Source organism: Dermacentor variabilis, chromosome 5 (assembly GCF_050947875.1).
Source record: "Dermacentor variabilis isolate Ectoservices chromosome 5, ASM5094787v1, whole genome shotgun sequence".
NCBI classification, from domain to species: Eukaryota; Metazoa; Arthropoda; class Arachnida; order Ixodida; family Ixodidae; genus Dermacentor; species Dermacentor variabilis.
Window position 1 is genome coordinate 11015698 of NC_134572.1, and position 72089 is coordinate 11087786.

Here is a 72089-nt window from a genome sequence, read left to right on the forward strand (position 1 = left end):
CGTCAGTCCTGTGAAGATAGCTGGGCTAGGACTCTTGGTCGTAGCTTGTAGGCTCTGTCTGAAATCTTCGAACGCTAGCTCGTTGGCGTGACTCATCGTGCGACTTCCTGCGCCGTGTGGTCTTACTGCTGACAGAGTTCTTGCATACCACGGTGGAGGTTGCTGGTATACGAGGCAGTCCGATCGAGCATTGAGTGCGAAAATTTTTTTGTTAACGTCTTCTTTGAGGAGAGTGACATATGTAAGGTCTCCAGGTGCAGTGGTATCACACACGTGATATAAAGCAAAGAAAATGTGCATCTGTGGTTCACATATGATGAGAGCAGTCCGTACGAATTCTAAATGATGCCGAATGGGGCTTGTGGTGAAGCCAACTTTCATTTTTTTGTCTGGTGTTTGTCCCCTACCACTGAAAATGCTTCCGCATTTCTTTCTTTTCATTGATTACGCTTATTATTCTCAATGTTTTATGTACATTTAGACAAAAAATAAACTTTTTTTTTATGCCTGGCTGCTCTCACTCAAGCAACCGCTGCATACGGGCCTCGGGCGAAGCATGAGCGAAGCGCCCACTCATAAACTTTTGATTTCAGTATTGATGAAAAAGACCTGTTCATCAATATAAAATTTGAAAGCCACAAATACACACTATGGCATTTAAATGCTCATTTTAAATAGTGTTAAAGGTATTAGTCTTTTCAAAAAAGAAATATAAACTGTCACCAAAACAAACGTTTTGAATTGGTGGCATCTGGCAACGCTGCACACACAACACCGCGTCGCGTTCGCTTTGCCGTGCAGGCTATGCTGTTCGCGTTTTGTCTACCGGCCAAACTTTTCACGTTTTGCTGAAGGTTTAGTATCTGTTTGTCGACCATCGTTAGAGCTTAGCTCAAAATGTCGTACTCCGTGAGCGATGTCTTCCTTTCATTTCAAGAACACTTGGACAGCGAGCAAGACTTTCGCGAGGCGAGTACTTTGACAACTGGCCCGTCAAAACGTGTACCTTCACGTACCGTTTTCGCGTTCCTGGAATTTTTGTTGAGGTGTTCTTGTTTGAGTGATTTAGACAATCAATTTTCGGATGTTCTAGACAGTGCAGTTACTTTGTATTTGAAATACTTCCTGTCATGTATAATTATATGTTTGGTTTCACGAACGCTACTCCAGCGTTCAAAAACGTGCGCCTTGTCGCCGTCTCGTATTGTAGTAAGCGGTCAATGTGCCTGTGGCTGTTGAAACTTGCTGCACCTTCCTGTTTAAGCTCCGACCTTGGGCGTAGCCTAATTTGTTTCCTTTAAAGTGGTATGCTGAGCGCCAAAGGCTTGCATATTTGCCGAGCATTAATGTTGGGTTCCATTACAGGATGAAATATGCGACAAAATTTATCTGTGCAGATTTCGATGTGCTGCAGAAATCTTCGACCCTGAATGTGCCACCTAAACACTGTTAGAGCAGCGCCGCTGTCACAGAGAGAAAAATAAAATTAAAAAGAGACGAGTCATCACGCCCCAGATATTTGCAAATTTTCTGCATCAGTAATGTCGCGTGTGATTTTGCATTCGTACTTTTTTGTATAAAAGAACCACTGCCTCCGAGCCACAGGCCTCTCCAGTGTTTTGGTAACAGGCTATTAGTATTAGATTAGCTGCTCTGGTGTCAGTGCACACCTGCTTTATCCGCCACCATTTTGTTACTTATTGTTGTACACAGGTGTTTAAGGGTGCTAGTTGTTACCGGCTGGTGCAGGACAGGGGTAATTGGAGATCGTGGGGAGAGGCCTTCGTCCTGCAGTGGACATAAAATAGGCTGATGATGGTGATGATGTGTGTGCCAGAATATAGTACTGCACATGGAATTATGACCATTGTTCATATTTACCGAGTTCTGCAGAATTTATAGGATTGAAATGACACTCCCTATGGAGTTAGACATCCACTTGACCACAGCAAAAACCACAGTGCAGAATGAGTTCCAGGGGTGCACTGACTGTGCAGGCTGCAAGTAAAACAAGCTCAAGCATGAACACAGTACAACTTCTTGCTTAATTACTAAAGCAGTGATATGTTTAGTTACCAATTGTATGAACTTCAGCTCACATTGGTTTCCAACCAACCTTGGCCACTAGTGATTAGCTTTTCCATCTGGTGCTGTTGTGCATTAAATAGAGTTCAATGTTTTTAGTTTAAACCGGTAAACATATGCCATTTATTTCTATGAATTCGGTTTTAATGAAGCAGAGTCAATTAAAGCAAACTTACCAGAGAGCTAAGACAGCAATTGCATAGCAGCTGTCTGCCTGTGTGATCTCTGATGTAAGTAGCCAGGTTTGATCATAGCCAAGCGTTAGTGTGCTGCCCCAGCAATTTTTACGTTTTGTGCCTGTTTTGCACACTGCTGCAACAAAAACGAGAGCTGGGTATGGGGGGGATCCTGGACCTTTGCAGTCCACACATTTCTGCCATTGTGATAGGTAAAATGGACAAGTTCAGTGATGCTAAGGCAGGGTCTTATCCACCTAGCCAAAAAGAAGAAGAACAATGTTTGGCTTGGCACTAAAACTTATCAATCAGAAAAAGCATGGTGGATGTTCGTCATAATCAGCCTGTTTTATGTCCACTGCAGTATGAAGGCCTTTCCCTGTGATCTCCAATTACCGCTGTCCTGCGGCAACCGATTCCAACTAGCGCCCGCGAATTTCCTAATTTGATCGCTCCACCTTGTCCTCTGCCATCCTCAACTGCGTTTCCCCTTTCTTGGTACCCATTCCGTCTCCCTAATGGTCCAACGGTTATCTAACTGGCGCATTACACGAGCTGCCCAGCTCCATTATTTCTCTTAATTCAATTAAAATATCGGCTACACCCGTTTGCTCTCTGATCCAAACTGCACTCTTCCCGTCTCTTAACGTTATGCCTAACAATCTTCGTTCCATCACTCTTTGCACGGTGAAAGTTCTCCTGGAAAGATATATTTACTGAAATAGACTGAATTTTTAGGTTGAAATAAAAATATATATGTTGAATTTTGGAAAAAAACTGAGAAGGCTGAGCCGTAGCTTTTAAGTACAGTTCTGTTGATTTTCTTTTGCGAGTTTTGTGCATAGAGATTTCTTCAGCTAATTTTTTTTTTTTTTTTTAGGAATGTGGGAGACTTTAAAAACAATATAAAGAAGTGCTATTGGTGATGTGTTATTTGTGTGGCATGCCATGCCCTTTGGGACTAATAACCACTTGTAGTCAAGGGATGTACTATGTGACACTTGCAATTTCGATTCCATATCTGCTGCTGTGGTGGCGAGTTGTGCAGGATAACACACATAAGGTTAGGTTATAAATATATGTACCATTTGCATAAATTGAAATGCAAACAGGAAATATGAACTAATCACATGAGCTGTTTCTTGCAACCACAGTTGAGTGCCATGTGCAATCGTTCCATAGGTGGTCTTATAGCATTTTGTGGACTTATAGATTTGTGGCTCTAAAATGCCAGCATTTCAGAGCCCAAACTCAGCCATTTTTACACATCCAGGCGAAGCCTGAAGCGCAACAGCACATTCTAGTTGTTTTCTACTTTTTTTTTTCAGTTTAGTTTATGCTAATTGTGTAGCATAAACAGCTGTAGCGGAATTGGAAGAGCACCACATGCATCATACAGTGCCTCTGGGTTCTGCTCCCAACTGTAAAAAGTTGTTTTCATTTCTGCTTTCATACCCTCCTTTATCAAAATTATGAAGTTTATTGCAGGTACAGCAGTCATTCATAATTAATTGTACAGTTCAATAAAAAGATAGGTAACAGGCAATTTTTTCTTACACTCATATAGTTATGAAAAACAAAGCCCTTTCCCTAGTTCCTTCAGTGCTCTGGTAAGTGTTGTATACGTCAAGGCCTGACCCCTATGAAACAAAAAAAGAAGCTAGTGAAATGGTTGTTGGTGTCCTTGTCTGTGTCTGATACACATCAAAGGTACACATCAATTGTGTATCTTTGGCAGAGATTGTGTCAACATGGAGTCGTATTTACAGGAAATCCGCCTGGCAGTGCGTGACCTAGAACAGACAGCTCGTGGAATTCTCACACTGCTGCAGGCCATCCACCAGCAGGCTGGAATTAACACCAGTGAGTTTGTCATTTCTTAATGCATGCATTGAATTCAGCTTAGGATTAATGACAGCTAAAATTGAAACCATGCCAACTACTTTGAGTTAAGAACCTACAGAAGTAAAGTACTTCACATGTGGTATGTTACATGTGGCGTGCATTTCACCATATGAAGCAATAAAACGACGGACACCGGCCAAAAGAAGTACTAAAAAAGGATTAAATCTGAAAGACTTTTCGGCTTCCCTACAGAAGCCTTGTTCTTTTTCACCCTCGACTTCATACCACCGTATGTGTATTTAAATGAACGTCTACACCTTTTTGTCCAGAAGGATCCATCATAGCCACCAACTATTGGGTCTTGTCAGTCTTCCTTCAGTGGATGTCTATTGATGTGTTTCAGTCACATTGTAAAAGAGGCTCAGGCAGAGGAAATGCCAACCTGAGTTACCAAGCTAAACTCTCTTTTGGCTGCCAACACCGCCTCTACCATCAACGTTGGAAAAGAGTTACAGTCAATATGCAGTGAAAAGTTTTTAACCCTAATACAGTACTTGCTTACAGGTACCAGTAGGCTAATTGGTTAGTCCCAAAATAGCCAGCCAAAGGCATTTCAAGAATAATCTCTAAAGCGCAGAAAGCAAAGCCAGCAGGGATCACATACGTCCTCCTCTTTATACTGGGTTTTCTGTTCTGTGCAGTGAATTATGCTATACTACCAACAAATCAAAGTGCCAACCTTTATGCAAATAAAAAAATATAGGCACGCAAAATAAAGGCATTGAACTTAGCATTGAACTGCGAGCATTTTCAGTTTTCACTTCATTGTGAGTAGATGCCTGAAGAATTACGCACATGGAAAGGCAAACTGGCACCATCTGTTTGCGTTTCTTTGAAGAGGTGATTGTTGACTAGCAGACGATGTCGTGCTGATGTGCTTTATGCCAGAAGTGTGTTGAATTAGATGGTAAAACTTGGATGCAATTGTGAAACGACACCCTGTGATGAAGTTTCTATCGAACAAATGCCTAAAACAAACTGTAATTAATGCCAGACTTCAAGCTCAGTGTAGTGATTAGATGGCAAGCATCAGCACAATATATTAGAGGTACAAACAGTTTCAAGATAACTGGATGTCTGTGGAAGATAATACCAGGAAAGGCAGCTCTGCAGCGACTGCTTTAGTTCCCCAAAACATCCTGAAAGTCGAGGGTCTTAAACCACCAAATGATGTTTTGACAATTTGCCGGACACGTCTTTCCTAGGGGCACTCAGTTTGATCATTCATGAAGGCCTCATGTTTTGCAAAATCAGTATGTGCAATATAGACAACTCGATACCTTCAATCAGGACAGGAAGCTGAAAGGTCACATAGAGCTCAGTGTTTTTGCCAAGGTAAGGCAAGTTTTCTTAGCTGGATTGTCACCTGCATTGACTCCTAAGTGCATCACCCCACAACACTATAGAAAGAGGCCTTGAAACACTAGTGATGTATGGACTCCTCATCATCAAAAAACTTTTGAGAAACTTATTCAGCAAGGAAACTCGTGACAATAATTTTTCTTGAATAAATGTGGTATTATTCATTTCGAATCCCCTCCCTACTGGTGAAACCATCAACAGTATGTACTATCATTAACTTCTGCGATGTGTTCACAATGCACTCAGAAAGGAACAGCCTAGCTCATTCACCGTGGGCATTCTGTACCTCCAGGAAGATCTACATCTGCATACATCTCAACACACGATGTAAACTCTGTAGAATTTAGGAGTTACTGTCATATCTGCCATACAGTTCCAATAAACGAGAAGAGGGGGGTAACTGAGGGACCCAATTTTGTTAGTCACAATCATAAGAAGCCAACAAACACTGACACCAAGTTCAACATAGGGGAAATTACTTGTGCATAATAAATGAAATAAAGAAACAATAAATTAATGTAAATGAATGTGGATGAAAAATGAACTTACCACAGGTGGGAAACGATCCCACAACCTTTGCATTACACAAGCGATGCTCTACCAATTGAGCTACCGCGGCGCTGTTTCACCATCCACTTTCTTGGGTATTTATGTTTCGTAGTAGAACCCTGGAAGTGTTAGCGAGCGCCACCACTCACAAACCTTGGCGGCGGATATGGAACATTCTTTCTGCCGCAGGTGTCACGAGAACGTGATCTTTTTTGGGTGAAGGCAACCGGTCAATAAACCCACACATTCCACCTGAAGGCATTAATGTTGCCAAATTCGAGACCCTCATTATGTAATAAACGAGAAGAAAGTGGGTTAACCGAGGGGCCCTATTTTTATTAGTCAATCATAAGAAGCCAACAAACACTGACACCAAGGGCAACATATGGGAAATTACTTGTGCTTAATAAGTGAAATAAAGAAACGATAAATTAATAGAAATGAAAGTGGATGAAAAAACAACTTGCCGCAGGTGGGGAACGGTCCCACAACCTTCGCATTACGCTGTTGCCTTCACCCAAAAAGATCATGTTCTTGTGACGCCTGCGGCAGGAAGGATGTTCCACATCTGCTGCCAAGGTTTGTGAGTGGTGGCGCTGGCTAACACTCCCGGGGTTCTACTAAAAAACATAAATACCCAAGAAAGTGGATGGGCAAATGGCGCTGCGGTAGTTCAATTGGTAGAGCATCGCACACGTAATGCGAAGGTTGTGGCATCGTACCCCACCTGCAGCAAGTTGTTTTTTCAGCCACTTTCATTTCCATTAATTTATAGTTTCTTTATTTCATTTATTAGGCACAAGTAATTTCCCCTGTGCTGCCGTTGATGTCATTGTTTGTTGGCTTCTTATGATTATACAGTTGCAATGTCACTCCAAAGGACTATAATGTCTTTGAACTACTGAAAAGGTTCCTGGGAGTCAACACTTCAGCAGCGATGATAAGCTCAACCTCATGGCTGTGACACTACGAGAAATCTGTCTATGCTGCTGGCATCCATCGGTGCTGAGATGCTGCGATAACTACATCAGCTCTAATGTGGATTATCGTGAGAAATGAGGCATGATGTACTTCTAACCATGTCTTTTAATCCTGAAAAGGAGTTGAGAATTGATTTGAGCACCCCTTGTATCTAGGAGTGCACTGCTGTAATAAAGTAACTGAATTCATACAGTAGAAGATAGTAGAATACTTTACTGCTGTCCAAAGCTCCTTTGCCCTTTTGATGGACGTTATATCATTTTCTGAGCATATATTCAACTTTCTCTTGAAAAGATATATATATATATATATATATATATATATATATATATATATATATATATATATATATATATATATCACATCACCTTATTTCCTTAAGAACCGCTCTAGGGGTATATGCACACATTTTATGAAAACAAGGCTGCTGTACCTTAAAGCACCCTTAACCCCATCATAATCTTGGATTACTAAAAGAGCAGAGAAATATTTGCGCTCGTTTAAGATGTGTTACCAGCTAACCCAACAGTTAGTTCTTTTGGACCATCCATCATCTCTGTATATTGTGTAACACTGCACTTGTTATGCTGTGTGTCAATGTTGTCTGTATGGATGACTCATGACTTCTCTGCCCACAGTTCCTGAGGTGTGCAAGAAGAGTAAGGCACAGTTTGCCACCATTCGGGAGCAGTACCAGGTGCTGAAGTCCAAGGTGCCTGAGGGGCAGTACTATAGGTCAGTCATGACACTCTCATGAAGTCAGTTCTGTCAGACCAACACTTGGAGCAACAGAAGTATGAAACTGAAAAAAACATGCTCAAAAGAATCAATGACAGATATTGTTGCTTCTGTAAACATATGTCTGTGGTGTTTAGCGGTGCAAATGTAAAAGATCAAAAAGAAATGCTGAGCAAGGCACTAATTCTATGGCTACCTAAAAACTTGAATGGCACAAGCAGTAAACTCTTGTCTGGTGTTCTTGTTCTGTCTTAGTCATTGTAGCTTATACAGTCCAGCCCACTTACGATTTGACTTATTTAATTTTTCATTTTATTTACTTACCTTAAATACCTGACAAGGGAATATTAGAAGCAAATAAAGCTCCCCAGATTGCATCAACAGGCAATCAGTCACACTCACAGAAAAAGATGATGGGCAGATGATGGCGACAATATTGTGAGGAAGGCTGTTCCAGTTTTTGGTTGCACGAGGAATCACGCAATCTGAATATTGCTTCATAATGCCAGAGAACAAAAAGCAGGCCACTTTTATCTTCTTCCTAAAATACATAAAGTGCCGGTCAAAGAAATATTTACAGCAGAAATCCCATGTCGACCTATTGTGTCTAATAACAACACACGTACTGAGTCACTATCTAAATTATTAAATCACCACCTGTCAAACATCCCCACCACCCTCCCATCTTCAGTTCAAGACATGCCGCCGCACTTCCTTCAAATTATCGATGGCATCAACGCCAACCGAATCCCTTCCGACCGCACTATTCTTGTCACTTTGGGCGTTTCTGCCCTTTACACCAACATACCCATGAGTGAAGGAATTGAAGCCATTTCTAAATCCCTCGCAATCAATGCCCAAGTGCGCGCTCCTGAAGTTTACCTGTTGCTCCTTAGGTTAGTTCTCACGCTCAACTATTTCGAATTCGGTCCTATTCACTACTTGCAAACTTTTGGCACTAGCATGGGTATACCATTCGCTCCCACGTATGTGAACATTTTCATGGAACAGCTTGAAGCAGACCTGTTGAAATCCTACCCTTTAAAACCCCACACCTATCTTCGTTACATTGACGACATATTTATAATATGGGAACACGGCACAAGCGTGTTAACCAACTTAACTGGTTATTTAAATCACTTTCACCCGAGTATTAAATTTACTGCTAACCACTCTCCTAGTCAGATCAACTTCCTGGGCACGATGGTCTACATAGAAAACGGAAAACTGAGAATGACACCTTACCGGAAGCCTACGGATAGCCAGCAATATTTAGACTACAACAGTCATCACCCGCGACACTGCAAGCAAGGAATTTTTGTCGGACAAGTGAAATGAATAAAAAGAATCTGCAGCGAAGACGACGATTATATCCACCACCTAAATGACCTTAAAACAATGCTAGCAGAAAGGAACTATCCAGAAGTTGCTCTCGGTAGAGCTTATGATGCTGCGTCAAGGTTGGGGAGACAAGTCGGAATTGGCGAAGAAACAGCCCACACCAGAATCTGACAGACCGCTGGCCTTTGTAACAAAATATTCTAATGCACTCCCAATCATAAACAACATCCTACGAAAATACCACCCAATATTATCAGGTAACAAGCGTCTGAGAAAAGTGTTCCCGGATGTACCTAGGGTTACCTATTGCCGCAACAGGAATTTTAAAGGGGTGGAGACATCAAAATTTTAGTTCATGCATTTGTTGATTCAAACGTTGCGTCATGCTTCAGGGAGCACGATACACACAGAGGGATTCATATATATCCAATAAATAATTTAATAATAGCATTATTATACTGAGCGATTTCGGTTTCGGTTTCTGGGCTCCGGGGGATGCTATGACGTCACAGAGGAGGACACGCAACATTGCTTGGTCACGTGGGCCGCAAGAAATAGTGACGTAAAACTATGCTGCGTCGTCTGCTCGCGCATACGCGTGCTCTGCCAGCAGAGGTCAAGAACTGGCGATTCGAAGCGCATGTCGCGATTATTATAATTATTGCGAAGAGCGACAACAACGGTAAGGAAATATTGCGGCTTGTGAGAGTCGGTGATTCATTCCGAAGCGCCGTAAGATTTAGCTTTAAAGTGAACCGGAAAAGGCCTAGCGACGATATCGGCAGCGCCGAGCGATCAGAGGCGTTGAAGCTGCCGTCGGTGCCAGAGTGACCACTCCTCGGTCGCTGATTGGCCACTTCGCCGTACGGCTGCCGCACAAATGGGTCCCGGGCCCGTCCTCTCTATGGCAAGAAAATCTCGCTGTTCGCGAGCAAAACCGCCGTCACACGGCGGCCCGCGAACGGCAAACGGCGTGCGGCGAGTCTCCATGCCGGTAATATGGACGGGCCCTCACATTGAGAAAGACCAAGCGAATGAGAGACCGCTCCGAGATGCCGAACTATGCGACTATGCTAGGAGAGAAGCGGACAACATGAACGCCACATATCCTGGTCTCTTTCGGAGTCGGCCGGCTAGTGTTACACCAAGGCCCGTCCGCACAGCAACTCGCCGCACGCAGTTTGCCATTCGCGGGCCGCCGTGCGGCGTTCGTGTTGTCCACTTCTCTCCTCTTGTGTCCGTGTCTGCAACCTTACCCCTTCTTTACATTAAGAAAGGATTTCTATATGCCTGTAGCTCGGTCATAGTGGAGGCTATGCTCGGTCGCTCAGCTGAGCAGGCTCCGTAATCGGTATTTCATCGCTACTCATCATAGGTCACGTTTTTGTGCTAGTGTGCTATGACGTCAATATTTTCGTTCCTCCTCTGTGATGTAGTAACTGCCGCGCTAGCGATAGGTCTCGACTACGAGAAGGAGTTTTTAATGACTTTTTGGAGCTGAATTAAAATTATTTTGAAATGTTTGCAGCGTCCAATACCTCGTTCTGGGTGTCCTTGCATACGGAAGCAGCCGACAACATGCTTTTTATAGCCTCAAAATTTGGTGTCCCAACCCCTTTAAAGACATGTCAGTGCATGTAAAAGTCAGCCAACAGCATTCCCCCGTAATAAAGGCATGTTGTCGCCTCAGGTGCAAAACCTGCAGGCACCTCCAAAGTGACATTAAAATTAAAAGCACCGCAAATAGTTATGCACACGAAGTTAAATCTAGCTTCACTTGTACAAGTTCGGATGTGATTTATATGCTTGAATGTTCCTTCTGTAAGAAGCCGTATATCGGTGAAACACGACAATCAATGAACGTTAGATTAAACGGACATCGCGAGGACACAGCTAAAAAGCTTCCCAAAGCCGTCGCGAGTATTTCAACCAACCAGGTCATAACTTTGAACTTAAACTCTACATCTTGCAGTCAGATTTCCGTTCTGAATGAGAAAGAATATACAGAGAATCATACCTTATCCATAAGTTCAAGACATTGCAACCAATAGGCATAAACGTTTCAAAGGGAGCTTTAGAATCTATTCGCTATGTTAAATTTCAAGCTATAGACAACAATACTTCGTTTGGTTTCTTAGCGTTTTCTTTTTCCCTTTTCTTTTCTTTCCCTTTTTACTTTTTTCAAGCCGGCATGTCAAACGCTGTTGACATGCTGGCTAACACTCGGGTGTTGACACGTGATTGACAGATGGCCGGGTCCTTGGCCTTGTGCACAGCACTCCTTTATTCTCAATTCGACACGCCAACACACCTTCGCTCATTGCCGCGCCCACCCACCTTACATGCTCTCCCCTTTAGAAGAACCCCACCTATGTATACATACTGTGGCGAGGAAAACATATGTCGCCTTGAAGAAGACAAGTCCACTTGTCAAAACATTGGCCACTGCGAGTGATGTTTTTCATAGCTGTGGAAGTGGTAAAGACACCTTGGATGGAGGTTACCGCGTGTTGTATCAAACTTTTGCTAGGCTAGATTCTTCTGTGCATCAGAAGAGTTCGAAACTGTCAAGCTCAGAAGCAATGACAACTAGCTTGTGGATTTATGGCAGCACATCATTGCAGTGCAGTCGAGTGCTGCTGACATGGGACGACAAAATCGATGTCACAGAGTCATGCCTGGATGAGGGCTTTCTTCATGTAAAAGGCGTCATCAGCAATGAATTTGATTAAGAAAGTGAGAAGTCTGTGGAACCAGTACCACCACCTATAAGCGCATTAACTGCAATAGAGTGCACCACGCCACTGAAACAGCTTGTCTGCAGTAACACCCATTTGGAAAATCAGGAAACCGCAGTTATTGAGTCAGCATTGAAGAAGCAAAGCAAGTTTATAGATTGCTTTAGAAAATAAGTGTTTCTCCTATTTAGTCAGCTTATTCTGCATGGCCACTTATGAATGCTTGGGTATATCAAATACATCCTTCATGACCACGATGTTTCTTGTAAGTGGGTTCAACTGTATACTTCTGTTAGCTGCTTATACAGATATTGTATAATACAGTAAAATCTGATTAATTCGACCCCCGTTAATTTGGAAATTCAGGTTTATGCTTTGTTCTAAAAGAAGCGAGGGTGGTAGATTTCTTTAGTAATTAATAGCATGTTAAGCAGTATTTGTTAGCTCACTTTTTGGTCCATTTGATAATTTGAAATTTAGCTAAATTGATATTTTTTCTGCTCTCATGAAATCTGCATTAACAGGGTTTTGCTGTACTGGTGTCAACTGCTTCCGCTTGCTGAGCCCTTCTAGTTTTGCTGTGCCTTTATCAGCTGGTTCAGCAAGCAATCCTGCTGAGCTCTACAGGCTTTTAATTCGTATTTATAAAAACCTATCGGAGCAGAAAAAGGGGACATTTCTTATAAATTATTGTGTACAGGGACGCTGGAATGAAACGTGAACATGAGAAAACGAACTAGAAGGCAAATTTACCTTTTCATGTTCACCACTATGTGTGTAGAGCTGGGGCGATTCATTCACAGAGTTTGAGTTATGGGTTCATAGCACTCTTAACACCTGGCTGCGCCTCAATTACATGTCTCTCTTTCATGTAATCAGGCATGAGAATTGTTTGCATTTCATTCCAGCATAATAGTACATGGGTAAAACGTAAAGGTAATTTTCATAGAATTTTCTAATCAAAGCTCAAAGAGTGGCTATCACACAAGTGCAGCTATGCTACATGACTACACTGGCTGCATAGTATTATGCAGAAGTGTGCCCCATTTACTTGGAGCTATCAAAGGCATTGTAGGACAGCCAGCATCATAGCATGTCAGTACTGCTAGAAAGATTGGAGTGTTCTCTTCGAGTTTATTATTATGCTTTGTCTTCGTCTAGCACTAAACTTATAGTCAATACAGTACTTAAGTGGGTTGGTGACGCAGGTTCCATGACCACTGGAGGTTTGTGACTCAGAGGCTGTGCTTCCTTGTGGCCCTTACAATCTACCTGGAGGAAGAGCATCTTGTACAACGGGAACAGGTGGCTGAGATGCTAGGCCGTGAGTTGAACTTTGCTGCCTCTCGCATGCAGGGCTTCGCACTGATTTCACATGAGAAGGATTACCGAGATGTTTATAATAAGAATATGGTAAGGGTTTGAATCTAAGAATGCACTCAAAAGTTAATTGATGGGGTATTTATGGAATGATGAGTGAAGTTGGCAGCAGTAGTTAAGAATATAACTTTAGATGACAATGAGAGGTGATTTGTTTAGCAATATGGCATTTCAAATCAAATTCTGTTGTTTATTGGCAAAACGAAAAAGTGCACAAAAAGAAATGCAGGCGAGGTTCTCCATAATAAAGTATTGTGCTTGTGACTGTTAGTATGTACTAGAAAGAGCAGGCAAGTTACAGATTGATTAATGGGGCAAGCTTACATCCTTCATTGTGCACCTCGTAGCATTGACTGAGGCTTTTACTGTGTTTTTTTTTCTTTACATTCCAAAACATTTGTGGGCAAATATGAATGCATTAAAACAGAACTTAATTTGTGTTCCTTGAGATTTTTTTTTTTACTAAATGCAATTTAATAGAACCATTTATAGTCGAATCTCGTTGATACGTTCCCATTACTTATGCTTTCCTGGCGCCAACGTTCGCAATCGAGAACACAAAAATGACCCAATAGAGTTATTTTTTACCAGTTCATACACTCCCGGGAAACATGATTTTTCGGCACCAACGTTGATCATATGGTACGTTTTCCAGCCACTAGATCCCATGTAAACAAGAAAAGGTGTCAGGCGCATGCGTTCGAGAACAGTATATAGCTGCCCGCTGCCACAGCTTCACCGCAATATGCACCTGCCCGCCTCGCGTGAGAATGCCGGCACGCACTCATTTTCTCATTTCAGTACCAGAAAATCTTGCTCCAGGGTCATTGCACACGGCATTCGCATTTATCACCGCCAATCCTATTGTGATAAGCATCTTCGCCTATCTGTTTCACAGTGCGTGGTGCCATTGGAAGTGTAGCGCACGCATTTAATAGGCGGTGACTGAAACGTGCCGCCGTTTCCTGCTGCAGACTGCAATCGTATACGTTTTTCGGCCGCTAGATTCCATGTGAACAAGAAAACATGCGAGGCGCATGCAATGGAGAACAGTATATCGCCACCTGTCTCACATGAAAACGACAACGCGCACAGTTTCCTATTCTGGTACCAGCAAATCTCCACTCAAGTCGTCGCACACCACATTCACAGCTATCGCCGCCAAAGCTATTGCAATAAACATCTTCACCTATCTGTCTCAGCGTGTGGGACGTAATGCCATTAGAAACATACCACACAGCTTTAATAGGCAATAACCCAAACATGCTGCCCTTCCCTACTGCATGCAGAGTGAAGTGAGTGTCATGTTTCGCTCTGGCGGCATCGTAGGCATCATATTCCTGTTTTCATAGTAAAATATTTTTGCGCCCACAATTGACAAGGACGCAGTGAAGGGGGACACACGAGCGCTTACTCACAACTATTTTATTTTTGGAAAGATACAGAACATATATACCCCAGCTATCAGCGCTGAGCATGTGCAACAAGAGTGGTCAGTGAAACAGAAACAGATTAAAAACAGATTAAGAAGGTTCAACCAGTATTTAAAAAAAGCAAATTCATTTTCAGTGATTACAACCGATGGTTGGCTTATGCATCTTTCAGCGCACTTTTTGATATGAAATGCTTCTGTGATTTCACGTGTTAGTTTATTTTTATCTGAAAACGAAATGTCAGTGTTAAAAAATACCGGATCACAATGACATAGTAGATTACAGTGGTTCAACAAGTGCGAATGATTTTCTTTACCAAGAGAACGTTCATGTTCTTTTAGACGGGTGTTTATGCACCGACCGGTTTGTCCTATGTACATGTTGCCACAGGTCAATGGAAGCCGGTACACAACACCTATTCTGCATTTTGTGAATTTTAGATCGTCTTTTAGACCGCAGCTTCATTTTTTTACCCTATTGTCTAATTTATTGGAAATAGCTTGGCACAGTTTTTGCACCTTGTTAGGAGCGCTGAAAACCACTTCAACGCCATATTGGCTGGCAACATTCTTTAGCCCATGGGAAAAATAATGTACGTAAGGTACAACTGCAAGGCGTTTTTTGTTCGTGCTAAGCCTGTTCCTTGAATCTGTGGGTTGTACACCCTTTACTATTTTTATTACCTATGTTCTGTATCTTTCCAAAAATAAAATAGTGGTGAGTAAGTGCTCGTGTGTCCCCCTTCACTCTGTCCTTGTCACTTGTGCGCGCAAAAATATTTTACTATGAATACGTTCCAACTCGCCCAACTATCATTTCTGCTGCATCATATTCCTGCATGTAGTGCCATTGGTAGCGTACTGCACGCTTTTAGTAGGCAATGATCCAAACGCGCCACCGTTCCCTGCTGCAGACGGCAGGATATGGGCGTCACTTTTAGCTTCGGGGGCATTAGGCGTCGACCACCAGCTCGATTTCGTTTCGGTTTCCTGTCGCCCTCTTAAAACACCGTGCAGTAAGAAAACAACAAAACGCGTCTCGGGCCGCCAGAGCACCACCCGCTTGACACGCGTCGGTGTGTCATGCCGCAACGATCCACACAACACTTCCCATTATGTAGATGTCAACAATAGTTGAGTCTGTCAAATTTTTTAGTTACTTCGGATCGTACATTTTTCTGGTTAGTACATTCTTTCTCGGTGATTGTTTTCCAAAACGTGTGAATGAGGTTCTACTGTATACATCTAAACATGCCTACCAATTTTAGATTCTTTAATTTAGTGTCTGAAGATTAGCTACTAATGGTCCGAGTTGACCAGCTACTGCAAATCATGTTGAAGTTCTTTTGTCAGTACCGATGGGTACGATGGCTCACTATTTCTTAAGGAAACAAACCTCGGCTTTCACTACAGTATGTACATTCTATCATGGCTTTGAAGAGCTTTCGCCATATCCTCTTTCTCTCTGCTTCCCAAGCAACATTCAAGACTGCACTTTTTCTATACTTGGCTCTGAAGAATTATTTGTAAACACCCTCTTTGGGTGCAATAAAGGAGTCTCTGTATCATTTATGGCTCCTTTGTCTTCTTCAGGAGAGTGCAAAATTTAAATAGTATATGGCACACTAACACAACACATCCCTTGTATGGCCACCTTTGGCAGAATTTGGTTAGTTAGACCAGTTTTCTTGTTTTCGCTGATGCTCAAGTTTACATTTAGGACTTTTTAATGGAGGTGGGCGAACATGAGTAGTTCTTGAGACCAAATCAAATACAACATGAATAGTGCCAGAGGCAAGTCGAATAAAATATTGATTATATTTCTAATAGTTTTCAAATAATATACAGCCTTCTCACTAAATATTATTGTCATGGTTACTGAAGACCAGCGCAACAGTCCTGCTTCTCAAGGAGTGACGAAGACCACAACAATGTTGGTGGGACTGATCGCTCTAGTTCCCTTAAGCCTGTGCTGCTTAGCTTCACAACTGCCTGCCAGCTAGTGCTTTTTTTAGGCGGCATGAAGAACTGACAAGTTGGAACCTATGTAAACAGAAGCTACGTTACTTGTTTGGGAGATCAGTCGAGTGACAGCTGGCAGCCAGGTACGAACAAGTCATGAGCTCAGACGTCCACAGAGTGGTACATCGCATAAATCCAAGACATGTTAGTCCTGTGCCCCATTGTTGATAAACACATGCTAGAGGTGGACAAAGTCAGGCATGTGTTAAGAGGCATAACTGACGATGCCTTCAACACACTCCTTTGTAAGAACTATTCTAAGGTTGACGCCATCATCACTGATTGTCAGTGATCCGAGCAGGCTAAAAGTAGGTGGATTACTCAATGCTTTGACCGGCTCCCTAACACTGTTTTGACTTCCTCATGCGACGATCCAGTGACACTACATCTGCTCTCAACTTCAGACAACCTGACAAGGATTATCTGTAGGGAACTAGAAGCCATGGCTCCCACTGCTCACCAGGCAACCATATATCTTATTCGAGCCATCGTGCATCAAGAGGTTGCAAATATGGGCGTCCTGCCTCTACGTACCACCAGTCACGCCCCTCAGTCTATGTACACTGCCGGTCAACAGTACGTCGCCCCCAGTCGTTCCTGCTGCCACTTTGCTCCTGCATTTTCCACCACGCTTCAGAAATTCTTCCGAGTGGCTCATGCCAGACATTACAATCTGCTTTTATTGCTCTTGCATTGTGCAAATTTCCCACCACTGTTGTAGCCGATGTTATTCCCCACCAAGCTTTCACGATGACCGCCATCAGGACCGTGGACCTTGCCGTTCATCCCCTCACTAACCCACTGCACACTGAAGTTGCTGCCCAACGTCCCTGCTCTCCACCCCCAGCTTGATCCGGACACATCTTGGGAAACTAAAGATTATAGCTCCCTGAGGTGATGCCGCATTGGCGACCTGGACCGAAAATCTTCCGCCAACCCTTAATCCTAGATGCAGCTTGTTTCATGTTGTCGTCGATGGCCTGAGCATTACCGCTCTTATACACACTGGAGCTCGCATATCTGTCAAGAGCTCTGCGGTCCACTGCCGCCTCAAAAATGTGTTCACACCTGCTATGTCCCCTGCATTTCATGTAGCTGATGGAAGCCAAACAGCTCTTCTCAGTATGTGCACTGCCCGCGTTACGGTTGCCGGCCACCACACTTCAAATCACGTCTGCGGCAAACATTATTACTTATGGCATTTTTCTTCCGTTTTTTTTTTTTCACATTTCTGGACAGATTAGTGAATATTACTTGAAGAGTTTTTACGATGTTTTAGAAATTTCTACACTGAGTTGAAACTTCAAATCCCTCTCAACATCCTGATTTCATCTGTTTATCTCTCACTAATGTTACGTTTCTTCATTCGAATGTGTACAAATACAGTAAAACCTCGTTAAACCAAACCCAGTTAAGCAGTAATTTCATTTTAAAAGTAGTAAAGTCAAATTCCTGACATAGCGGCCATTGAAAATAATGCATTTTGTATCTGCATAAACCATACCAGCTTATTGCATATGTATTGGCATATTGGTTAACATGTAGTGCTTCCCCTTTTTGTCGCGCAATCATGGTGCTGCGTTGTCCCCATGGGTGACCCGGCAGAACAACAAGCCTCAGAGATCAAAACAACGGCGTCTGCGCATGAAGCCACATCAACATCAACGTCATCTCGGTGCCGTGGCAGAGCGTTGTGGCGTCGTGTAAGGTAGGACTCGCGTCCTGCCAAAGCTCAGATAAAAAACATTGAGTGCTCAGCGCAGAAGAAAAATTGGCCATCGTTCATGCTATCGACGTGGCACGAAGCCGGTGCTAGCATGCGACAAGGATCTACCAATGACTATGTGGAATGCGAAGAAGTTGTTTGGCAGCATTGATGCAATCGTGAACAGATGTCGGCTACAAGGTTTGACTTTTCGCCATGGTTGCCTCTGTTAATGCTGAAGGGTCGCCTAACGACAGTGATGAGGACGACAGGGAAAGTGACAGCACGGGCGATTCAGGCCCAAGAGTGACAGAAGCTGGGCGTTACTTCAGCCTCATGCATGCAATTGTCGCGACGAGAACAGCACCCTGCAATGAAGAAGGTGCCACACGACTTCAGCAGCGCTATCGTGCCCGTGCACGGAGAATATGCAGCGTTAACGAGAAATCTGCCATGCAAGCGTTTGTCGAGAAGAGAGGGCTGGCTGCAAAGTTGGCTCGCAGCTTCAGTAAGTTTGAGGCCACTGTCGTCACTGCTAGGCCGCTGCGGCATTGAATGAAAATAACAGGCTTTTGTAACGCAAAGTGAGTAAATACTGCATGTTTTTACCTTTCATCGCAGTCTGCCTGAGTTCCATTTTTGACAGGTAAGTGGGCAATCAATCTCATGCTATTTCAATTAAGCAGTACTACCGTTCAGTACAGTCAACGCCCGATTTTTCAGACCCCCTAGGGAACGTAAAAACATCAGAAAATTCAGGCAGTCCGAAAAAATGAATGCATGCAAAAAACACACCTTTTTTCTTTTTTTCTCGGATCTAGAGGTAAAGTGCGAAGTACCAGGCTTCCGAAACACTGCCAAAGCATGAATGAAGATGCTATAAAAAGAGGCGTTCAAAAACTCTGTATGCAGCCGACTGCCGGTTTATTATGTACATGTGCATCGTCGGGCAGCCAGTGTTATTGCTGCAGTGGCTTGAAGAACTTGTTGATGGTTGTTTAGACGGCGTTCCAGTTGCATGCGATCATATTCGCCTCGATCTGAGCAAGGGACATGTCAGCACTATACACCAATGAAAGAGTCAACAGTGCTCGCCTCAACTCAACTCGGCTCTTGTAGGCGGCGCAGGCATTGGCTCCTCATTCTCAACATCGGAGTCTTCTGAATCCACAACAACCTGACGGGCTATTCCCTCGTCAGTCAGTTCTGCGCAGAAGTTGAGCTCGTTGTCAGCGTCCACCAACTGTTCAAAAGTTATTTCCGTGGGTACGGTACAGCTTTCCGCGCTTCGATGCCATCGGCGAGGACGACGAAGACGGAGTGGGGGCCATCGAAGGCAAGCGAAATCCTCATGTTGCGAACAGTGGAGTTCGCTGACGAGCGTCGAAGCACCTAGGCCTAGCGTCGCAGAGCACACTTGACACAACAGCGCAAACAAACGAAATAGCGCCGCCCTGGAAACTCCGCCGGAGGCGGAAGTGCGGCCATTTGCAGCGATGAACATAGCCAGCATGGCCAGACCAAATCGGTGTGTGACGGCTAGATTCGGCTAGTTGTGGTTCAAAACGGTTAGTCAAGTCAATTTCCTTCGCAAGGGCGCCGCATGAGGAGCCAAAGGACCTTCCACCGGGTCAGAAAGTCCGGAAAATTGGACGGCGGGGGGTTCGAGCGTCCGAAACTTCAGATGTCCTTATACATTGATTCTATGGGGCTCGTGGCGGTGCCGCAAAGACGTCCGAAATATCAGGCATGTCCGAAAATTTGGGCTTCCGAAAATTCAGTCGTTGACTGTACATACTTTTTCCGAGCTCTGGCCAACTACAGTTTAACAAGGTTTCACTGTATAAATTTTATGTGAGATTCCTCCCAGGCAGTCTGGCAAAAGTATACTGCTGACTTCATTGCATCAATGCTGTGTTTGAGCGGCACTTCTCGCCCATGCAGTGTGCATAGAGCAAGACAAGGGCTTCCACTTGGATCTGGATGACTACCTGAGTGGGCTGCTTATGCTGGCTGATGAACTGGTAAGTTCTTGATGCACTGATGAGATCACTGTACTGTTGTGCTGGAGCAAAGGTACTCAACTTGGCCTTTATTGTAAGGAGTGCAGGAGTCAAATGAACATCCGTTCTTAGAGACATCATTTCACCAAATGAGCATAATTTTTTATTAGCCAAAACTTTACTGGACAGAGCAGCTGACATATTTTCTGAACTTCATCTTTTAATACAGTAGACTTCCATTAAATTCACTACATATCCCACACATTCCTATGGGCCAGAGCTTATGTTATTTTTATTTTAAAATTGGCCCACAATGGATAATTCGAACTTGACTAGCCAGCACATATGCCTGACCCCAATGGTGACCCCAGCTGGTGCTCTGATGGCTACAGCCTCTATCATGGCAATACTAGAGGACAGTGAATACATTGAAGATATATCTCCTGCCAAAAACGCTGACTCTTGGCCTGCCTTCAGTGGATTTCAACATGATAGCGGCAGCTCATAGTGATTAGTATTTAGCCACTTTCAATGTGCACATGTCTTCCATGAAAATTGGTCTGAAAATGCCTACGCATTACAATCAGATACGAAACCGAAACTGTGTTCAAGGCATTAGCAGCAGTATACCGTCAGAGCCATTGTCATGACAAGATGGTGTCAACAGTTTTCGTATAGCATGGCTACAATGTCACACCGGTTTGAGGCTTTAATTATGGAAGCTTATTAAAAAGATAAGTTATTTTACATGATAAGCTAGTGGTAGCAGAATTGCGTCGCATGTTCTTTTGGCGCTCCAATGTCGCAGGATAAACTGGCAAAGTGGTTAGCTTAGGCATGGGCCAACATCCTGTTCGTGATTGTAGTGGAGTGGTTCAAAAAATGAATATCAAATGCAATAGATTGCAAGTACGGCAACATACAGACATACAGCATTAAAGGGCTGTTTGAGAGTAACGACAATCAACATTAAGGGTAGATCTCAATTCCCTGAAAGTATTTATAATCGGAGGAATGCTACCTCTTTTTAATGCGAAAGCATTATATGCCTCAGCGCCTTCGTCACCACCGAGCGCTGGTACCAAAAATGGCCGACAGCGCATAGATTAAAAACACAAAAAATGCTCAGATTAACGTCAGATTTCTCAAGAAGGTTCCTGTACACAAAGTAAATCAATGGCTTTGAAAATTAAATTTGGTAAATTTCAGTCCGGGTGGAAATGAGCCCAGGCCACCAGAATGCGAGATGAGCATGCTTCCCCGACTCCACGGTGGGTCCACAGTTCTGGCTTTAGGTTTGCCTAGTGCGTGCGTCATTGTACACATTGTGTCGCAGTCAATGGGGACGAGGTGGTGCCACGTCATGAGCATACAAAATGGGTGTATAAAGTAAAAAGCATTAATGTGCGTCGAGACAAGGTCTCGATGTCCTGTCATGGGACACTTGAGCCCAGGTCGCCAAAAACCTGTCGGACAGTTCAGTAAAGTTGTTACCAACCAATGTGCAATTGAATGCTGCTGAGCGGTCCTTCAAGTTATGAACTCCTTACAGGCCAGCGAGCACATTGAGACACTCGGCGTGTTTTGATTTGGCCTTACTGAGCCGCACTCAAAACGCAGGCGAGAGCTTGCACGAACAAGGAACGCACGGGAAAAAATTTTCACTAAAGAACTATAATGCTTTCATATTCCCACACATAAGCACTCTTAGGTGTGTCTGCAATTTTTCTCATTCTTTTTTTTTTTTTAGTAGGTGCTTGTTAAGCATTTGTATGCACACTTTTTTACTATGAAAGTAATAAAAGAACTGAGTGCGCTTTATATTCGGGGACAATTTAAAACTATGTATAAACAATCAATTGAAGCACTGGTATATTTAGACTTTTGCTTCTCATTACCGTATTTACTCGCATAATGATCGCACTCGCGTAATGATCGCACCCTTGAATTTTGTTGTCGAAATTCGATTTCTTTTCTTTCCCGTGTAATGATTGCACCCTGAACTTGTCGCAGCAATATGTCATGTGCCAAGTCTAGCTAATGATGATCGCGCTGAGCATCTGTCGAATGCTGCGCGAACCACTTTTGAAGACATACCAAGTGGTCTGCACACACCCAACATTTTTAAGCAGATGTCCAATTTCATTCCTTTCCATCACTTTCTGCACTCCCATGAAAAAAAAAAAGAAAAGCTACAGCCAAACTTCCCTTGACTTTATTACTTGTAGGCTTCATAATGGTTTTGGCCAACAACAACAAAAAGGATGCCTTTCGAGTCTTCTCGTCTGCACTCGTGAGCACGCAACAAATCACGAGCGGCAACTGTAGTGGCCACGTTTACACTGCTACATTAGAAGTGTACCCTAGTCATACGCCGACACTTGTGCCACAGCTAAGATATTTGCCCACCCTTAGCAGAAACTTGCCGTATTAGGATAGCAGTGAAGACAAATGCCGCAGTTTCCGCAGAATGCCTGCCATGTGTTTCTATGTCACTGGCAGCTAAGCGTGCCCATCTTTGTTTCTGTCCCTTCAAAGTGGACACGGCTGCGTTATTGTCGCAAACTTGCCGATATTGCTGATATTATTCATTATTGATGCGGAAGAAACTGTTTTCAATGCGAATAATGTACTCACGAGAAGTAAAATAATTGCGTTCGGCGCATTTGGCTTGCCTTGCCGGCGCCCATTTTTGTTTTGGTGTCCCGCACTGACAGCAGCAGCTGCCTGCTTGTTGACCTGTTGTCATCCCGCAGCAAATGCAGGATGAAAAAAGAAAATGTTTCTTTTCGTGGGAACTTTAACCCGCATAATGATCGCACCCCTAAATTTGCGTCAGTTTTTTTTACAAATAAGTCCGATCATTATTCGAGTAAATATGGTATATTTTGGCTTGCCAGATAGTTTGGTAAATTTCATGAAGTCATGTTAAGGTTGGCTTTATTGAAGTCGACTACAGCAATGAGTTAAGAAGCAATGAAGCTTGTGTGCAGGTCGTGAGAGTGAGAGAGAACCAGGGGAGGGCGTAGTGCGCCCCTCACATGCCTACGCCGGCTCTCGATGCATCTACTTTGTGGGAACGCGACGACGGAGTACGGGGGGGAAGAAATGGACACATACGCTCCCCACACAGGAAACGCTCAGTTTGTGGCGCTTGTCTTGAACTTGATGTTTTGCCACTCACTATTTTTACACATTCAAATTAGATAAGCAGATACGCAATGAGCAGCTGTAGGGGGCATGTGTATATAATTTTTTGCCCTTGACGTGCAGTGTTGCAGGGAGCAGAAAAAACCAAGGACAGCTACTACTTTAAAAACCAGTATAGTGCATCAGAGTATAATGTATGTAACATTATATTTTATCTGGTTAGCATTTCCAATCTTAGAGAGGCTTAAACAGCGAGAATAATGTTGCAATTGGGTGGCTATGACATGTGAGCTTGTAATATGATTCCTATGCTTTTCCATAGAGCCGCTTCGCTGTGAACAGCGTGACAGCTGGAAACTACAGCTGGCCTCTGAAGATCTCTGCATTTGTGACTGAGATGAACTTGGGTTTCCGGCTTCTCAACTTGAAGAATGATAACCTGCGCAAGAAATTTGACGCACTGAAGTATGATCTCAAGAAGGTTGAAGAAGTTGTCTATGATCTCTCGATCCGAGGACTCAAGCCGTCAGGTGATGCTGACTTAATGCCCAAGAGTGGCTGAGTGTGCTCCATCTCATTCAGACCTGGCTACTGACTGCCTCATCTTGTTCTGCTATGTGTTTGCGATCACATTCTTGTTCATTCATTTAGTGGCAGTGGAAGCCACTGAATAAAAGGGTGATCATTGCTGTTGATTGAATATGGGTGTGCTCCCTTTAATAGAGAGGGCTGTGAGCCTTTGGAAACATCATCAGTAGTGTCTTAATCTTTATCATCATTGTCAATACCAAGTTATATTTATTTTAAACTCTTAATGTGTGATGCAATTATTTCATGCAAGACCTGCGGGTAGCCAATGGTGAATGGAAGGTGCTGGGATTGTTTTCCATTGCTACTTAACATATTTATGTGGGAGTTTTTTCTTAAAATTCTGATTGTGCATCATGACTCCTTAATGGACAATGGAATGTATGCCTCTGGTGCACTGTAACCCGCTGTGCAAGTTGCGTAGTTCATTTTACGGGTCGCTTGTAGGTCACACTAACACCCTTACCTTTGGCACTGTGCAGTGCTGTTTCAGATGTGCTGATAAATTTTAAGTCTTAATTGAAAGGGGTGCCAGTCAGCTGCCCACGTTGCACAGGGTCTGTGCCAAATATAGATGATTGTGGTGCTTGTCTTGAGCTTTGCAAGCATTTATTTCATTTAGTAAGTATGTGCTAGTCATGCTGTCCAAATTATGGCAAGAGCCCTACTTATGGAGTTTTAGTAAGGCAATGAGCTTACGTATGTTGGTCACGGAGCAAGAAATATTTAGGAGTGGAAACTCCGCTGTTTGCGGTGACCAGTAAAGGTCACAAGCCCGCGGATGTATTTTCATGCTGGCGGCACCTGGCGGCATGGGAAGAAATTACCGCCGTTTCGGTTGCCAGGGCAACCGGTTGAGCGTGTTGCTGCCGTTCGGACGCGCGCGCCTGACTTCTATCACGGAGTGGCCGGAGCCGCCGAGCCGCCTGCCGGGCGCTGCTTTTTTTTTTTTTTTCCGCTGCGGCTTCTACGACGCGCCGCATGGTGCCGCCACTGTATACGGTAGCGTCGGCGCATGCAACAATTGTGACTTTATCTGGTCGCCCGCGCTCGCTCGCGCTGACGGGAGTTTCACCTCCTATATGTCTTACTTCGTGATGTTGGTCAAACATGACCCATATGGCATTGGATGTTTTTTGTTTTGTTTTAATTTGATGAGTTAGCTACATTCTGCAGTACTTGTCTTCAGGTTGAGGTTCCTTATGCCACTTGCACTCAGATGGAACGATTCTGTCTTCTGGTTTGCCAATGTTTATGAATGTACAAAATGCTGACTTCAAAATGGACCATTATATTAACTGGTGCACACCAAGAATACTCCACACTGTGCACCAGTGATCCTAGACGCAACGAACATGAAGATGTAATAGCTGCTCTTGAGGGAAAAGACTACAGTTGGGGTAGTGCAAACTAACTGTGCTAGTATATATTCAAAAACCTACACACACCAAAAAAATGTTCTGGAGCAATGGCTGCTCACCAATCTCAATAGTAAATGAGTTCATAATGCAGGTCTTGACCACTGACCAAAAGTTTATGGATAGGAAAGTGGATAAATACAGCCCGATGCTTGATGCCTACTTGTTCTTGGTGATCTCAACCTACCCCATTACATCTATGGTAAGAGTATGTGACAGCTTCGAAATTGCCTCAGCATTATTACCAATTCAGAATCAAGCTTATTAAGGCAAAAGCCGTCTAAGCTGAAGCTTAGACGGTTTCATAGGACGAGAAATCCACTGTCTGGCGTTATGGCACAAAAGTTCATGGTATCAAAATTCTTAGCGAGTCAAACCCTCGACCTTTGGTGTTAATTAGGGCGAATTAGGCCATCAATTTCTTAATAGGAAAGCATGAAGCTGAGGCAGCAAAGGTGAGAGTCGAACCTTCAACATTTGGTGGGACCAAATGCAATAGCACCTAAATTGATGATGCCACCATCGATAGTCGAACCAACGACCTTTGCTGCGAGTCCAGCCTATGACCTTTGGTATTAACTATGGCAAAGCTAATTAAGACACCATTCATTAAGATATAGTTAATTAAGTCAGTCGAACTCTTGACCTTTGGTGGGACTTGAACCCACGACCTTCGATGTTAATTATGTCAAAGTGAATGAAGGCGCAGTTTATTAATACATAATTAAGGCACTTGAACCCACAACCTTTGGTGGGAGTCCTTTAGGTGACCTTTAAATGTCGCATGAACGTGCGAATGGCATCGAATATATCCATGCCTAGAACGCATTGCAATAACAGCTTAAAGATATCATATAATAAAAAATTAGTATAATTCGCCATGAACGGAGTGGGTTCTGCTTGCCTTTGTCGCTGTTGCCCTCTGCCGGGTGGCCACCAAATGCAATCGGAGCAAACATTCCCAACAAGATAATGCATGTGTCTGCTGCAAAATCCGGACATCATTCAGCACAACCTAATAGGGTCTGAAGGTATTCGCCAAGTGAGACCCGTAGGTAACGTACACCTTCCAGAAGCGCTTGGATTTAAAGTGGACAAAGGCATCAACCGGTCAGCAGTCGAGGTAAGCAAAAGGTATTTGGTGTTTATGGAAAAGAAGCAGGAAAGAGATTGGTACGACCAAATCCATTACAGACATAGGTAGCGGTACAAGGTAAATAGAGAAGCTTTGAGGAAAAGAAAAAGGATTGAAGAGATTTGTACAAAAATGCTATAATGAAAATTATGTATAGCATACCTGATTAACTCGAGCAGGCTAGGTGAATATTTGTCACAGCCCCATTTTAAAGGGGATGCCAATAAATCACTGGAGGAGAGCAGATCGAAGAAGCAGGGAGAGTGGAAAGGTGCCGGCCACAAGAGTCTAATAGTGTGCGAGGGATTCGTAACGGCAGCATACCACCGCATCGCAAAAATTGGAGGATGCTGAAAAATCCCTGACTGCCTCTTGCGCTTCCCGGCAATTGCAGCTTATGTAACCATAATGTTTACAGGGAAACGCTGGCAGCAAACGCTATGCACGAAGGCGAGCTTTCTTGTAGAAACCCGGCCTCTTGCGTAGGCCGATCATCTGTTATTGTTTCACACTTTTAATATTTCAGTCTGAGAAGATTTAACATAAAAGGCATGTGCTGCCAGTGTTTCGTCACATTTGTTTGAAGGCTGTCATTCTGAAAATTCTGAGGAATGACTTTGTAAAGAATGTAAGACAAGGTATCACCTTTCAACTTAAATCTTCTCAGATTCAAATGTTAAAAGAGTGAAACAGTAACAGCGCTCAAATCTGAAAATGATGCCATTTTATTAGCGCAACTGTGCGCTCCCTCCGGGATCGGCCGAGAAAGAGTTTTGAAACCTCCGCATTACGCGAGTGTTGCCCTACCAGTTGTGAAGTGCAGGATCAAGGGGTTGCTGCAGTGGATGAGGCAAAAAGCACGCAGGGGAACAACTGCAGTTTCGCACAAAAGGCGAGGCATTAACTGCGAAGAAGTAAGGTTAGCATTTTTATCGGCCGTATGAATTGCAGTGAGCATTGGCTTAATGAAGTAATTCCCAAATGTGTTGTCGAACGAACGCTCCATCCTGCTTCTAGCTTTAACGCGTCTTCGAAGCTTGACATTACGCGTTTTCAACGCCACAGCGTTAACGAGCCCGTGTCGCAGAAAATGTGGTGTCCCGCGTCGGACATCGTTTCGGCAAAAACATTTTCTAACCACCCATACCTAGGCCCTCCAGATGATGCAAGGAATTTGCTAAACTAATTGAATTTCTCAAGCTAAAATACGTGGGAAAATCGTAAACTGGTGACTTGCACACAACCTAAGACGACAGCTCGCGAATTGTAATTTGACTACGAGAAAACGTAATTCTGTTACGCGAAAACTCGAAGCAACCCCTTTTCCATCATCATCAGCCTGGTTACGCCCACTGCAGGGCAAAGGCCTCTCCCATATTTCTCCAACAGCGCCGGTCATGTACTAATTGTGGCCATGCCGTCCCTGCAAACTTCTTAATCTCATCCGCCCACCTAACTTTCTGCCGCCCCCTGCTACGCTTCCTTTCCCTTGGAATCCAGTCCGTAACCCTTAATGACCAACGGTTATCTTCCCTTTTCATTACATGTCCTGCCCATGCCCATTTCTTTTTCTTGATTTCAACTAAGATGTCATTAACTCGCGTTTGTTCCCTCACCCAATCTGCTCTTTTCTTATCCCTTAACGTTACACCTATCATTCTTCTTTCCATAGCTCGTTGCGTCGTCCTCAATTTGAGTAGAACCCTTTTCATAAGCCTCCAGGTTTCTGCCCCGTAGGTGAGTACCGGTAAGACACAGCTGTACACCCTTTTCCAGCGTTTCCACAATTCACAGACCGACCGCAGCGTCCGCCATTCGCGCACGCCGGCGCGTGGGTCGAGGGCCACGGAGCGGCGCGCCCGGTTCCTTGCAATAAAATACATCCACCTGGCGCTCGCCTCCGCCGCATCGTGGCCCACGCAAGAGACCGTGTTTCTACCAAAGTTGGTTCTTTATTCTATGTTTCGACCACAAAGCCTGTCTTCGTGCATAGCGTTCGCGGCCAGCGTTTCCCGGTAGCGCATTTACAATTACCCGCCGTGGTTGCTCAGTGGCTGTGGTGTAGGGCTGCTGAGCACGACATCGCGGGATCGAGTCCCGGCCACGGTGGCCGCATTTCGATGGAGGCGAAATGCGAAAACACCCGTGTACTTCGAATTAAGTGCACGTTAAAGAACCCCAGGTGGTCGAAATTTCCGGAGTCAGCTACTACGGCGTGCCTCATAACCAGAAAGTGGTTTTGGCACGTAAAACCCCGCAATTTAATTATTTACAATCGCTAGTAGTTACAGCGGGGCGTGGCACTTGCGGAGACGCCGGACGTTTGCGCGACTGAGCAGGTGCGAGAGAGGAAATGTGGGGACTTTTTCTCCTTGAATTATGGCTCTGCCTAGGCACTACGGAGGAGTTTCTTAGGGCGTATTGTATGCGTTTGTCGCTAGGCGTGCCGGCAGAAGTCACGTGGGCGGTAGTGCTGAACTTCGCGTCGCATGTTGGCGGCTGGACGTAACTATATTCAATCGGGTTTTACTAATTGACACAGCGTGTTATTATTTCGCAATATTGGCGGCGCCTGCAGGGCATCAAAGCGGCAACAGGGACACCAAAGCTAGAACCCGGATTGGTCCGTGGGTTGGGGCTCACCGAGGCCTGCGCGTGCCAAGGGTGTATAAGATCGGGTATCCGCTATCGAGGACAGCCAATTTTTTATACGAACGTCCCCTGGCGCGCTTCGGCCTACGCGGCGGCCGGCCCCAAACCACGAGCCTCCCTGTTTCCAGCTTTGATCCCTCTGCTACCCCTTGGGTGCCCTGGAGATCCTGCGTCGCCTTCTTTATTGCAACCTCAGGTTTTCTCCTGAGGCCTCCGTTTGCCGGTTACAAGTGCCCTCCTGGAGCAGTGCTTGTAAAAAAAAATGCAATCTACAGTCGCGACGAAAAAAGCGACCCGCGACTTGTACAACACCAGTCAGAACCTTGCCCCTTCAGACACAGCGATCACCAAATGGGGCGTCCGTGCTCACTGCCTCACCACGCGGGCAGCCAGCGGCGGAGCGCAAGCAATCTCGACCGCACTCCGCAATGCCTGTATGTCTAGGGGACAAACGCATGCAACACGCGCTAAGAAATCTCCTCCGTAGTGCCTAGGCAGAGTTGCATATTCGAGGAGCAGAGGCCCCCAGATTTTTTCTCGCACCCGCTCTTACTTGCGCCTGCGCAGAAACGTCGAGCGCCGCGACAAACGCCACGCCCCGCTTTACCTACTAGCAATTGTAAAAATGCGCACGCGGCCAAGTTATGGGTTATGTAGGACAAAAGGTTAAACTGTTGTAAATTAATTACGACCTCTGTAGAAACTTATTTACTCGCGTTCCGCATACGAGCGTATTCAATAACCATGCAGGAAGTTTACCCAATGTTCTGACAAAGCTTAGGTGCCACAAGGTTGACATTTCCAGGTATTAAGGGGATTTTGTGAGTGATGCGGAGGCAAGCTATTAAGAGCGTCAGTTAAAGAGTTTTGCACACAAAGAATTATCCTATACAAATGCTCATAAACGTTAAACGGCTGTTTATTTATTACTACTTTTCGCGTGTGGGCGGGTGACGAGTTCTCGGGCATTATTTCTTACACATAAACAGGAAGTTTATACATTGTCCCTTCGGCATTCTGTGGAACTTCACTGCAATTCCACGGCGTAATGAATGGGCACACATATTAAGAAATTATATTTCAATATATCGGCCGAGTTTCAACAAGTTTCAACTAACGTCGCCGAGAGGGTACTCCCTTTTAACAACATGCACATTTATGGCACTTATAACGTAACATTGGTGCAGCGTTAAAGTAGTCTTTTGGTCAGGGATGAGCGGTGAAGTCACGCGACAGGAGCGGATTGTTTTTCACCCTCCCTGCAGCGTAATACGCCTCCCGGCAGAGGACACGTTGACTTGGACAGGACGCGCCGAATTTAAAGCGTAAATCGATTTATTACAGCTGGCGTTGCAACAGAATTTTCAGAATGAGTCTCAGTCTGTTTGCACGCGCAGGATTTTGAGCGGCAGTAGGGAGAAGGAGAGTTATTCTGTGTGTGCGCGTGTCTGCGTGCTTGCGTTTGCGTGCGCGAGTGCATGTGCGTCAGCATGTGCGTGCGCGTGCTAGCTGTGTGTTCGCTTGCGTGCTTGCGTGGGCGTGTGTAAATGTGTATGCGCGCGAACATGTTTGTGCGTGTGATCATGCATGCGTGTGAACATGTGTGTGTGTGTGTGTGTGTGTGCGTGCGTGCGTGCGTGCGTGCGTGCGTGCGCCCGCATGTAGTGTGGGAAGCCGGTCACGTGGTGGAGGCACAGTGGGGATGGGAGTGATTAGGAGAGCATGTATGTGTGTGCTTTTGTAATATATATGAAGTAAATTGAAGAGAAATTCTTTGGCTAACTTTCAAGCGTAACCAACTTGAGCGATGCTGCAAGGTAACAGAACAAGTATGTAATTTCAACGGTTCTGGCCGCTGGACCAGTCTACATGAGAGCTTGCCATATATTATATATATATATATATATATATATATATATATATATATATATTCTTACGAATGTAGAATTGATTTATTTACCGTGAAAAGGGTAGGGCAGACACGGGATGGTCCGAAACTGCCGATCACCCCCAAAAAACCTCGCGCCGCTTCTTCTTTCTTCCATGCTCCTCCGATGCGGCGTTGCATTTTCCTCCGGGGCAGACGAAGCTCACCGAGCGAGTCAGAGTGCGCGTTGATGGTACGGTTTCCATCATGCGACGTGCACACCTTGCGTCGTGCGTGAACGGCGGTTATCAGCCGTCAGTTTAGCAATGACATAGGTCACTTCACTCAAGCATTTGAGAACGACGGACGGGCCCGAATACTTGGAGAGAAGCTTTTGGCAAAGTCCCCTTTTCCGAACCGGTGTCCACAGCCACACGAAGTCACCGGTGGCGAATCTGACGGGTACATGTTGTGCATCGTAGCGAGCCTTAGCATGATCACGCGACGATAGGGTTCTGAGCCGCGCAATTCGACGTGCTCCTTCGGCACGACACAATATCTGCGTGAGAGAAGCATCGTCGTTAGGTGAAAAAGGAAGTATGGTGTCAAGAAAACATTGAGGATGGCGAGCGTGGAGGAGAAAGGAAGGTGCGTATCCTGTGACTTCATCCTTGGCTGTGTTGAGGGCATACATGATGAACGGTGATACGGCATCCTAGTTCTTATGATCCGCTGAGACATACATTAGAAGCATGTCGACGAGTGTATGATTGGTGCACTCGGTTAGACCGTTGGTTTGCGGATGGTAAGGCGCGGAATGACGACACAGACTTCCACAAAGGCGTAGCAACTCTTCCACGATGTCAGCAGTGAACTGCCGGCCGCGATCACTTATCACCACACGTTGATCTCTGTGGCGTAGGATAATCGAATGCAGGAGAAACCCCGAAATATCGGATGATGTAGCTGAGACAAGTGCCATTGTTTCAGTATAACGTGTTAAATAAACCACGCACACGATTATCCGGCGGCAGCCAGTGGAAGACTTGGGGAAGGGACCGAGTAAATCTATACCCACTTTCTCAAAAGGTGAAGTCGGCGGTCTAACCGGTTGCAGAGTTCCTGCAGGAGCTGTAGTCGGTTGTTTGTGGCGTTGGCAGACATCACAGCTGGCGACATACTGCCTATAGTTGTCTTCCTCGATTGAGGCCTGTAGGAACGTTGTCGGAGGCGGTGGAGCGTTCGAGCGAATCCAAGGTGACCGGATGTAAGATCGTCTTGCATGGCCCGAAGTACAGCAAGGCGCAGGTGCTTTTGGACGAGAGCAGCAGTGGAGCACCGTTGTTTGAATAATTCTTGTGATAAAGCAGACCGTCACGAATCACAAATAGCGTAGCCCGTTCAGATCTGTGAGTCGCATCAATAATCGGTTTTAGTGAAGGATCGCGCTGTTGTTCGCTCTTGACGGTAAAGTGAGGAAAGTTCGATGAGATTGTAGTTAAGTAGTCTTCGAAATCGTCTTCATCAGTACCCTCGCTTTGAGAGGGAAGACGAGACGAGCAGCCGGCATCTGTGTGGCACCGACCGCTCTTATAAGCATCAGAAAAGTCGTATTCTTGAAGACGCAAAGCGCACCGAGCCAACCGCCCAGCTGGGTCACGCAGTCCGACGAGCCAGTAGAGATAATGATTGTCAGTGACAATCTTGAAACGGCGGCCATACAAATAAGATCTGAACTTGTGGATGGCGAAAAGAACAAGACATTCCAGTTCCGTGACTTTATAATTGATCTCTGCTTTCGTCAAAGTACGACTCGCGTACGCAACGACGTGCTGGCGTCCGTCATGAAACTGGACGAGTACAGCAGCAACGCCCTCGCCATATGCATCAGTATGCAGTTCGGTGAACGCCTCCGGATCGAAATGGCGGAGAAGTGGCCCAGAGGTGAGCAAAAACTTCAGCTGCTGGAAGGCAGTCTCGCACGGAGCAGACCATATGTAGGGAGCGTACTTGCGGAGCAGGTCATTCAGTGGACAAGCAAGCTGGGCGAACTCTTTAATAAACCTGCGAAAATAAGACCAAAGGCCCCGGAAACTTCTGAGATCTTACACTGTCTTCGGCTGCTTAAAGATGCGAACAACAGAAATCTCTTGGGGATCTGGCCGTATATCGTCCTTGTCGACGAGATATCCTAGCACAAGGGCTTGACGCTCACCGAGGCGACATTTAGAGTTTAAAATAAGGCCAGCCTGTTGGGTGCAGTCCAAAACAACGCCGAACTGCTGGTTGTGCTCGTGAAAAGTTAGGCCGAAAATAATCACGTCATCTAAATAACATATAAAATCTCCCGTTTGAGACCACCGAGGATGCAGTCCATAAATCGCTCGAAGATTGCTGGGGCATTACATAAGCCAAACGGCATGACGTTAAACTCAAAGTCCGTCAGGCGTAACAAAAGCGGTCTTTTCTATGTCAGACGGACGCATCGGTATCTGCCAGTACCCGAACCGGAGGTCAACCGACGAAAAGTACGATGCAGAGTGAAGGCCGTCAACAGCATCTTCAATGCGTAGTAAGCGATACACGTCTTTCATTGTGACGGCATTCAGGCGGCGGTAGTCGACACATCATCATCATCATAAAAACTTTACTGTAAGACTGAGGAGTTTGGGGCACGCAGGCTCCCGGGCCCCCGCACGTCCCCACTGCACTCAAGCGTTTATGTTGCTTCGGTCCATAACGCTGGCAGCCCGATCAGTAGACATGGTCTGCACGACCGGGTCTCCAGAGCGTAGCAGGGTCTCCAGTCCTCCCAGGTCTTCAAGTGCTCGAGGCCCCGCAGGGGAGGATCCGCCGGGCAATGAGAAAGGAGGTGGAGAGCAGAAGCGCGAGGTTCGGCACAGAGATTACAGGCTGAAGTGAAGTGAAGAAAAGTGGGTGATAGTGAGAAAGAGTGAGAGGAGATGGGAGAGTGTGTGTTTGTAATCGGCGCCAAAGGGTTGCTTGTCGATTGCTAAGAGATTTGTGCGGTGCGGGTACAGCCTTGGAGGCATTCATCAGCTCGTTGAAAGTGTGCGCGCGCTCCTTCGTGAATCCCGGATCGGAGGCCGCAAGAGCCCGGTTTAAAGAACCTCGGGCTAAGAGGTTGGCGGCCTCGTTTCCAGGATTCCCGCAGTGCACGGGCACCCAAATGAGCTCCACATGACGGGGCGGGGGTGCAACGGGCAAGTCCAGTACGCAAAAAGCAGGGACGTGGACTCGGCCTCGTGCGAAATTTAGGATCGCAGTTTTGGAGTCTGATAAAACATACCATGCTTCTGTGTTGATAGCTAGGGCAACGGCGGCTTCCTCTGCAGCTTCGGGAGAGGTGTCTGGGGGGAGTGTGTGCGTTCCGATCGGAGAGAGAGCGTGATCCACCACGGCAGCGACCGCTTCATCATCCTTGCAGGCTGCGTCTACCCATACGGCGTCCGGTTCCGAGCCGCAATAACGGTGGAGTGCTGTAGCTCGAGCTCTGCGGCGCTTATCGTGGCGGTCGGGGTGCATGCTACGGGGGAGTGGCTTAATGAACAGTTTGCGGTGTAAGGGTTTTGATATGGGGCGTAATGTCGGATCGTTGGCTGGTATCCGGATTCCAAGGGAGTGCAGTATGTACCGGCCAGTGTTAGTTTGTGTGAGACGAAGGTATTGTGCTTGGCGGTGCACGTCTACAAGTTCCCCGATTGTGTTGTGAAGGCCTAGTTGTAAGAGTCTGTCGGTAGGTGTATTTATGGAAAGGTGGAGGGCGACTTTGTATGCCCGGCGAATAAGAGCATCTAAGAGCATCCATGGCGTCAGTTTCACGGCGAGAGAGCTTGAGATAGGGAATGGAGCAGAGTAAACGGCTGAGTACAAAGGCGTGAACAAGGCGGCATAGATCACGCTCCCTCATGCAACTGTGGTGGCCCGAGAGTCAGGGGATGAGGTGCGAGATCGCCCCTACTACCTGCTTGAGTCTCCGGACTGTAGTCGCGTGCTTCCCATCACTCTGGATATGCATACCAAGTATCCTGAGGATTTCGACCTCTGGTATCGGTCTACCGTCCAGCTCGATGACGATGGGGGAGCAGGGCGAGTTGTGGTTCTTGGGACGAATGCATAGCAGCTCGGACTTCTCTGGGGAACAAGAGGAGGAGGAGGAGGATAAACATTTATTAAAAAGAAAGGACAAGCAGGTGTCTTTCTGCTTGTGCGGGAGGCGCCCTTAGTCCAGGGCTCCTGCGGCTCTTGCTGTCTCCCGGGCCCGCCGCACCAGTTGCTGCTGGTTACGAGGGTCCGAACTAGTCAGCACGGCCTCCCACTGCTCGGGTGTGGGTTTGGGTATTTGCGGGGCCGCCTTCACGTTGGGGCACGCCCATGTGGTGTGATATAGGGAGGCGTAATCATTACAAAGGGGACATTTGTATGAATATAGTGTAGGGTGTATTGCGTGTAGTCTGCTTAGATGGGGGTATGTGTTGGTTTGTAGTTGTCGCCATGTTACGGCGTCTTCACGTGAGAGGGTCTTGTGTGGAGGCGAGTATTGTCGTCTGTTCAATCTGTGGTGTTGTAGTATGGCGTTGTATTGTAAAGGTACGGGCTCCATGGAGGCGGCCGTATCCCTCTCTTGTGGTGCCCGGGAGGCATGAGCTCGGGCTACAGCGTGCGCACGCTGATTTCCACGGAGGGACTCGTGTCCTGGAGTCCACACTATTTCAACGTCCGGGAATTGGGAGGCTTGTTTGAGGAGTCGGTGGGCGATTGAAGATATCCTGCCTCTCGCGTAGCTACGGCAAGCTGCCTGGGAGTCAGTAATGATTGTGACGTACTCGTTGGTCGGACTAGAGGTGATGGCCAAGGCGATGGCTGTCTCCTCCGCTACGAGGGCGCTGGCAGTGCGGACCGTCATGGAGACCACCTCTTGTAGGTTACAGTCGACAACGCTGGCCGTCATGGCTGCCTTTTGGGGGTACTGCGCGGCATCTGTGTATAGTGTGGTGGGGAGACTGCCATATTTTGTCTGTAGAGTTTTTGCGCGAGCTTGGCGACGATCGGCATGATGTTCCGGGTGCATGCTTCTGGGGATAGGGGCTACCTTGATGTGTTCCCGGAAGTTGGGGGCCAGATGAATTGCTTGTTCGTGGCCTTTGCCGTGTGTGGGGTAGCCTAGGCGCGCTAGGACTGTCCTTCCTGTTGGTGTGAGGGCTAGTCGTTCTCGTTGGCTTGTGAGGTGGGCGTCTATAATTTCTCTTATAGTATTATGGACTCCTAGGGCTTCAAGCTTGAGTGTCGCTGTTCCTGGTGGTAGGCCGAGTGCTTGCTTGTAGGCTTTCCGAAGAAGTACGCCTAATTGATCAAGTTCCTTGGGAGTGAGGGGCAAGTACGGGGCAGCCTAGGCAATGCGGCTGATTATCAGGGCCCGGACGAGCTGTATTATGTCGTCTTCTTTCAGTCCGTATTGTTTGGTGGTGATACGGCCGACCATTCGCATGATTTGGAAGGTGGTCTGCTTGAGACGTTGGATGGTGTATGCGCCTCCGCCGTCCTGTTGTATGTGGAGTCCGAGAATGCGGACGCGGTTTACTGTGGATATTTCTTTGTCATCGAGGGTGAGTGTGATTTGGGGTAGTTCAGTGAGTTTTCTTCGTGATTTCTGTCGAACGACTAATAGTTCTGACTTCTCGGGGGAGCACCAGAGGCCACTTGTTTTTGCATATTGCTGGACGGCGTCAGTCGCTTGTTGAAGGGCGTCTTGTTTCTCTCCTTCGGAACCAGTGGTGGTCCAGATAGTGATGTCATCGGCATATATTGCATGCCTGATTTCTGGTATTGCGTTGAGTTTCTCAGGTAATTTCATCATAGCAATATTGAAAAGGGTGGGTGATAGAACGGCACCTTGTGGGGTTCCTTTGTTGCGAATAGGTAACGTCGGGGTTCTGAGTGAGCCAATGCCTATTGTGGCCATGCGGTTGCTTAGAAAGGCGCGTATATAAATGTAAGTATTACGACCACAGTTCGTGAGGCTTAGGTTTGTAAGGATGGTATGGTGAGCCACATTGTCAAAAGCGCCTTTGAGATCGAGTGCTAAAATCGCTCCGGTGTTGTGCGGTGAGATGTGTTCAAGGACTTGTTCCTTCAGCTGAAGAAGGATGTCGTGGGTAGAAAGGTGGGGCCGGAACCCGAACATTGTTTCGGGAAAGAGGTCGCTGGATTCTAGGTAAGGTTGAAGCCGGTTCAGAATGACATGTTCCAGAAGCTTGCCTAGGCATGTGGTCAGTGAGATTGGTCTCATATTTTCTAAGCTGGAGAGTTTGCCTGGCTTCGGAATGAGTATGATGCCCGCGTGCTTCCAGTCTGCTGGTAGCGTACCCGCTGCCCAGTGATGATTAAAGAGGTCAGTAAGAGATTGAATGGTGCCATCATCCAGATTGCGCAGGAGCTTGTTATTTATTTTGTCTTGCCTGGGGTGGTGTTTCGTGCGAGTGCATGGAGTGCTTGTTGCACCTCAGTGATGGTGATCGGCTTGTCGAGGTCGTAATTGTCGCTCCCGCTGTAGGTTGGAGGTTGTCCTTGTGCGGGTTCGAAATCGCCTATGTACCGCGCCCGCAACTCCTCCAGGATTTCGTCATCAGAACCCGGATGGTTGTGCAGGATACGTTGAATTGTTTGCTGGCTAATTGCCTTGCTTTGTATGGGGTCAAGAAGATGGCGTAGCAGCGACCATGTTTTGGCCGTGCTAAGATTACCCTGCAACTTGTTGCATAGTTGTCGCCAGTTGTGACGGGTGAGCTCCTCAGCATAACATTCCGCGGTTGCCGTGAGTTTCGCTATACGTAGTTTCAATTTACGATTATGTTTTTGGCGCTTCCATCTCCTAACAAGGCCTCGACGTGCTTCCCAGAGATGAAGAAGGTGCGGGTCTACGGCCGGTATGTCTGTGGTGAGTGTGATCTGTTTTGAATGTCTGGCTACGTCTTGTTGGAGCTCTCGTACCCACTGCTCGAGATCCGTAATACTGGTTGAGGAGTCATCCGCTCGCTCTTTGCGAAAAGCTGTCCAATCTGTGAGTGTTGTCGTTTTTATCGGGTGTCGTGCATGCGTAACGTTCAATGTGGTGGCAAGTATGCACTGGTCACTGCCCAGAGTTTCCTCCGTGTTGTGCCAGGAAGCTTGCTGTATCCCTTTAGTGAGGGTGAGGTCAGGGCATGTATCTCGGGAGACGCTGTTTCCTAGACGTGTGGGGTATGCGGGGTCTGTGAGGATGGTGAGACGGTGCTGCTGTATCGTGTACTGGAGTGCAGTGCCTTTTGATGTGGCTTTCGTGTAGCCCCATGCCTGGTGAGCCGCGTTGAAGTCGCCTACAATCAGCAGACTATTATTTTTGGCTATGCCAATCGCTTTAGTCATCAAGTAGTCGAACTTGGCCTGCTTCTGCTTGGGTGGGCTGTATATATTCAGTATGAAAAGGCTCTTTTGGCCTCGTTGGAGCGGCAGGATCTCAATTAGGTTATGATCGATATCACTGCCGTCTATAGTGTGTTGTGTGGTTGTGAGCGTTTTAGCTGTAAGTGTGGCCACGCGGCTGTCAGGCGTGGTGGTATGTGTGTTGTAGCCAGTTTGAGTTGGGTGTGTGCCTGTTTCCTGTAGTGCGATTACGCTTGGTCTCGTTTTGGCGTTACTTATGTACTGTCTCAGTGACCCTTGCTTGCGTTTGTAGCTGCGACAATTCCATTGCCAGATTATGAGTGGGTTTTCGTTCCTGTGCTTGGTTTTGCTATTCGTCCTGGCTGACGGGTGGATCGGCAGGGTGTCCCTGCTCTACTTCCTGTTGTACTAGTGTTCTAACTTTCTTGCGTCGCTGATCTTTTGCGAGCCGTGTTTCTTCAATAACACTTGCCAGTTGCTGGATGCTTTGTTGCATTGCTAGGAGCTGCCGTTGCAGTACATCAACTTTCTCCTCGACTTGTGCGATTTCTGTCGGTTTTGCTGATTCCGCGAGAATCATCGGTTCAGAACGTTCCGAAGATGATGGCATTGAGGGTGCGGTCATTAGTGTGGAATGCTGAGTGGCAGTACGAGTGGCGTATAGTTTTGCAATCTGCGTGCGAAGTTTGTTGTTTTCTTCATGAAGGCGTTTGTTTTCTTCTCTGATGGCCTTTAGCTCAGCTAGAATTTGCAGTTGAACATCAGTATTGTTTATGGGTGAAGAATTGTGTAGGGTGGGTGCTGTGTGTAGACGCGATGACAGGGTGTTGTCTTGGTGGGTTGTGTGAGAGGGGAAAAGCCGTGCTGACCAGCTCACCGCTTGTGATCCCGGTACAGCAGGTCCGTTGAGGTTCCGGGTCCCTCCTTGTTGGTTCCGCGAGCAGGAGCGAGACCTGGAGCGGGAACGCCTCCGTTGCTGGTCTGTACGTGGCTGAGACTTCGACCGTGAGTAGTCCCGGCGGCTGGTCCTTTGGGATGCTGAAGATGCCTTCTTCAGTCGATTAGGGCACTCCTTGGAAGCCGTAGGATGAGGCCCCTGGCAAGGCGCACCGTGGGTGACAGGGGTGGTCCTGAGTTGGGTTTCGTGTACCACACTGGGGGCATACGTTTGCTTCTGGAGTTGGGCATACATCGGTCCGGTGGCCGACTTGGTGGCAGATGCGGCAGAAATGCGTGGTTGGTCGGTATGGTTTGCATCGCACTTCACCGCTGTAGTAGCGCACGTAGAAGGGTACAGCCTTGCCAGTGAATGTGATCACTACCGTAGCGGTTTGTCCGAGCATACGGGCATGTAAGATTTCTCGGCCAGGTGCATAGAGTCCGTTAAGGAGGACTTCTGCGGGAGTTCCTGCGGGAATGCCGTGAATGACCCCTTTGACGGAGCTGTCGGGTGCCGCCACGTATGCCGTGACTGCGAATTCTCGACCGCCCAGGTGAATTGTAGTGATGCGACGGATGCTCATAGCTAGCTCTTCGTTTGGTGTGCTAGCAATAGCGATGTTTTGTACTGGGTCAATTCTTACAGTAAGGGTCCGTACGTGCTCAGTAGTGGGGTGCTGACATGCCAGCTTGATGCCTTCAGCAACCTGTGGCGTGGTCCAGGTGGCAAGGTTGAGTCCTTCTCGGGGGCGGATGATTACCTTGAGCTTGATGCCTTCAGCAACCTGTGGCGTGGTCCAGGTGGCAAGGTTGAGTCCTTCTCGGGGGCGGATGATTACCTTGAGGTCATTTCAAGAAAGTCCTACGCTAACTGCATAGTTTTGGGTCAGACTGGTGACTACTTGGATGGTGTCCTGTATGGCGCCATCACTGCCATGGGTAGTCCATAGCGTAATGTCGTCAGCGTAGACGGTATGTTTCAGGTGAGGAATGGTTGCCAATTGTCGTGCTCGGGGGATGAGAGTGATATTAAATAAGAAGCGTGAGAGGACGGAGCCTTGCGGGGTGCCTACGCTTTTTAGGGAGTATGTGGGGTAGGTGAGCGGACCGAAGTGAAGGCCAGCCGTGCGTGCTGTGAGCAATGTCTGAATGTAGGTGTACGTACGTGCGCCCACATTCAGTGGGGAGAGTGCAGGCATGATCGCTTGATGATCGACGCGATCAAAGGCTTTGGATAAATCCAAAGCCAGGACTGCCTTGGTGTGGGTTGGAATGAGCGGATCGAAGATGTTATGGGTGATTTCCAACATGGCGTATCGAGTACATGACCGGGGTTGTTGGAGAAGTATGGGAGAGGCCTTTGCCCTGCAGTGGGCGTAACCAGGCTGATGATGATGATTATGTGTTGTGTGGACAAATAGGGGCGGAATCCCACCATGCTGTGAGGGTATAAGTCATGGTCTGTCATGTGCTGTGCGAGCCTCGCTGATACCACATTCTCGAAAAGCTTTCCGAGACACGAGGTTAGCGAGATCGGGCCAAGGTTTTGGAGTGTAAGTGGTTTGTTGGGCTTCGGAATGAAGATTACCTTTGCGTGTCGCCAGGACTGGGGGAGGGTGCCCTCTTTCCAGCAGTGGTTGAAATACTCCGTGATGCAAGTAATCGATTGATTGTCCAGATTACGAAGCGTTGTGTTGGTGACCTGGTCGGGGCCGGGCGCGGAATTGGTGCGGAGAGTCATGAGGGTTGCTCTGACCTTCGCCTCTGTTATGTTGGTGTCGAGTTCTGGGTTCGGCTGTCCTGTGTATGAGGGGAGAGGAGATGGTATGCCAGGTGAGGTGCATGTTTCGCGGAGTGTGCCCAAGAGAGCATCGGGGCTGGTATGAGCCGGGTGACGTGGTGCTGGGTGGTGTTTTTTGTTTTCGATGGATCGATGAGGTGTCGGAGGAGGTGCCACGCCCGTTTGATGGTCAGTTTGCCGGCGATGCCGTCGCATACTTGCCCCAAATTTGAGCGGCAGAGCTCCTCCAAATGTCGTTGAATATGGGATTGTAAAGTGGCTAAGCGTTTTTTTTTTAGTGTTCTGTTGTGTTTACCCCGTTTCGACCTTTATAGGAGTCTGTGGTAGGCCTCCCAGAGGTGGGCGAGTCGGGTGTCTAGTGTTGGGGTGTCTGTGGTGGTTTCAATCTGCTGCGCGTGGTGTAGGATGTCAATATGAAGAGAGTCTATCCAGTCGGTGATGTCGGTAATGGGGTTGTCACGGAGGGCAGTCCGCGCGGTGCGGAGAGCGTCCCAGTTAATGAGTTTGTTTGTCATGTAGGGGTGGCGGGGTGGTTTGAATGGGACAGTGACTTGTATCATGTAATGATCACTGCCCAGTGCGTGTTCTGTTCTAGTCCAGGTCACATCACGGAGGGAGCGGCTGATCACCAGATCCGGACTAGTGTCCATGCTGACACTGCTGCCGATTCGCGTAGGCGTCTGAAAGTTGTAGACGGAAAGTTGGAGGTTCTGCATGAGCAGCCAGAGCCTGCGACCTCTGTGTGTTGTTTTGTATCCCCAGTCAGTGTGCTGACTGTTGAAATCCCCAACAATTAGTACGGGGTGCTTCCCTGCTAGGCCGTACAATTCTCGGAGGAGGGAGTCGCAACGAGGCCATCGACTGGGATGGGGGGTGGTAGATATTGGCAATAAAGATGGATGGGAATTTATGTGTATGATGGATAATTTCGGTGATCACGCAGGGCATCTCTGACGTGATGTAATGTGTCTTGTGTGTTAGAGTGCGGTGCGCAAGTGTGGACGTCCTGGATCTGTTTGTGGTGTCAGAGTGTGTGGAGTTGTAACTGGGGAGTGTGGCCTGATTGGCGGTATCTTGGAGAAGAAGGGCTTGGGGCGTTGGGGAAAGTGTAGGAAGTAGAAGCTGCAGGGGCGCTTGCTTGCCCCGGAAGCCGCGGCAGTTCCAGGTTATGATTCCAGGTTATATTGTGTTCCAGGTGTTCCAGGTTATATTGGAGCGTAGAGGGATGGATAAGAGGGGTTAGTCTCGCGTCTATTGGGATGTGGGGTTCCATGGCAGTTAGTTGTGCTGTGGGGAGAAGGGGGTAGAGAGCGGGGGGAGCTGCGTGAGGCGTGCTTCGAGGAAGTTGACCATTTTCTGAAGTATAGATTCCATGCAGCATTCCATGTGCGTCTCCATTTTCGTAGTGAGGTCAGTGATGAGAGCATTGAATTTGCTTTCGAGGCGAACCTCAACCTGTGTTTTTTGTCGAATTGGTCGGAGGGGTCTTTCAGTTTGGAGTCGACATCGATCGGCCCGGAGGTGAGGGGTGGGGGAGGGATACGTTATTTTTTTGAGGGGGTGATTGAGAGGGGGCAGTGTTGGTTTGTGATAGAGTAGGAGGTGAATTGGAGGGGAGTGAGAAAGAGTAGGAGAGGGAAGTGAGCTCTGAGTGAGGACTGTGAGGCGTCTTACCTCCTCCCGCAGGGCCCAGAGCTCCCCTTCGTTGTGGTCCGGAGTTCTCTCGGCGGGGGCAGGCGGCGATCTCCTTGCACTGTCGGCCCAGGTATGGTCCTGCTGGGGCTTGTGGCTACGGTCACGTGAAATGGAGCGCGCAGTGCTTGCACTGCGCGATGACTTTCGCGGGGCTGGCTTCTGCTGCCGGTTTCTTGACTGTCGTCCGGTGGTTGGCTGCATGGGTGCGTGGTGGCGAGCGGGCGTACCGGTACTTACATTGAATATTCCCAGTATGATGCCCGTCCCCACAGATGATGCACTTGGGTGTACAGGTTGGGGGTTCCGTTGGCGTGTGCTTGTCACCACAATTGTGGCAACATCTACTAGTTGGGGCGGGACAGACATCCTGGCGGTGTCCGATACGGCGGCAGTTGTAGCAAGCCTCCATTTTGGGTCAATGTGGAAAGCAAGTGTGAATACCCGACCAAAAGCGGACAGTTTTGGGTAGGGGGCAGGTGGCGAAAGTGATAATAATGGATCGCTTTTTGCCGAAGGGCCGAGCGTCCATAATTGGTAGTTGAGGATTGAAGGGAACAAGTTCTTTCAGGATTTCACCGTGCGACTCACAACTGTGGGCTATGTGAATAACGCCGCTCACGGCATCATCGGGCGGAGCGAGATATGCGGTGACATGAGTTGCGCTCGCGCCGATGCGGATGGACGTTATTTGGGCATAAGCCCGAGCTCGAGCCTCCTCTGGAGTGCTGATCGTCAAGGTATTGTTTGTTGGATGCAACCGCACCTGAGCCTGAGCGAGCGCTTCCTGTAGGTGGATTTTCGTCGCATCACAGATTGCTTCGAAGAGCGTTCGAGGGGTCTCCTTGGTTAAGCCCAAAGCGCCGCGTGGTCGGACTACGATTTTGAAGTCTCCCCGCGGAAGTTGCGTGAGAGGCGCGCGTCGCGTACGCAGCTGGCGGCGCCGCAGCTCGGGATATCACGGCGGTTGAACAGCCGTCGCCGTCCTTGGGTTCCGTTTGGGGATTGTGAGTGGCAGTCGCCGGGCGGTACCGGTTGCGGAGACGCAGGACGGTCTCCCATTCCCCGTTCAGGGCTTCGGCGGGGTCGATGCCAGTGCCGTTTACTTGGTATTCCATGGCTGAGTGAGCTGTGGGGGCCACGAACGCTAGGCCTAAGCAGGCGTAGCTTCGGCGTGCACCAGGGAGACGGAGAAAAGGCCGTAAAATTCGACCCGGGTGGGATAGTGACAACCGAGTGGGCTCAAAATGGGCGGCTCACCTTCCCGGATACGATGGTGCGATGTTGAGAGCCTCAAGTCGAAATTTGCGGTCGCTGTGGACTTCGAAGGAGGAGCCCACACACGGCGCGTCCGCTCGCTGCGATACCGAAACCACCCTCTAGTCGACATAGTATCTCCACGAGTTCTCTTTCTTTTTCACGAGTATAACAGGAGCTGCCCAAAGACTGCAGGACTCCTGAATAACGCCTTTCTGCAGCATGTCGACCTGCTCGGCGATCACTTTTCTTTCCGTGGGAGATACGCGATAGCGTTTCTGACGTATCGAAGTCGCTAGCCCTGTGTTGATGCGGTGCTGCATGGGGGATTCCGGCAACATGCGAGAACGTTCGCGTTGAGCAAAATCAAATACTGACGTGTAGCAGACGAGCACTTGTTGGAGTACGTCCTGCTTGGAAGACGACAACGACTTGTTTATCATACGTCGAAAGTGATCCGAATAGTTGAGCAATGGTCAACTGATGTCCGAAGACGCTGCTACTGTTCGTACATCAATTGTGGCTTATTCCTCAAATGTTGCCAATTTAAGTACGACTGGCAGGGTGACAGACTCCGTAGAAGCGTTCAGTGTCCACGAGAAAGAGCGCCCGTTGATGGCTTGGGAGATCGAGGGACCAGCACATTCTTCTTAATCGCATTGTTATGATCTGGCTCGACAAGAGCGCTGCATGATCCCATCCGGACAAGTGAAGAACTCACGGGAACAAACATGGCTGTCCTTCCAGGCAGTAACACATTTTCACAGCGAAAACACGTCGGCTTGATCGGTCTGCAAATCATCAAGTATGGCGATTGGAAACGTGTTCCTTAGTAAAATCTGTCCAGTCCTACAGTCAAGTGTAGCGCTGCATTCATGAGGAAATCTATGCCTAAAATTACATCCGATCGTAACCAAAACCGAACAAACACCTTGAATGTGTAAAGAGCAGGGCGCAAAGAACAGGATACAGAAGAAGAACACAGACGACAGGACCGGCGCCACTCGCGACTAAGTTTATTTCCGCAACAAGCCTGCCTTATGTAGTTCAACTAAACCGAAGGTGTGTGCTTCGATTTGGTTGACCTACACAAGGCAAGCTTGCTGCGGAAATAAACTTAGTTGTGATCGCCGCGGGAGCATTCCGCGGGAGCATGTCGTGGCATCCAGTATTCCGCAGGAACACGTCGTGGTGTTGGGTATAGTACTCCGTAGTGTCATGACGGACTGGTGTGGACTGGAGGCGACTGAGATACGCCGTGAGAGACCGGAAGCTCATGTTGTTTATGTGTGGTTCTTCAGAAGACGGTCGGCGCTCGATGCAATGTTCTCGCGACCAGGATGGTGGTTCGGGAATGCACTCGTCAAACGCGAACTGGTAACCAGCGTCTACTCCCTGGAGTCGTGCTATCTCTTGAACCACTCGACGCACGATCGAGGCGATGTCATCGCAGGCAGCGGCGTCCACACTTGCAACTGTGGTGACGTTGTCCAATCGCCCGAACTTGGCAAGATCCTTCGAGTCTTCAGAGCTTCGAACGCGCGACATTGCTGCCTGAATTCGGAAGGAGTGTTCAGGTTTTCTTTCCTTATTAAAAAATTATAAACGTCTTCAGGGATGTTTTTTAACAGATGTCCTACTTTGTCTTCATCCGACATATTCGCGTTTACAATTCCGAGTAGCTTCAATATTACTTCAACATATGTTGTACACGTTTCACCAGGCAATCTGGCTCTGTTCGAAAGCGTGTGTTCCGCTTTCTTCTTTTTGGAATTGGAGTCGCAAAAGCAGGCTTTCAATTCCTGGACAAAGTTTCCCAACTGGTCGGCACGCGTTTATGATTGTCAAACCAAGGTAGAGCGGTACCAGCGAGAAAAAATGCAACGTTCACAAGCCGCGCTGACGTACTCCACCTGTTATGCCGGCTTACGCTTTCCTATTGTCTCAGCCAGTCATCCACGTCCTGGCCTGTTTTACCTGAGAATATGCATGGTTCCGGCGTCCAGTAGCTAGGTTGCCTTGGTCTCTGGCCGGCTTGAATGATGCCTTCTTCGACGGTGTTCGTTGACCGGCCTGCTTGGGCGTCGGCCATGCTTGTTGGCTCTGATGGTAATCTAGCCAGGCGTCTGCTTCTTCGAAGATCTTGTAGGACTGGGTTGTCCAGGGCGTCGAGTACCCAGCACTTTCACCACTTGTTAGGAATGTAGAATGTATTTATGTACAGTGAAAAGGGTAGAGCAGACATGGGACGGTCCGAAACAGCTCTTGTTGTTGTCCTGAGTGGCTGTGGCACATACCCACAGTTGGAGATTGGCCATGAATCGCGTGGTTAAATTAGGTGTATAAAAAACAAGGGAGTCAACAATTTCAACGTTGGAGCGTAAACAGTAAACTTTTTCTGTGTATAGCGTTTTTTATTTATTTCTATTATTACATTTTGTTATTTTATTAACGCGATAGCGTTAAGGAGCTCGTGTCGCAGAAAAGCCGGTGTCGTCGGCGTCGGTGTCGGCGTCCGCGGCGTTGGCCGTGAGCGATAAATCACGGCAGGCACTTCATAAATAAAAAGCAACTTCTAAGATGGGCTGGGTGGGAATCGAACCAGGGTCTCCAGAGTGTGAGACGGAGACGTTACCACTGAGCCACGAGTTTTTTTTTTCTTTATTGCCGGAAGTTTCACCAAGCTAACAAAAAGGGCATCATTTCTTGAAATAAGGTAAGCGATACATGAATATACACTCACACACATTCAACTTTGTGCGCATGCATATTGTGCGGTCAGTCACATTGTGGCTGGCCATGTCAAGTTTAAAATTCCTTTAATGTGGCGAGGGGCTCAATCCTCGCCAGCCAATCCGGAGGACATTCTTGTTCTTTAATTACATCAATGAACTTGGAAATAGCTTCCCGGAAGAGCAGCCGCGCAGGCGGCTGTCAGGCTCACAAAAGAAACCGGCCATTCGAGCCCTCCATAAACAGTGGAGGCCCATTAGCATAATTAAGTCCAATGGCATGCAATCCTCATTTTCTACCGTCAAAAATCTAATACCTAATGGGCTTAAAGACAATTCTTTCTGTAGTGTTCTTTGAAGAACGTCCCAAAAGAAAACCCCTGCCCAACAATGCAAAAAAACATGGTCAATTGTTTCTAATTGTTTACATATAAGGCAGTTTGCTCCCCATGGTAAATAAAAACCCTTCTCTTGTAGAAAGGCCCGTTCCGGCAAAGTTCCGGTATGGAACCTAAAGAAAAAGGATTTAGTGCTTGGCTGCACCTGCATTTTCTTAACACGCTTTAACACGTCGTTTCCCTGTCCTCCACTGTTTATGGCTCTGTACATCGGAACCGGCATAATCATGTCAACTACATCCCTGTACACTGAGCCACGAGTTCGATGCTTCAAAGCGGTACAAAAGCGCCTCTAGTGAACGCGGTGTTGCCTTATAAACGAGCTGTTTTTAAGGCTCAGGCGTGCGTCGCTTGCTCAGGCGCACATTTCGTTGTCGCGCCGAACGCTGCGTTGCTCGACGTTCACCGCGTCCGATGCGGGGCGCGTAGTCGCTGCGCCGTAGCCCATTGTCTTACACCCCTTGGCGGGTCGACGGGAACGCTGTCGCGTTCCACTCTTGAAGGCGAAGCTTAAGCGTCCTCCAATTTTTTTTTTATATACGTAATTTCCGAAAGAGCCGATCACCCAAAAAAACCTCGCGCCGCTTCTTCTTTCTCTTCCACGCTCCTCCGATGCGGCGTTACAATATATATACCATCAGTCACACTTCGCTCCTGGAAGAGGCAGGACGCGGTTTAAAACACAGATCCGGGACATCAAAGAGGTGCGACGTAATGCTCACGCATTTCTTTCACGATTAAACATTAAGTCGTCGCATAATTGTATTCTTCTTTTTCACGTGCACAGTCACGACAGATCCTCTTGGCGATGAGCCCCGTTGGACTAGTACCACGTATAAATTTAACAAGAGTATCTGTAAATCCAAGTGATCGTGGCCGTGTCTACTTCCTATTGCAGTTCTGCTAACAAGCGCAAAAGAATATAAAACCATTACTTCCCGTTGTCGGCCGACAAGAATTTAACGCAAGCTCTTTATTTATTATTTGGGAAATCAACGGATTACAGAAAGAAATGACTCGAGTGTTTGAAAATTGGTCATGGGGTCTTGTGCCTGATAATCTTCTTGGAAAGCCGAGCACACACTCCTGAGAAAACGAAATCACTGACCGGGTTCTGTGCTGCATCTCAATTTATGCTGCAGTCACGGCAATTCTTTTCAAGGAAACATGACTTGCAGTACACAGCACGACATAAGTGGGAGTTGCTTAGACAATAAAGAAAAAAAAAAGCTGCGGTTGCTTAGTGGCTGCGGTGTTTGGCTGTAAGCACGAGGTCGCGAGATTGAATCCCGGCCATGGCGACCGCATTTCGATGGGGGCGAAAACACCTGTGCACTTAGATTTAGGTGCACATTGAAGAAACCGAGGTGGTCCAAATTTCCGTAGACCCCCCTACGGCGTGCCTCATAATCAGGTCGTGGCTTTGGCACTACAACCCCATAAATTTAAAAAAAAATTATGAAAACTTCTTGTGTTTGCGCAAACTGCGCTGCAGTTAAATTGCAAAGATTGGGCATATTACGTCGTGGGCCCAAAAATGACTAACCAATAACACCGCCTTCGATGCTCGACAAAACAATGCGTAGTTCTCGGTAACGTCTTTTGGAAAGCTGCCTGCCTGTGCGGCTATCTTGTAAGCGTTCGTACTGCAGTCAGGTAGTGGCCAGAAAGATGAAACAAGCGCCAAACGCTGATTTTCATTTTTCGTGTGAGAAAGTGCCAAGATAAACGCTTTCGAGAAAAGTTGACAAGAGCGCAATACGTGGACAGCAACATTATTTTTTTTACGCAATTGGTTCTTTAACTATCGAAGATTTGTTAGGAATAATTTCACCTACCTCTGTATATCTCATCACTTCGTATTCTTTCCACGGTATCAACTGTAGCAACTTATGAGAGCGGCTTGCTTCCTTCGGGAAGAACACGGGTAGCTGCAGCTCTTAGGGTGGCACCTTTGCACACAACACTCAAATAGCATGGCTCTCACGTTTCACAAAGCAGTAGCACCACCATACAGTTTACGCAAAATCGCGCGAACTCATCACATGCCGAGGTAGCACGCTGCAGACATGGCATTCCACGATCACAAAAAGACGCGTTCCCAAGCCAGCGGCCCGTCGACTGCTGCTTGCGGACGTCACGCGGAAAGCAAGTAGGCTTTCAGTTATGTCTACGAGGTGTTGAACTGGCTTTAAAAAAAAATAAAATAAGAAAAGGCGCCGGTGATGTCAATATCGCCTCCTTTTATACAGTCACGATGGCACAGTCACCAACCTCGCGAGCCTCGCGAGCAGTTTCCTAGAAAAATTACTAGAGGGAGCTCTGGCACTGCAATTGTTCAGTCACCATGAAAATGATGGGAAGTACATGGATTTGTCTGATCTTCGTGCTCGTAGATTCAAACGTTCTTGTGGTTTCGTTTATTACGCTTTATATGCCTCCATTGTCGTAAATTTAGAGAAATCTACACTTTTCGAACTGCAGAAGACGTTCCGATCACACACGATCACTACTGATTGCAATGGTTCAGCTTGTCGAGCTGGCCAAATCGAAACGCGCCGAGCGTCTCAAGGCACTGGCTTGCCCGCGATAGATCCATAAGGGCGTCTTATGTTGACTGTCAATGCCTGCGACCATGGCATAATGCTTTCAATATCGGGCGTCTGTGCCATAGGCTGTGTGTTCGAATCCTGCCGTCGGACAGTTTTAATAATGTTTATTTAATCATTCATTACGCATTTATTGTTAAAAGTAACCAGTTTACAAAGTCATGAAGCCGTTTGAAGATAAAAGGACGAAGGTTAGGCAAGTCCAGCGCGTCAGCTGCCGGCTTTGCTCTGTAGAGCGACACCTTGCAGAAGTAGCTGGGTCCGAGAAAGTGTGCCCCGGAGCATGCACGGCCTTGTAGACGTGCAGAACTGCTTTTGAGGAGTGGCGACGTTGAAGAGTGTCTTGGTTTAACCCTGCACGCGGTCTGAGGGCGCTTGCGGCACGGCAAATGCCATTGAATGGAGCGTATGGGCTGATAACGCACACCAGTCCTTTCGCAACAAATGAAGCGCGCTCACGGAGTGTTCGAGATAACAAAGGCGCTTACGAACATGACCGCTGGTTAAATGCAACACGCGCAAGTCTGCATGTTTATTAGGCCGCGCATGCTCCTGGGCACGCTATCTCGGGCCCCGCAACCATCGCCAGGTGTCGTCCCGCAGAGCAAAGCCGGCTGTTCGCGCGCTCTACATAGAAGTGGACGGCACTGTACTTTTCATAATTCCCATGCTGGCTGAACTACCCTCATTGCAGCTTCCGTAGGCACTAATGCCAGAGTTTCCCCTATAGTAGTATACAACTTTTAAAAAAAACTGGCGTTCGCAACCAAGGCACACGGACCGTGCGGGATTGTGTTGATCTGCCAGCCAACCACAGAAGCAAGCAAAATCGTCGTCATGAGACCTTTTCAAAATGGCGTCGTACTTGATACCTCCGGAGCGTCTGCTGTTCTTGAAGAGTCTTTTCATTGGCAGAAGCAATGAGGTGTGCAACAGACATGGACCAAGTGTATGGAGTCTCAGAATTTCGCTCTTCAAAAGTCCGCGGTGCAGCTCATGAGCACTTCACTGCTGAGCACGTTTTACTCGTGAAACTTCACTGCCAAATGAAGTGAAATTTGAGAATAAGTTGCAGCGAAGCAAGCGTTTTATTTCAGTTCAATAAAGAATTAGGCTTTCACCATTCCACTATAATGGACGAGTGAAAACGTATAAAATTACGCCCTTATAATTTTATTTCTGTGGTTACCGCATTTTTTACGTAGCAGGGAAAGTTTGAAGTACGAACTATTTGCAGCCTCGCGGAGGAACAGTGGCTGGCGATTATGAGGGCGTGGGTGGGGCTTCACTGCAGACTTAAGTTGTATCCGACTAGATCAGATCAGATATTATTCAAGGCATCACAGACCTCGCTGTACCAATACGCACTTTGCCACTTAGCAGCACAATAACAAATCACAGCGACATTTCTATAATAATGAATTTTCACGGGGCAGATGACACCAGCGTGCTAATGCATCCACAGGTGCAGACCAAGAGTTCATAGCTTTCCACAGCTGTCGTCTGGCGCATGCTACGATATATATACTCTATGGATTACGTTCAAATCAAATGTATTTTTGGTATTGATAAGTATATTCCGAAAAAAATAAAGAAACAGCAAAGGTCAAACCGATGGATCACGCGAGTGGTTAGTCAGTCGATTCGCCGAATTAATCGGTTTCGTAAAACACAAAGAAATGATCCAGGCCAGTCGATAATTCCGCACTCCTGTACGCTATAGCAGACCTCAGAAATAAAACCAAGCAGCAAAAGATTATTTTTTTAACGTAACTCTTCCGAATTTCCTTACAAATAATCCCCATAGTTCTGGAAGCTATTCAGTAGAAATATATGTAGTAGAGCCACCACAATGTGCAGAAGGAAGCCAAATGAAAGCTGATTCATTTAACGATATTTTCCAGTCAGCATTTACAGTAGAAAATGAGAGAATATCCTCGGTTCATTCGTGCATTACTATGAGCATCGATACCTTGAACCTGCTGTTGAACATTGATTCTGATAAATGTAGTGGCCCCGCGATGGAATTCCAAAAGACTTGCTTAAAAGGTACGCAGAATGGTGCAGCAGATATCTCGGGTTAATTTTCAGGGAGTCTTTCCAATTAGGTAAAATACCGTCAGGCTGGAAAATAGCTGAAATCATACCCATACACAAGTCCGGTGATAAATGTATGGTATCAAATTATAGGCCTATATCTCTTACTCGTACATTGTGCATACTCGTAGAACATATTATATTAAAACACACAAGTTTTCTTTGAACTAGTCAACTATTTTTTTCTTCTAAACAGCATTGATTCCGAAATTGCTTATCAACTATTACAGAAATGACTCAAGTTGCACATGACCTTGCACTTAGCCTGAATAACCGTAGACAACCAGAGATGGTTCTACAGGATCTGTCGAAAGCATTTGATAGTGTCTGCCATAACAAGCAAAGCGTTTTAGGTAACAGGCCCATCACCTGTTGGATTAAATATTTTTTGTTAAACCGGAAACAATTTGTATTCTTCGGATACGACATCAAAAACTATTTCTGTAGCATCAGGCGTGTCACAAGTATCAGTCCTTGGGCCGTTGCTATTCCTAATCTTTATTAATGATATTTCAACGAACATTGATTCTAACATTAAGCTTTTCGCCGATGACTGCGTTATTACCGAGAAATTAACAATTATGCAGACCATCTTTCTCTGAGCGCATCCCTTAACGCAATATCTGAATGGTGTGAGCAGGAGCAGCCTGTCAAAAAATCCGCCGTAACCACCGTGACCAGAAAAAAAAGAACCCTCACACTTTGCTTAGACAATCAACGGCACAGCCCTAACTAAAGCACATGAGCATAAATATATAGGTGTCACGCTTACTGCTGGCCTTAAGTGAAACTCGCACGCTAACTACGTTGCCACAGCAGCACTACGTCAACTATTACTTTTTCTTAAAATAATAGTCGCGCGCTGAAGACGATGACGCTGGCCATGATGATGAATATATACAGAAGGAGAAGGTGAAGGGGTAATATAATGCTCACAGCATTAAGTTGCTCGCCCACAAGACATTCATAAGGCCTATCCTGAAATATGCAAATGTGGTTTGGTTCCCTCACAAATGACTAACCTAGCAAAACTGCAAGGGGTGCAATGGGAAGCCATAAGATTTATACATAATAATTACAGATGCACTGACTCACCCACTCATCTTGTAGCTGTCTCTAGTCTAAAAACGCTATCAGGTAGAGCGGAAGAAGCACGACTAAAGTTTTTACTCCAGCTTCTTCATAGCAACTTTAAAATAGACACGTCGAAATACATCTCGTTTTTCAAATCTCGAACTACATGTCAAAATCTTCTAAATGAACTAACTGAATATTCCTACAACAATGCAACTTTTAAATATTCCTATTTTCACCACATATACGAGAGTGGAATGAACTGCACCCACATATCACAAATACAAAATCATTTTCTATATTTCTTCGTACAATTGAAGGTACTAGAGGACTAGAGTTGTCCTAACCACGTCCCTACCCCACTCCTGTCCTAGAATCATTGTTGATTGCCTCCTTGGGGAACTTTTGTTAATATTTTCTTTTTATAATTCTTTCCCCAATTTTTCCCGTTTTGGAATGCTTTATGCAATGTGATATCGCTGTGTTTAATATCCGAACGCACTTAAGTGTCTGTCAAATGCACTATAGTGTGCTGTACCCAAATGTACAATGTACAAAATATTAATTTGTCTATATTTATGTAACAATTCCTTTTATTTTTATTACTGTAACCCGTCCTATTTTTTCTACATTCACTATACTTGTATTAATTGCATATTTTGTATTTGTAGCCATTTCCTAATTTTGGATTGACTTTCTGTATTGCCCTCCTGCTATGCTCTAAGTTCAGAGCAGCAGTATTCAAATAAATAAATTATAATGTTGCCAACTCGATTTCAAGGAAGTTTAAACCATAAACCTTCGTCAGCGTGTGAAACAAAGAGGCCACGAAATCGAAGGTATGCAAGTGTATGCATCGAAGGTGCAGATTGATGACATCTTGACGAAGATCAACACAAGGTCATCTGGTCCTACTGGGCTCAAGCTTGCGCTCTTCCTTGATCACTCTCAGTTTCTTCTCGAGGTCAGAAAATTATTCTTCGTTTGTTAGCTTCACTGCAGCTTCCACCCGATTTCGCACTATGAACGCTTATCTGCCGCTTTAGCCTCACGAGTGCATGCTTTCCTGGCTCGCGTCGTAAAGAAAGAACGTGCGCAATCGCAAGAACAGGGCCCCGATGATGGCTCAGAGGTCACGGCTCTTGCAACTGGAATGCAACCAGTTAAGGTAAACGTCCGCGCTGCGACCGGTGACACAGCGGTGCCAGCCCTCATTCGGCGTGGTCACACTTGCAGGTGCTTTCGCCGCCGTGGAAAACAAGTAATTAACTCAGCTGAAATCACTGCGGCTGAGATCAGCGATGCCGAGAGATGGATCGCAGCGTTTGGCCAGGGGAACGAATCGGCCGGTCCTCACTGGTCTCCCGGATCGGCGACGAGAGGCATGCCGCAAGAAAAATAGCTCCTAGCCCCATTTGCTCTTCGTGCAGGAATGTGTTGTCGCATCGCCTGTTTTCACGGCGCGCCTTCTGCTGCCCGCGACAAGAAGGCGCGGTCTACACTATAGTGTGGACGTGCATTTCACGGCTGGCTATTTCGGCATGCTATGGTATTCGCGGATGTATACACGAGGTCTGTTAGAAAACTATCCTGCCTTTGGCCAAAGAAGAAGAACTGGCATAACTGAAGCGTTGGAAACCTAATCACCTTCAATGTAGTCTCCTTGGGACTCCACACACTTCTCCCAGCGGTGCTGCCATTGTTGGAAGCATTCCGAGAAGGCCTTTTTCGGAATGGAGTTTAATTCAGCTGTTGTTGCAGCCATAATGTCCTCTCTTGTCTGAAATCGCGTTCCTTTCAATGGCCTCTTGATTTTGGGAAACAGCCAGAAGTCTCAGGGAGCCATATCAGGAGAGTAAGGAGCCTGTTGAACTACAGGAGTCAGGCTTTTCGCCAAAAAAGTCTGAATCAAGTGCGAGGAGTGTGCAGGAGGATTGTCGGGATGGATGGATGGATGGATGGATGGATGGATGGATGGATGGATGGATGGATGGATGGATGGATGGATGGATGGATGGATGGACGGACGGACGGACGGACGGACGGACGGACGGACGGACGGATAGATGGATGGATGGATGGATGGATGGATGGATGGATGGATGGATGGATGGATGGATGGATGGATGGATGGATAACTTTCTTGAGGTCCGTCGGTGCGCGCGATTAGTGCGCAGCGGGCCGCTCCCACGTCGGGACAGAGAGGCCATGCCCCTTCGCCGCGTCGCGGGCCCGATGGACAGCCCAGAGCTGTGATTCAAGGTCCGAGCTGAGTAGAGCTCATTCCCACTCTTCCTTGGTGGTCCTGGCCCCCGGCGCCAGGGGGCAACCCCAGAGCATGTGAGCAAGGCTGGCTATATCCTGACAGTAGCGACACGCATTGTGAGGGGGCGCGTCCGGAAAGATTTTGTGCAGGAAGGCAGGGCATGGGTAATTGCCCATCTGATGGATGTGCCAATTTCCTGTTGACCACAACTCCGGTCTCTTGCTCCGCACAGCATCACGTAGGACATCCCTGTAGTACTCTATGGTGATTGTTTGAACCTGTGGTGCGTACCCGTGGTGTGCCAGACCGCGGGAGTCAAAGAAAGCAGTCAGCATAACTTTGACGTTGCTGCGCACTTGGCGGACCTTCTTTGGTCTTGGTGACGTGGAACGCTTCCACTGTGGCGACTGTGATTTGGTTTCCAGGTCGTACCTGTACACCCAAGACTCGTCACCAGTGGTTATGGTGCTCATGAAGTCGGTGTCACTGTTTGTGGAATCCAGCATGTCCTGTGAGACTTCAACACGAAGTTGCTTTTGCTCCACCGTGATCACTGTGAGCAGCCTGATCGTTTCGGTATGTTGATGGCCGACCGGAGCGTGGCTCGCTCTCCACCGATTTGCGGCCGTCCTTAATCTGGTTGTACCACTCCTTAATATGTGTGCTGTTCATAGCATCGTCACCGAAAGTCGTCTGAATCTTCCGAATGGTTTCCACTTGGCTGTCGCCCAGTTTCTGACAAAATTTGATGCAGTAGCGCTGCTCCAGTCGTTCCGCCATTTTCCTTGCAATAAAAAACCGACGAGAGCATGCGCACTACCTCATTCAAACGCTGCATCCCAGCGACTGACGCTATCGGCTGGCGGGAAAAAAATTCGCCAATGCGCACGAAGGTTCAAAGTCGGCTCATGCAAGCGCGCTTGTTTCATATCCATCAGGCGCTCTCAAAAAAAAAAGAAAGCATAAGGTGAGATACTTTTCTAACAGACCTCGTATGCAGAGTCAACGCACATGTTGGAACAATACGAAGCGATTGTGAAGTAACGCGGTTTCTTTAAATGCCTTGCAACTAACGGTAACGCGTACAACTCTGTTTACTTAGCCGTTGTGTATTCTCATGGAATGTTTAAGTTTATTCACCACAAAGGTCACAAAATTTAAATCTCATAATAGGCACTTAGCACAGTCTGTATTTTGCGGCCGTGTGTGGTATTTTTGTCACGTTGTACAGTTACCATCACGGGTTACTAGGTCATTTCAGAGTCTTCTTGGTTTCTTCTTCTGGTCTAGCAGTACAAAACTGGTCTGATGCGCGGCGCTGGGGCAACCACGCTCTCGCGGTGGGTTCGCATTCCTATCGGTGTCTGTCCGCTGCCGGCTGCTTGCTCTACGATTTCTGCTCCACCTGTTGCAGCGTCATCAGTGTCCCGCGGGTGAACTCGCCTCCTATTTCCTTGGCACCAAAATTAGTTACATGCTACCAGGCGTACACTTAAATTGCGGGTCACAAGTGCTAAACGCAACTGCATTTTACTCTACATGCTGTGGCATTTTATCCCCACATACAACAGATATGCCCTGATGTAGACATTCTCGAAAACCGTGTTGTGGATACAATGTCAGCCTTACTGCTTCATCTACTTCCCCCAGCGCACCGCGCACGCTCCAGTAATGTGTCGTGGGGTGCGCGATAACGGCGTCCTTTCTGCATTGCCACCTACGTGGCTTCATGGGGTTGTTAAGAACGGCCCAGCTGAGGTGCAAGTTTTGCCAGCCAGTTGCGATAGCGCCGTCAACTTTCTTGGAACGCCACCGTTACGCTCTAGCCTCGTCGCCGTTGTGACTGAATACGATCGACGGACCAACTATTGTTACTGAGCCCGCCACCGCCGCCCTCGTCTGCCGCGAGCGGGGGAGTGCTCGCGGGAACGTACTTCGAGGTTCCTTCCCACGCGCCGTCCAAGACGCAAGACAATGGGCACGCGGCCGCGCTGCGGGGGTCAGCTCGGGGAATAAAAGGCACCTTTCCTGACACAAGCCCCGAGTTCTACGAAGTCCGTCTGACGTCGACTCCGGGCCGTGAACCTGTGCGGAAGTGTGTGTGTGTATAAGCCGTCCTGCAGAGAGGCGGCTTGTTTCGATGACTGGACGAATGTTTCCGTCACCTTCGTATCGAGGGGGGACCGAGTGTTTATAAAGCGCTGTTGTGCGGCTTCTCAGGGTACTTTCTCAAGCAATCATGTTAGACTGAGGTACTTTCTCTCGCAGTCATGCTAGACTGATGTAGATACTGTAAATAAACCCATATTCCTCGTTCTCGATGAGGAGCAGTCCTTCCCTTCATCAACGTCCTCAGCGTGGATAAGTTGGACGACGGCATGGGCCAGCTACCTTCTAATTCATGCCGGACTCCAATCTTGACAACGGGTTACGAGCGATGGGATTGAGCCCCCAATCCTAACAGGGTGTCTAGGGAGGCAAGTACTCCCAACGCGTGACAGACTAGAGAGGTGGGGCCGCTTTATTATATCTGGTCGCGGCTCACGTGTCCGCTTCGCAGGACTTTTAGTTTCTGTGGGGACCTTTTGTCCGTGGCGTCATTGGTGCGAGGTAGTTGCCGCGGGACATCGTCGTCGCGCTCTGTTTCCACTTCTAGAAAGGCTCTAATCTGAGTTACTGTCGTTTCTGTCAGAGGAGTTGTTCTTCCGCGGGGAAGAGGAGTTCCTTCGACAGTGGTCATGCCGTTTTCTGTCGGTGGCTGATGGACGCGTATGGTTTCATTTTTGACCAGACTGGTTCTTGTAACAAGGTCATCAAAAGCATTCAGTGAATATACATAGTACGTAGGTGCCCGTGATTTATGTGTGCTCTCGTATGCATGACCACCTTTGTATATACAAATCTCATAGCAACGCTACAAAATTATGTAGTCACATCATCATTGTACATAACCATTGCGTACACCGTATATATTGAACATCATTTTGTATAATGCGACAATTGTTTTATGTGTAACTGTGCGTTTCCGTGGGTCTATGTGGCTATATGTTAGTGAGTGTGGACTCGGATATGTCTTTCAAAACGTGCCGTGTTTACAATGTTTCGTACTTTGTATACGTTGTTGTCCTGGTGGAACTGTGCCGTCAATGTGACTCAGTGTTCGTATCGCCTTTTGTTGAAATAAACATTTTCTAAAATGGCCAACCCAGCGGCCAGACAGCCACACCAAACAGGAAAAGTAGGCATAGAAAGCTTTGCCTTAAATTTATTCTAATAAACGTATATTATGAGCGACAAATGTTCTAGTTCTTGGTCGTGCCGTTTGCTGTTGCGCCGTTTCTAATGAAAAAAAATATGCCGGCAGGCAGCCACTTATTCAAAATCTGAAAACAAAACGAGAACTTAATGGCATTTGACGTTGACATTTTTACCCAACGGCGGTAAAAACAGTCATTCGGTTCAACGATTCCATCTTGTGAGAGGTTTAATCAAAGGCTGCTTTAACCGCAATTCTAGCCGAGTTCCTACACATTTTTCACACAAAATTTCCCGAGCATATTCAAACCACATGCTATACGTAAGGTTCTGTATTTGCAGAGTAATCTCACAAATAAAGGACGAAAGAGAATACTAAATGAATCGTTTGTGTAATTATTGATGTTTCTTATACTCCGAAGAGCTTCCTACAGTTTCGTCCAAACTTATTATTTCATCTTCGCATCTATGGCTCTCATTTAAGGCTGGCCTTATCGGCGCCGTTCAAGATTGTCGCCCTGGATAACCTTAATCAAGACCGCCATGGCTGCAGGGTTTACTTCAGGAACTTGTGGCTTCAGACATAAGCTGTACCTTCTCCAATGCACATCATATCGAGTGAGTTGTATGCATGACAAGTATAATTGCAAAGTTAGCGTGAATGTACAACACGACGACCTCCTTGGACTTGTCGGTGTCACTTTTTACGTCGGAAATGGATTCAAGGTCGCAGGGTAGCACATTCCACACAATTAATTAAGTAGCTTAATAACATGCTCATGAACCACTAGACAATGTCATTTAAATAGCGGTAATTGCCAGGCTTATAGCAGGCAGGCGCAGCATATGTTATGAGTGAATTTACTCGTTCTCATAATTTTATTTACTGTAGAAATTGTGGAACCTTTATTGGGATTTCTAACCGTGTAAAAAAAAGGCGCAGTTTCGCCCTAAAGGCGAAGCATCGATTGCGATAGCAAGTTAGTAGACATCTTTACGAAGTTAAGATAGTAGTTTTATCGGCCGTATATACTTGTAAATATCCGCGTCCTACGTAAATTCACGAGCATGGGGCCACGCGCGCACAAGCAAACTTGAACAGATCTCACTCCATGGCCGCAGATATTCGCTATCAAAACGCTGGAGTCAGGAAGCGCGGCAGCAGCAGCGAGTGAATTGACCTTTGTGCTAACTCTCGCTTCAAAGCGAACTAAGCGATGAAAACAGCGCACATGTATCTATCAGCACTCGGCGTGCACTATGTCCCATCGCAGATCGCTTTCAAGATAGGGGCCGCGCCATACGCAGCAGCCGCCGGAGTAGAACGCCTCCCCCCTTCCCCGTGGTGCCTTCCGCGCGACGGAAGACGGCGAGCGTCCTCCCCACTTTCCTCCCTTGCTCGCGCAGGATTTAGCCGCCATCATCGGCTCAAAACGGCCGACACAAGATGGTTGTGTCTATAATTTGAATAGTAGAATGTATCCTGGTGTGGTCTACATATTGTTTTCATTGTTTGCATGTATATTTTTGGGTCTTTGTACTGACGACCTTTGAAGGCGTCCGAACGTTTGTCAAGGGAATTAACTTTCGATATAAATTCAAGTTCGTATATAAAAGCATGGCTTCCTCCATTTTCTTTATCATGACATACAACGGATTCAGCATAAATGCGAAGATTTCTTCATTTTTCAGCGCAATTTACCAATCTGTATGTGTAGTTCCAATATTGCTTTTCTGCGACGTCACAAAAAAGCCACAGCTTGACTGAGAACTCCAAAACTTAATTTCTTTTGACTTTTATTCCTCAAAGCTTGTGGCCTAAAATGGCAAGCAGCATCGGTGATTTCGTTACTGGTAGGTATGTGGCGGCGATAGAAAGAGCAATAAGTTATTCTTGTTGGTTAATTTTCTATTCCTTGATTTTTTTTATGTAGCGCCATGTACTGGGTGCTAAGACGGTGATGTAAAGGTTGCCAAGATCACCAGCCACTGTAAAACTGAGAGTCAGGACTCTGCTCTGGAGGCCGCCTTTTTTCTTGTTTCTTTCTTTTGGCGAACCTGAAAAATACGGTAAAGCAGTTCTTACATAACGCCAGTGCAAAGTCAACAGGTACTGGCATTAATGTATCTTACATACTCGGAACTTCAATATTGCTATAAAAACAGGGACAGACATAGAAACGGCAATTTGCTCTCGTTTCTATTTATCTATCCCTGCCTTTCTAGCGCTATTGAGGTTCCCAGTATGACAGGACAACGAGCCCGAATTAATGCCTTGACATCTTACATAGCATATAAAGCAAATGAATCATTTGAAAGGCATCACGATTTCACATGTCGAGTATGGCGCCACTTTTCACTGAACTGACAGTCATCTCGTGAGCATATTATCGCAGAAGTAAGCGGAGTTATTGAAACCGCAGTGAAATGTGCTTTCCTCTACTTCATATAAAGTTATTTCGTGTCGTGGCACCGTTACAGCTCATTTCTTAATCCTGTGGACATACGATTGTGTAGAACTCCCTTTGCAATAAGTATACACTGATCTTCCAATATTGCAAGCGATGAAAAGTACCGCCATCGTATTTCGCGCCAACACAAGACACAACATAGGTTCAAAATGAATTAAATTCTAATTTTACGTATCAATACCGCCTTCTGATTTTGAGGCACGCCGTAATTGGGAACTCCGGATTTGTTTTTACCTACCTGGTCTTTTTACCGTGCACGTTCATTTAATTACACGAACGTTTTCGCATTTAGCCCCCGTCGAAATGCGGCCGCCGTTGCCGGGATCCAAGCGGCAACCTCGAGCTCAGCAGCGCACCACCACTGCCACTAGGCCACCAGGCCGGGTCACACAATATCGATGATACATCCGTATACGTATGCTTGCAAATTGCATATAGGTAACCAGAACGCAGCGTAGCATTAAGAGTGCTGCGCACTCACAGCTTGCAAGTGGTGCTCCTGCAAGGGCGAGCTGCGTCCTCCCGGCGCTCGTCCTCTGGTCCACCAGTTCCGTCCACGAGGGCTGCTTCTGGAGCGTCCTTGGCTCCTGGAAGATGGAAGGCAAGGAGCTATTACCGTTCATAAATTCACAGGGGCTGATAAGACTGCTCCTTAAACATCGTAAGACGAATTTCAGCACGTTACCCGCCACCCATGCTGCCACCCATGAGATTAAATCGGCCTCTCTGACTTTCCGCTTGACCTTTTTTGTTGCTGTGTTGTCCACCCTACAGGCCGCATACTTGTTGGTAAGCTTCCTAGTTCTTTTCCTCCACTGTGAATCAATGTTTTTCCTGTACAGATACCTGAACACTCTCCCAGCCCATTTACTTTCTTCCATATTCCTCAGTCGTTCTTCATACTCAATTTTACTGCGAGCTTCCCTCACTTCAAAACTAGTCCAGCCCATATCACCCTGTACAGCTTCATTTGTAGTCTTCCCGTGAGCGCCCAATGCGAGGCGACCCACTGACCTTTGGTTCCCGTCGAGTCCTGATTGTACCCCTGATTTATAGCAAACAACCGCATTTCCAAAAGTAAGTCCTGGAACCATTACACCTTTCCACATACCTCGGAGGACCTCGTACCTATTGTATCACCATAGCGCTCTGTGCTTCATTATGGCTGCATTTCTCTTTCCCTTTACTGTTATGGCTTTTTCCTGTGTTTCCATATATCCATTGCCTTCGTTTATCCATATACCAAGGTATTTATATTCTGTAACCCGAGGTATTTCTTGGCCATGTATCTCCACTGTCTGTTCTCTGTTTTCATTGAATACCATAACACCTGATTTTCTAACACGAAATTTCAAACCTAAATTGTTGCCTTCCTGCCCACAGATATTAGCCAGACGTTACAAATCACTTTGCTTGTTAGCTAGCAACACAATGTCGTCCGCACAAAATAAACCTGGGAGTTGCTGCTCTATTACTGTACCCGCCTGTTTGTATGAGAGATTAAACCCGATATTACTTCCTTCTATAGCGCCCCCTCCATCCTCACCATGTACATCATAAACTGCAGCGGGGATAAAGGACACCCCTGCCTCAGCCCCTTGTTGATATGAACTATGTTGATATGAACGCTCCTCATTCCTGCCCATTCAACGCAAACGGTATTTTCTAGGTAAATCTCTCTCAAAAGCTGTAGACAATCGTTACCTAAGCCTTCCCCTTCCAGAATATCCCACAAAATGTTGCCGTCTACGTTTTCGTAGGCTCCGGTAATGTTTAAAAAGGCCATATACAACGGTCTGCTTTCTGCTTTTGATATTTCAATACACTGAGTAAGAACAAACAAGTTATCATCCAAAAGCATACCTATTCTGAAGCCATTCTGAAGCTTTCCCAAAATGCCATTATTCTCTGCCCATGCTTGAAGCTTTAATTTGATTGCCTGCATTGCTAGTCTGTATATTAGCGATGCAATGGTCAACGGTCTATACGAGTGAATTCTGTCTTTCTCCCCCTTACCTTTATAAATTAAATTCATTCTACTTTGCCGCCAACTGTCTGGTATTCGTCTTTCTTTTAAAGTTTTTTCCACTGCTTTTACCAGAGCTTCCTTACTTTTTGGTCCTAGTTCATTTATCAGCCCAACGGGAACCTCGTCTAGCCCTCTGGTTTTGCGCTTAGGAATTTTCTCTTCCGCTTTCTTCCAGTTTAAATTTGTCAGCACCAGCTCCTTTTCCACTTGGGTGTCTTTCATGCTCTTTTTTTCATCAAGTACAACCTCGTCATTGCCTTGGAAAGATTCGGCTGTTGCTTTTCGGAGGTAATTTATTGCCGCTTCTCCTTCCAGTCTGTTTTCATCTTCGTCTAAGATATGTTGTTGTATTGTTGTTGACTTCCTGCCTAATAATTTTATGTGGTTCCAAGATATTCTAGGTGCGGCCTTCTTTTTCTCACGTATTTCTGACAACCAACGCTCACTTTCACCTTTTAATTTTGCTTGCACCAGTATTTGAACCATAGACTTTTTCTCCCGGTATATTTCCCATTTACTGGTTACTTCATCCTGTGGCAACTGCGCCTTCTTTTACTGCCTGTGCTCTCGAGATGCTTTCTGTCGTTCGGCGATCGCTTATCGTATCTCCTTGTTCCACCAGATTTTCGGTTTCTTTTTTCCTTTCCAACGAACATGTTGTTTCTCTTTCCGTATTTCTGTCATTATTACACTTAGAAGCTCACCATATTCCCACTCTTTACTTGGCCATTTGCCAAGTTCTTCCTCAACTCTAGTGACTGTATTTGCTATTTTGTTCAGCGTTCAAATTTTGACTGGCCATTTTGCTCTCCTTGCTCTCTTTCCCAACTACATATCCGATTTTCAAAATGATGCGTTTATGGTCACTCCTTATGCTGTTAAACCCTTCCTCATCGATGACAATTTCTCTCAACTAATTATGAATTCCTTCTGTCATCAGACAGTAATGAATGGTCGATTGCCGGTTCCCCACTTCCCACGTGATCTGTCCTTCACACTTAGGCCCTGTATTCACGATCACGAGGTTATGTTGCTCACAAAGGTCCAGCATTGACTTCCCGTTATTGTCGGTATAGCCATCTAAATCCTGTATGTGGGCATTCATGTCACCTAATAGGACTATTTCAGCACCACTCCCGAAACCCTTAATATCAGCGCTTATGCATTCCACTAACTCTTTATTCTTCTCTGTGCAATTTTTTCCGGTCCACAAATACGTAACACCCAGCCAAGTTTCTTTCCCACTCATTATACCTGATAACCAAAGATGCTCTTGACATTGTGAATTTACTCTTTTCCATTTGGCTCGCTGATGGATGAACGTTCCCACTCCCCCTCCCTTTCTTTCCGACTTAGTTCTGTTGCACCCTTCTCAATAACTAAATTCTCAATAACTGGCGGCTCTTGTGAGTCTCTAAGGTGCGTTTCTGTAACAGCATACACCCCTATTTGTTCTCTGTGTAACTGCTCCTCAATCTCTGCCCACTTTTCCTTTCTTCTGCCGCCCTGCATGTTTATGTAGCCTATTGCATGCGAGCTCTTTTTCTTGTTTTCCTCCTTTTTCTGTTATCGACGACGATGCTCTTCTAGTGTACCCCTAGGGGACTTTCTTCATTATTATCTACTCTGACCTCCTGAGCGCCCGCGGGCCCCCTAAAAAAAAGCAACAGCGCGACCACTAAGTCGCCAGCCAACTTCTCGTGCTAGCCTGTAATTGAAGTGGATCCCGTCCCGTTTAAAACCACCACAACTTCTCACTTCCCTGTTTACTTCGACAACCTCGAAGCCTTTCTCTCGGCTCGTTTTCCATATTGCCTCATTAGCAGCCACTACGGCTCTTTGTACATGACTGTCACGCACAGGCACCTCCGGCACCGTGCACACCACGATCTGCACCTGAGGGGATAGCTCACGCAAGTCGTCCACCCCCTTCGCCGAGCGCTGATCTAGTCCTGGCCCTTTCCTGTTTAGGACGTCATTTAGCCCACCTGCTACTATGACGAGGTTGCGCACGTGGGCATTTTCCGCGAGCTTTTCTTTTGCTCGCTCCATGACAGAACCCAGTGTACGCCCTGGAAATGTCCCTACCGCCACTTTTTTGTCGCCTTTCACTCTCTCCACAATTGCTTTTGAGCACTCAGCCAGGTTTGAATCGCCAGCGATAATCACCCTTTCACTCTCTCTTACCTTTCCCTGCTTCCCTTTGTCATTTTCCGCGTGATTCGGACTCGACAAGGGGCATTGCCCCCTGGGCTCCTGCTTTTTCCGCGTAGCGGCCTCAAGGTAGGTGCTGCTCTTTCCAGCTAAAGCTTCATCACCCTGCATGCGTTCCACGTATTTCTCTGACCCTGCCGCGCCTGTCGCGTCGGGGATCTGCGTTCCATTGTCACGCACATTTTCGGTCACAATGGCTTCCCTGTTCAGCTTTTCCTCGGCTGCTTCAAGTCTCTTTTCGACTACCTTCCGTGCCTCACGCTCCCTGTTTAGCTCATTTTTGAGCTCTTGCTCCTGTTTGAGAAGCTCTTCCTGGAAAGCCTCTATTTTCTGCAGCCTAGTATCGACATCACATTGTGTGCCGGTTGATTCGACGCCCTCTCCATTCTCACCCGCCTCCTCATCTGCCTTGAGGGACCTCCCCCCCCCCCCCCCACCCCGTACTGCCTGCTTTACCGGCTTTCTCGCCGTGTATTGCACGGCTTTTTTGCAAATACTATAATGCTATATCAATGCAGAGCGCGTGCCTTTTAGAACAAAACCGATACGCACAGGATCCAAACCACTGTTTCAAAAACAATCAATGCCGCGTAGACCAAAGGTATGACACGCTCTCGCACGCGCTCAACCACGCGGCCACGCTCTCACTTTTCTACCAAACACGCACAGTAAAACCACTAATAGCTATTTGTCTTGCCACTTCCAAGCTACTATTTAAAGACTACAAACACTCAACGTCCCACTCGGCTGCACGTGTTGGAAAACGTGGCACGAAAGGACGCTCTAATCATCCTGCAAAACAAATGTACACGAAGCACACCCGCGCACCCGAAATACGAGAGACAGAAAGAAGGAAAGAAGAGGAAAGAAAAGGAAAACCCCCAATTACTATTTAATTGCAAACAGAAGCAAGCTCAAAACAGAAGCAAGCTCAAAGTATGCACAAAAACTTATGATTTCGTCGTCGCCACGGAGCCCCGAAAAGCACGTCCATTTGCCACAAAATCCAAACACCCACACAACGACACGCGCTACTCTGGCGCCATCTCGTAGCCATCGCCACCGCAAAGCCCGCCATGCGCGGCACTACTCTTTTCGCACGCTTTCGCCATACCCTCCTTCTCACATTCCGCCTCCTAGCTCCGCTGCACTCTTCTCCTCTGCTTTGCTCCTCGCTTTCGCTTTGCTATCACCGTCTTTTATACGGGCTCCGCGTTCGTTCTTTCATCCTTCGCTGTGCTCGTTCGCTCGGCTGCGAGGACGCCCAGGGACGACGCCTACTCTCGCTGCAGGAGCGGGCACCTGCGCTCTAGAACAATCATAAAAAGCCAACTTTCCCGAACGCGGCTGATGGGTGATGCTGCTGTCTTTGCGAATAATTTATATTTTTTTGCTAAGATGACTTTAAGTGCCCCGATGGTGGGATCATGGTGGATCATGATGACCAGGAAGTCGAAAGCTTCTATGAAGACGTGGAATCGGCGATGGGTAAAGTCCAAACAAAATACACTATACCGATGGGCGACTTCAATGCCAAGGTAGGCAAGAAGCAGGCTGGAGACAAGTCAGTGGGGGGAATATGACATAGGCTGTAGGAATAGCAGGGGAGAGTTATTCGTAGAGTTTACAGAACAAAATAATATGCGGGGAATGAGTAACTTCTTCCGAAAGCAGGTTAGCCTAAAGTGGACGTGGAGGAGCCCGAATGGCGAGACTAGGAATGAAATAGACTTTATACTCTGCGCAACCCTGGCATCATACAAGATGTGGACGTGCTCGGCAAGGTGCGCTGCAGTGACCATTGGATGGTAATAACTCGAATTATCCTAGACTTGAGGAGGGAACTGAAGAAACTGGCACATAAGAAGCCGACCAATGAGTTAGCGGCAAGAGGGAACATAGAGGAATTCCGGATCAAGCTGCAGAACAGGTATTCGACTTTAACTCCGGAAGATGACCGTAATGTTGAAGCAATGAACGACAATTTTATGGGCATCATTAGGAAGTGTCCAATAGAAGTCGGCGGTAACTCCGTTAGACAGGATAACAGTAAGCTATCGCAGGAGACGCAAGATCTGATCAAGCAACGCCAATGTATGAAAGCCTCTAACCGTACAACTAGAATAGAACTGGCAGAACTTTCCAAGTTAATCAACGAACGTAAGACAGCTGACATAAGGAAGTATAATATGGGTAGAATTAAACATGCTCTCAGGAACGGAGGAAGCCTAAAAGCAATGAAGAAGGCACTATAGGAATAGGCAAGAATCAGATGTATGCGTTAAGAGACATAGCCAGCAACATCATCATTAATATGGATGAGGTAGTTCAAGTGGCTGAGGAGTTCTATAGAAATTCGTACAGTAACAGTGGCACCCACGACGATAATTGAAGATAGAATACTCTAGAGGAATTTGAAATCCCACAAGTAACGCCGGGACAAGTAAAGAAAGCCTTGGGAGCTATGCAAAGGGGTAAGGCAGCTGGGGAGGATAAGGTAACAGCAGATTTGTTGAAAGATGGTGGGTAGACTGTTCTAGATAAACTGGCCACCCTGTATACGCAATGCCTCATGACCTCGAGCGTACCGGAATCTTGGAAGAACGCTAACATAATCCTAATCCATAAGAAAGGGAACGCCAAAGACTTGAAAAATTATAGACCGATCAGCTTACTGTCTGTTGCCTACAAAGTATTTACCAAGGTAAATGCAAATAGCATCAGAGACCACGTTAGACTTCTGTCAACTTAAGGACCAGGCAGGATTCCGTAAAGGCTACTCAACAATATACCATATTCACACTATCAATCATGTGATAGAGAAATGTGCGGAATATAACTTCATTGAATATAGCTTTCATTGATTACGAGAAAGCGTTTGACTCAGTCGAAACCTCAGCAGTCATGGAGGCATTACGGAATCAGGGTGTAGACGAGACATATGTAAAAATACTGAAATATATCTATAGCGGCTCCACAGCCACTGTAGTCCTCCATAAAGATAGCAACAAAATCCCGATAAAGAAAGGCGTCATGCAGGCAGGGAGATACGATCTCTCCAATGCTATTCACAGCGTGTTTACAGGAGGTATTCAGAGACCTGGATTGGGAAGAATTGGGGATAAGAGTTAACGGAGAAAAGCTTCGTAACTTGCGGTTCGCTGATGATATTGCCTTGCTTAGTAACTCAGGGGACCAACTGCAATGCATACTCACGGACCTGGAGAAGCAAAGCAGAAGAGTGGGTCTAAAAATTAATCTGCAGAAAACTAAAGTAATGTTTAACAGTATCTCAAGAGAACAGCAGTTTACGATAGGTAGCGAGGCACTGGAAGTGGTAAGGGAATATATCTACTTAGGGCAGGTAGTGACCGCGGATTCGGATCATGAGACTGAAATAATCAGAAGAATAAGAATGGGCTGCGGTGCGTTTGGCACGCATTCTCAGATCATGAACAGCAGGTTGCCTTTATTCCTCAAAAGAAAAGTGTATAACAGCTGTGTCTTACCAGTACTTACGTACGGGCAGAAACCTGGAGGCTTACGAAAAGGGTTCTACTTAAATTGAGGACGACGCAACGAGCTATGGAAAGAAGAATGATGGGTGTAACGTTAAGGGATAAGAAAATAGCAGATTGGGTGAGGGAACAAACGCGAGTTAACGACATCTTAGTTGACATCAAGAAAAAGAAGTGGGCGGGACATGTAATGAGGAGGGAAGATAACCGATGGTCATTAAGGGTTACGGACTGGACTCCAAGGGAAGGGAAGCGTAGCAGGGAGCGGCAGAAAGTTAGGCGGACGGAAGAGATTAAGTAGCTTGCAGGGATAACATGGCCTCAATTAGTAGATGACCGGGGTAGTTGCAGAAGTGGGAGAGGCCTTTGCCCTGAAGTGGGCGTAACCAGAATGATGATTATGATGACGGTGGTGATGGTGGTATCGAACCTCTGTCCCTCAGCATAGCAGCCCGATCGATGACGTAACCATTGGCCACAGTCACACTTCTTTATTTTTTCTTTATTGCACGAAAATATCAGTAAGGTCGAGAGAACATTATTTACGTTACATTTAGACGCACGCACGAAAAACAAGCGCACACGTGGTACGCAAGTTCAAGGACGGGGCAAAGAAACACAAGCGTCCTGATGGGAAATGCACTCAGGAACGGGATCGAATATTTCAAGCACACGTACTACGCACTTGAGCAGCTTTCTCTCGAAAGATAGACCTTGCCGAGCCAGATGGCTCGGCGTGCCTGCCGATCATCTGGTTCGTCCATAATGATTAAAATCCTAGTAGCTTGAACAAATCATGCTGTACATTACACGTATACCGCTGTCGTTCCAACGCCAACTAGCTCTTTGAGATGGTCACCGCATGTATCACATTGCGCAACAGCACGGGTGCGCGAAAGCACATGCGCGCACGCCAGTTTCCTGTTCGCAAAGACGCAGGGATGAAGTGGGCAAACTCAATGGTATTTCATTACACGCAAGTTTTCCGAAAATCGAAGTTTTCCCCCTTTCTTTCTTTTTTTTTGCGCAGGAAGGGGCATTTAAATCACGCTTTGCTCATTATCGAACACTGCTGCAAACCCATGCGTAAACCACATCATCGCAGCATGCAATACGCGGGAATATTCTGGCAGAACCTTTCTGGCATATAAGCAGTACACAGCGTACAAGCAAGACAGCGGTGTGCGGTTCAGGAAAAAAGGAGGTGATTAACCCACTGACGTGGTACTGCTCGCAATTGTTACAATAATTACAGGAGACGAAGAATACCTCGCATTGATGAGTGTAATTCAGACACAGAGTTGTCACTCACCGTTATCGCACCAGGGGGAGCTCAGCTCGAGCAGAACGCAGACAACGCGGTCCAGGTTCCCGTTCTTCACATCCACGTCCCTCCTTAGGCGGCGAAAGGCAGCTGCGGAGAAGGGCGTTTATATAGGACATAAACGTTAATATAAAACGCGCAATGAGTGCTAACGAAAACTATTAAATCGTGGGGATTTAATGCGCCAAAATTGCACAGTCGGTTATGAGGGATGCCGTGGTGGAAAGATCCGAAATAATTTTGACTGCGCTTCTCTAACCTGCATTTAAATATAAGAACATGGTCGTTTATGCACTTCGCATGCGTTGAAATTCCACCGCTGTGGCGGTCGGGAGTTAAACCAGCGACCTCGTGGTCAGCAGCAGAATGACATACTTAACCAGTATACGCCATATTCAACAAAAATATTCACCGACGATTGCGGTACTCTTTAATGCGAAATTTGAGCGCAGCTCTATATATGTTTTCATTTCGCGATATATTGTCTAGCGCGGACAATCTGTCTCGTGCGGCATGTTGCAATCGGAGCGAAATGTGGCGCGGCTGGTACTGGTACGTATGGTACTGGTGGACCCGCTCGCCGCATGTCATCGATGAACAGACGACGGCGCTCTGGCGCCATCTTGTAGGGGTCGTCGGCGCAGAGCCCGTCTTGCGCGGCGCTACGCTTTTCTTCTCAGGCTTTCGCCACACCCTCCTCCTCCACTTTCCTCCTCGTGCTGTCTTCGCTATCGCCGTCTTTCACCCCCCGCTGCGCTCCGCGTCCGCTAATCACTCATATTTACAAAATAGGAAGCAAATTGTTGATATAGGAGGCTTCTACTCGGACCCACTGGCAATTTCTTGTGACGCGCCACAAGGCAATATTTTGAGGCTTTTTTCTTTTTAATCTCTACATAAATGACATCATCAGTATAGCTCTAGCAATAACATTCTTCATTTACGCGGATGATACAAGTATATTTTTGTCAGCGAAAGAAACCGACCAAGTTATTCGCCTTGCGAACGAAATTCTAGCTAAGCTAGAAAAATGGACAGAGGAAAACTGCCTAAAATAAATACACAAAAAAACAAAGGCAGTGTTATTCCATGCTAGAAATAAAAACATAACAATAAATGAAAATGTCCTGCTGAAATCAACCCCTGTTAAAATCGTCCCGTGTATTAAAACATTAGCTGTTGTCCTTCACGAGGTCATGTCTTGGAATGCCCATATAAACTACTTAACAAAAACACTATCGGAAGTGGCTGGACTCATATATCGAAATCCAAATTTACTGCCATGTAATGTAATGATGTTACTCTATTATCCGTTATTTTGTTGGAGACTTAATTATTGATATTTAGTTTGGGCCTCTACGACACCAACAATCTGCATAAAGTTTATGTTGTACAAAAAAGGTTTCTCCGTGTTCTGGCAAATATCCCCATCGACTATCCTTTATCTCTGAACCTTTATTTCTCACGTATAATGTATTACCTGTTACAAAGACTTATGATTATCGTCTGTGCAAACGAGATAAGCAAGAGATAAAGAATAATACTTGTTTCTTGCACCATTTAGTAAACAAAAAAGCACTCTACCACATGTCACACACGAACTTTTGAGAGATATGAAGTTGACACTTGTTACGAACGGCCTGCGAGGGTACCGACCTACAAAATTTTCCCAGCGAGCTGCAGGTGCGGGGGTGGCGAGCTTCCCAGAAGCGACCTTGGAACCCTTCCCCACCTGCTGCGGCG

The 72089-nt window shown here is 46.7% G+C and overlaps 2 protein-coding genes across 2 annotated transcripts in view; one reads left to right on the forward strand and one right to left on the reverse strand.

Moving 5' to 3' along the window:
- The first annotated feature begins 761 nt into the window (after positions 1 to 761).
- trsn (translin) lies at positions 762 to 24267 on the forward strand. Its single transcript, XM_075691702.1, has 6 exons — positions 762 to 969; positions 4031 to 4124; positions 7697 to 7793; positions 13084 to 13199; positions 20359 to 20438; positions 23890 to 24267. Exons 1-6 carry the CDS (start codon positions 898 to 900, stop codon positions 24127 to 24129), a joined length of 699 nt encoding a protein of 232 aa, XP_075547817.1. The 5' UTR covers positions 762 to 897; the 3' UTR covers positions 24130 to 24267.
- Positions 24268 to 60519: 36252 nt separating this feature from the next.
- The window catches only part of LOC142581793 (uncharacterized), a 14711-nt gene continuing 3141 nt past the window's right edge, over positions 60520 to 72089 (reverse strand). The window contains exons 2-4 of the mRNA XM_075691245.1: positions 70335 to 70436; positions 61743 to 61848; positions 60520 to 60848 (exon numbers count right to left, since the gene is read on the reverse strand). Of these exons, the coding sequence (XP_075547360.1) occupies positions 60770 to 60848; positions 61743 to 61848; positions 70335 to 70436 (287 nt within the window). The 3' untranslated portion in view covers positions 60520 to 60769. The remainder of the gene's footprint in view (positions 60849 to 61742; positions 61849 to 70334; positions 70437 to 72089) is intronic.

What these genes read in the sequence shown, in the direction of transcription:
- trsn (XM_075691702.1), top strand. Translation starts at nt 898, where the DNA reads ATGTCGTACTCCGTGAGCGATGTCTTCCTTTCATTTCAAGAACACTTG. An exon ending in GCAGGCTGGAATTAACACCA is followed by an intron (nt 4,125 to 7,696) that starts GTGAGTTTGTCA and finishes CTCTGCCCACAG; the next exon opens with TTCCTGAGGTGTGCAAGAAG. An exon ending in TTATGCTGGCTGATGAACTG is followed by an intron (nt 20,439 to 23,889) that starts GTAAGTTCTTGA and finishes GCTTTTCCATAG; the next exon opens with AGCCGCTTCGCTGTGAACAG.